Here is a 71314-nt window from a genome sequence, read left to right as displayed (position 1 = left end):
AGATATTCCAAGATATAGGATGCATAACAAGGTTTAATTACAATTGTGATAGTTGAGTTAGATTTTGTAGTGAACAATCTATTTGCTTAACAGGAAATTAAGTGCACCAAACGGACTAGGTTGCTGTGCTCCAAGAGCTATTTTTATGTTAAACTTGCCGTGTGGGCCACACAGAAATGACAAATGGATAGGAGACATCCTGGAGATGCTAGATTGTGTGATGGTGGGTTCTGTATTTCGGTTCGCTCTTCAGTTTGCTCAGTTGTCAACTACAAAGCAATCTGTTTACTGCCCTTTCCATTTGTAGGGGAGGTTGACTGTGACGGAAATCATTTGTCACTGTTGAAATGTGCGGAGTGAAGTTGCCGTCTGAAAAGTGGAGTGAAGGTATTTGAGACACGATCCCTGCTTACTGCACGGGTCCACGATTTGCAAAACAAATTCAATTCACTGAAATTATTGCCAAGCCGAGGAGGATCATATCTGGGGGGAAAAAAAACTGTTAGCCGTACTTGGTGAGTGCGATCCAATTCTTCTATTATTCCACAGGACAGATATCTAGAAAGTTTCTTATAAGCTGAGAAAATACCATTAAAGCAAGTAAGGAATACATGAAAAAAAATTAAACTGTTTAATGCAACTGGTCTCCATTCTGCCATGTGACAATGTCTGGTGCAATTAGATCCTGGGGTTTACTGCTCCATTGACACTTTCCAGTTTAAAAATAAAAGGTTTTTATGTAGTAGTATCAATACATGAATAAACCACTTTTCGTGTGGGAAATTGTTGATTCTGCATTTTTACTGCACAGGATTAATAATCTTATATTGGCGATAAGAACGTTTTTTTCTGCATTAATGTGGCTTTTGGATAAACGAGTCAAAGATACAGAGATAAAATGTGAGCTAGTTAGTGGATCATGACAGTATCTGCCTGGAACAACAGATCTACAGGTTTTGTACATTAAAGTTACTGGTTTATGTTCGATGAAGAATACTACAACTGTAGAAACTGTGCTGAAGAAAATGAAAGTAAATATGCATCTGTATGGACTGCTTCAGAGTATTGCAGCTCCAAGATCGAGGGGGCGATTTAAACCCCCACTCGCTCAGCAGAAACCTGGCGGGTGGGCAGTTAAAATCGCCCTGGCTCTTCCCTGTCCGAAAGCCTAATGGTCGCATCACCTGTCATTTTAACCTGCTCTCCTGAGCAGGCAGCAAGGACACACGCCCGGAGCCAACAGGGTCTTTCTTTACGTACGCAAGTTGCGGCCCGATGACATCATTGAGGCCCGACTGGAATTTTAACTCCGGCCTGAGCGGGAAATCCTCCTGTCGGAACTAATGTGTGGTTCGGACTCATTCTACCATTGTCAGACCGTTTATTGCGTTGATTCAACGAATCTCTCGGAAGCCAAAGATGTGGGAGCCAGCCTGAGACCTCTTTCTCATCAACAACTAAATGTCCATCAGCTAAACAACAAAACTTACTACATTTGCAGCAATTTGGATGTTGGTTTCCACTTCCGGAGCTGTGGCCATAGAGGTGGAAGGCCAGCATTAGTCACTCCTCACTGTACCCTTAAATGTCACATTTTGGGCAATTTACTTCGAGCAGTGTAACATAAAATACTATTTGCCTTTTTTTTTTTAACAACAATAATTGAATCAACCTCTATCGTCTAAAGCCAGGCCCTGAATTTCCTCTGGTCCCACTCTGCCACCATGTGCATGGAAGGGCCGCACTCCTGCCTGCCCACTAGTTGCCTCCCTAACCTCTGGGTTCAGGGGCCTATGTCAGTCAGGCACCCGCATGATTGGAAGCACAAGTAGGCCGCACACCTCAGGTGGGGAGGAGAGCAAACTGGCTGTGGTGCCTTGCTTCCAGAGTTAGAGAGTCAGCTGAAGATTTTAAAAACTTTTTAAAAAAAAATACAATTGGCCTGTTTTTGAGTAGGCGATTTAGCCCTGTGATTGATTGCTGCAGGGGAACCCCAGACATTAAAATTTTAAATGCCCCATCTCCCTTGGCAACAATGGAGACTAACAGGCATACCGTGTGACGTCATGTGACATGATTCCCACAGCATCATAATACGCACACGCTTTTGTGGGTCGCGAATTATGCGCCTGCCCCCATGTCATTTGGGAATGAACTCTCAGATGATCACCCTTCCCCCGCCTTTCAGGTGAGATGGTAAACTGAGGCCCTGCCTGACCTCCCAGCTGGTCGTAAAAGATCCCATGGCAATATATGAAGAAGAGCAGCTGTCCTGGCAATATTTATCCCTCAACCAACATCACTAAAATAGATTATCTGGTCATTATCACATTGCTGTTTGTGCGACCTTGCTGTGTGCAAATTGGCTGTTTTTTTTTATTTGTTCATGGGATCTGGGCGTCGCTGGCAAGGCCAGCATTTATTGTCCATCCCTAATTGCCATTGAGAAGGTGGTGGTGAGCCGCCTTCTTGAACCGCTGCAGTCCATGAGGTGAAGGTACTCCCACAGTGCTGTTAGGAAGGGAGTTCCAGGGTTTTGACCCAGTGACGATGAAGGATCGGCGATATACTTCCAAGTCTGGATGGTGTGTGACTTGGGAGGGGAACTTGGAGGTGGTGGTGTTCCTATGCGCCTGCTGCCCTTGTCTTTCTAGGTGGAAGAGGTCGCGGGTTTGGGAGGTGCTGCTGAAGAAACCTTGGCGAGTTGCTGCAGTGCATCTTGTAGATGGTACACACTGCAGCCACGGTACGCCGGTGGTGGAGGGAGTGAATGTTTAGGATGGTGGATGGGGTGCCAATCAAGCGGGCTGGTTTCCTACCTTACAACAGTGACTGCACTTCAAAAGTACTGTAAAGCATTTTGGGAAGTACTGAGTTTGTGAAGTTTTTCTATCCTTCTTCCAGAATAAGCATCCAGCTGATTCCTAACATGGTGCCTTTTCACCCAAAGTACCTACTTTGTGACTACTTTCCTGCGCCTGTGTGTTGTTCCTCGACACACACTTCCCAATACTCCTGTTATTGTCTCTGTTTATGATGATGTATGCTTTTCTGGGTTTTTCTTTTGTATGATAAATCCTAAATGAAAAACGATGTTTAAAAAAAAACAGCAGTTTTCATCGTGTTCCATGTAGATAACAATTCCCTCTATTAACGTTTAATTTCTGCTGTTATGTGTCCAGATCTCCTGAGCATTGGCTTAAAACCCCACACCACTGATCATATAACTGGGTCAGAGGACAACTGAAGGAGTACGGAAACATGAACAGCTCACAAGAGTTTCCCTCAGACTGCAGTTACAAGGCTCCGTTCCAGTACTATTTATTTCCAGTCGTCTACAGCATTGTGTTTGTTCTGGGCTTGATCGGAAATGTCTCGGCCTTGTGCCTACTTACCAAGAAAATTAAGAATGCCTCCCCATCCTATGTGTACATTACAAACCTGGCTGTCGTAGACATCATTTACATTTGCACCTTGCCCTTTCTCATCTACTACCACATAAAAAAGAACGACTGGCCCTTTGGGGACATCACCTGCCGGATTACGGGGACACTGTATTTTGCAAACATATCCATCAGCGTCGCTTTTCTCAGCCTCATTTGCATGGATCGTTATATCGCAGTGGTCCACCCGAGAAAGTACATCAGGATGAGAAACTCAAAGTGCGCGACGATAACCTCTGCTCTGGTGTGGGTGGTCTCCCTGGCCATCATGCTTCCCCTGGTCTTTGGCGGGTCACTGAACACCACTTTCGAAAACAACAGGACCGCTTGCTTCGAGAATTTTGACCCCGAGACTTGGAGCAAGAGGATGGCAGCGTATAACATTGCGGCGCTGTTGTTCGGCTTCATCATTCCGTTTACAATCATCATGGTATTTTACCCTCTGGCAGCCAAGAAAATAGCCCAGCTTAAAAGCAGCGTCTACCGGGAAAAGGCCTTGAGAATGATCCGGGTCATTTTGGTGATCTCGGTTGTTTGTTTTGCCCCTTACCACGTCACCCATTTACTCCATTTCCTCGCTCGCTTGAAATTTATTCAAAACTGTGCTTTCGGCAGCGCTCTCTACAAGATCCGGCGAGTTACCATGGCTTTGGTCAGCCTCAACAGCTGCTTAGACCCTCTGATATATTACTTTGCAACCGTCCATTTTAAATTGAATTATGATAGAAAAAAGAGATCACTTCAGCAGGTTTACAGCCTTGCCTTCCGCAAAACTGAAAGCTGATACCGACGGACACGTGTGTAAACCGCGTGACTTGGGGTCTGAAGAAATGTTGCTTTTTGCAATTGTCCTTGCTGAGTTTTGAAGTTTAAGTGACCATTTCCTACTCTTCTATCCCAGTGCGCTGGTTACCCCAGAAACCATGGAGCTGGCACTCAGTAGGTGGCAGGACCTCTGTGATTTGGTCACTGGCACCCAGTACAATGTTTCCAAGTCTTTCCTGTCCTTGCAGTCACCACTATGGTCAAATGAGTCAGACCTCAACCTCCATTGCAGCACCCTCTAGCTGCACTCTATTATCCCAGTTAATAAACGAAAAAAAATGTAAAATAATTATTTACGGTAAGATGTTTAATTTCATGTGTTAGGGTGTCACAGGTTTGTTAATTTTTTTACCTATTTAAAAGTGAGTTAGCGTTAGATTCATAAGTCCACAGGTTGCTAATAAACATTAAGACTAATTACCATTTTAGATAAAATGGATACACCGAGTACCTACTGACCAAAGGATTTGATAGGATAGATAGAGAGAAACTATTTCCTCTGGTGTGGGGGAGTCCAGAACAAGGGGACATAACCTTCAAATTAGAGCCAGGCGGTTCAGGGGTGATGTCAGGAAGCACTTCTTCACACAAAGGGCAGTGGAAATCTGGAACTCTCTCCCCCAAAAAGCTGTTGAAGCTGGAGGTCAATTGAAAATGTCTAAACAGAGATGGATAGTTTTTTTTAGGCAAGGGTATTAAGGGATATGGAACCAAGGGTAGATGGAGTTGAGATACAGATCAGCCACGATCTAATTGAATGGTGGAACAGGCTCGAGGGGCTGAATGGCCTCCTCCTGTTACTATAGTTTCAGGGAGGAAAATGATGGTAATAAGACAGGAGCATATTTTCCCGTGTGCAAAGTGTAACAAGATAGTAGGTGCATTGAAGGAAACTGGGGAAGAAAGGCAGTTATGTACATTGTTTTCTTAAACAAAAGCAAAATACTGCAGATGCTGGAAATCTAAAATAAAAACAGAAAATGCCGGAAACACTTAGCAGAGATCTCCACCGATGCTGCCTGACCTGCTGAGTCTTTCCGGCATTTTATGTTTTCATGATGTCAACTTATTATTATTATTTCTAGTCCCAGTTTCCCTCAATGGCTGAAATGGGTGCAGCGAGTAGAGCAATGGCTTAAAACTTGTCTGGAAGGGCGACCCGTGAATATATTAGCAGATTCTGGTGTCAGTCCCTACAAATACGCTGATAGGCTGAGATGAAGTAGGGTAGGAGGAGCCTCCTGTGGAGCATAAATACCGGCATAGACCAGTTGGGTCGAATGGCCTGTTTCTGTGCTGTAAATACTTTGTAAAATGTTAGCAGATTCTGGAGAGCTCAACTGCAAATAGCCCAGGGATAACTCACTGCTGGTGAGCTCTGCAAATAGTAACAAATTCCATTCAACCCCCTTATAAATAGAAACAGGCTCCCAGGAATCCTTGCAAATAAGACGTTCCTGGTGACACCCTGCAATATGAAGATATTCCATTAAATCCTTTGCAAATAGTAACAGATTTGAGTGACCCCCCCTACAAATATTAACAGGTTCCATTGTACCCTGTGCAAGTATTAATACACCCCTGGGGATCGTTTGCAAATATTAACAGTGTCCTGGGGTTCAACTTGAAAATATCAACGCCCGCCTACCTGGGATCCCCCTGCAAATATTAACACACTCCTAGGGACCATTTTAAAAGGTAGTGTCAGCTAACCAAAGGACCGTGGTGCTATCATTGCAGAAAGCAATTTTTCTACGTCTATAGCTGCAGAAATAATGGGTTACTAAGTCAACAAAACTGATGATGGATGGATAGAAATCTGATTATCTCAGGGGCTGCTTGCTTTTTTTATTCATTCACAGGATGTGGGCATCGCTGGCAAGGCCAGCATTTATCGCCCATCCCTAATTGCCCTTGAGAAGGTGGTGGTGAGCCGCCGCCTTGAACCGCTGCAGTCCATGTGGTGAAGGTACTCCCACAGTGCCGTTAGGGAGTTCTTGGATTTTGACCCAGCGACGATGAAGGAACGATGATATACTTCCAGGTCAGGATGGCATACGACTTGGAAATGGTGGTGTTCCCATGCGCCTGCTACCCTTGTCCTTCTAGGTGGTAGAGGTTGCAGGTTTGGGAGGTGCTGTCGAAGAAGCCTTGGCGAGTTGCTGCAGTGCATCCTGTAGATGGTACACACTGCAGCCACGGTACGCCGGTGGTGGAGGGAGTGAATGTTTAAGGTGTGTGGAGTCCCTGTGATTTGGGCACCCCAATTTGAAAACCTATGGAGGACGGATTTAAAGGCGAGAAGAAATACTTATTAAAGGCTTTTAGCTAATTGTGAAGAGCTTATCAAAGAGTTATGTGCTGCGCATTGAATAAAATTGAGTAATTTAGTCCCATTCAGGATCCCTGCTATCTTGTTGAAGACGTGGCTTACTGCAGTAATGTCCAGTTATATGCACGGTGATTTGCTCAGCACTACAGTATGAAAATGTTACAGAACGAACCTTACTTATCTGACCTCCAGGTGGCTGGCATTTTGCCCTCAAAGTAATTTTAGTTTAATTCTGGTCTCTTTATTTGAAATGCTAGTCTTATTTTAATCTTGTCTTCATAGGAAATTTAGTCCTAATTTTAGTCTTTAGTTTCCAAGTTTTCATTTGTATTTCAGTTTTTAGAAAAATGTTAATTAAAAAATATATATTTTTGCTTCACATTTTCAGTGTGGTCCTTTCAGGAATTTGTGTTTCAAAAATGTAATTTGTTGTTTCATGTCTCAAAACTCATAAGGTGGCAAGAAATATTAAGAAATAAACTGGGGCTTGATATACCTATCAATTCCTCCAATAAAAGGCGAAGAGTTACGAAGGTGACTAAAGGTTTTTATTGACTAAATAACAGAGCCCACTCTCGTGGGTGATCCGATCCAAGCAGGAGGAATACCAGCCAGTCGCTCACCTTTATACCTGGCCTGGTGGGTGGAGCCAAGGCGGAGTCGGCAGTGGTCATCCCAGGTATAGCAGTGTGGCAAGAGGCGACCTCGTACCGTGATACAATAGTGGTCAGTGATACAGTTATAACGAACAGTGGTGAACAGTGCTAACTACTAACAGTGATACGATAGTGAACGTGGTTTACCACATTCACCCCTTGTTTAGAATTAAGTCCGGCGGGGTGAAGTGTACTACCAATTCTGGTAGGTCAGTCTGTCCGGAGGCTTCGTAAGCCTCTCCGATCGCCGCAGCGGTGGTGTTGCCTTATCCGGTGCTGGTGCCTTATCCGGTGTTGATGCTGGTGTTTGCGTGGTCGGCGAGGGCTCGTGGGGTTCCGGCATGCCGTCTACCTGGACTGAGGTTGGGGGGGGTGGTGGCGGTGTTTCCGGATCGGCTGAGGGTGCGAGGTCTCGTAGGGAGACAGTGTCCTCCCGCCCGTCTGGGTACGCCACGTAGGCGTACTGGGGGTTGGCGTGCAGGAGGTTCACCCTCTCGACCAGGGGGTCCGTTTTATGGGTCCTCACGTGTTTCCGCAGCCAGACCGGCCCCGGGGCGGTCAGCCAGGTTGGTAGAGTGGTTCCCGTAGTCGACTTCCTGGGGAAAACGAACATTCGTTCATGGGGGGTGGTGTTAGTGGCCGTGCAAAGTAATGACCGGATGGAGTGCAGCGCTGTCGGGAGGACTTCTTGCCAGCGGGAGGTTGGGAGGCCCTTAGACTTTAAGGCTAAGAGGACGGCCTTCCATACCGTCGCGTTCTCTCTTTCCACCTGACCGTTACCTCTGGGGTTGTAGCTGGTGGTCCTGCTTGCTGCAATACCTCTCTCTAGGAGGAATTGCCGGAGTTCCTCGCTCATGAAGGAGGAGCCCCGGTCGCTGTGTATATAGTTCGGGAACCCGAACAAGGCGAAGAGGGCATTCAGGCACTTAATGACCGTGCTACTGGTCATGTCGGGGCAGGGGAAGGCAAAGGGGAAACGGGAGTACTCATCAACGATGTTGAGGAAGTACACATTACGGTCAGAGGACGGGAGGGGCCCCTTAAAGTCGATGCTCAGGCGCTCGAAGGGGCGGGTGGCCTTGATCAGGCTTGCTCGGTCCGGCCTATAGAAGTGCGGTTTGCACTCCGCACAGGTCTGGCAGTTCCTGGTCATGGTCCTGACCTCCTCGATGGAGTAGGTCAGGTTGCGGGCCTTAATGAAATGGTAGAGTCTGGTGACTCCGGGGTGGCAGAGCTGGTCGTGGAGGGTCTGAAGCCTATCGATATGCGCGCTGGCGCATGTCATTCGTGAAAGGGCATCAGGGGATTCGTTCAGCTTGCCTGGCCGGTACAAGATCTCATAATCGTAGGTGGAGAGCTCGATTCTCCATCTCAAAATCTTGTCATTCTTGATTTTGCCCTTCAGCTTGTTATTAAACATGAAAGCCACCGAACGCTGGTCGGTGAGGAGGGTAAATCGTTTGCCTGCCAGGTAGTGCCTCCAGCGCCGTACTGCCTCCACGATCGCCTGGGCCTCTTTCTCGACCGACGAATGTCGGATCTCGGGGCCCTGTAGGGTCCTTGAGAAGAAGGCCACTGGCCTCCCCTCCTGGTTTAGGGTGGCGGCTAAGGCGAAGTCGGATGCGTCGCTCTCCACCTGAAAGGGGATGGACTCGTCCACTGCGTGCATCGTGGCCTTGGCTATGTCTCCCTTAATGAGGGAGAAGGCCGCGCACGCCTCCTCCGTGAGGGGGAAGGAAGTGGCTTTCAGGAGGGGTCTGGCTTTGTCCGCGTAATTGGGTACCCATTGGGCATAGTAGGCGAAAAGCCCCAGGGTTCTCCTAAGTGCTTTAGGGCAGTGGGGGAGGGGTAGCTCCATGAGGGGGCGCATTCTTTCTGGGTCGGGGCCGATGATTCCGTTCTCCACTACGCAGCCGAGGATGGCAAGGCGCGTGGTGTTAAACACGCATTTCTCCTTATTGTAGGTGAGGTTCAGCCGTTGGGCCGTACGGAGGAATTTCTCCAGATTCGCGTCATGTTCCTGCCGGTCGCGGCCGCAGATAGTGACGTTATCTAGGTAGGGGAATGTAGCCTGCAGTTCGTTCTGGTCAACCATCTGGTCCATCTCCCTTTGGAAGACCGAGACCCCATTAGTGACACCGAAGGGGACCCTAAGGAAGTGGTATAGGCGCCCATTCGCCTCGAAGGCGGTATACTGGCGGTCCTCAGGGTGGATAGGGAGTTGGTGGTAGGCCGACTTCAGGTCGATGGTCGAGAATACTTTATACTGTGCAATCTGATTGACCATGTCAGATATGCGGGGGAGGGGGTATGCGTCCAGCTGGGTATATCTGTTTATGGTCTGGCTGTAGTCGATGACCAGGCGGTTTTTATCGCCGGTCTTTACGACTACGACCTGGGCACGCCAGGGGCTGCTGCTCCCCTCGATAATGCCCTCTTTCAGGAGGCGCCGCACCTCAGAGCTAATGAAGGCTCTGTCCCCGGCGCTATACCGCCTGCTCTTGGTAGCGACGGGTTTGCAGTCAGGGGTAAGGTTAGCAAACAGAGAGGGTGGCGGGACCTTGAGGGTGGAGAGGCTGCAGGTGTTACGCGGTGGGCGGTTTAACGTTTGCTGGTTGTTGACTGTTGAGTGGGGGGAGGGGTCCACCGTATGCTAGGGTTACGCTTTGGAGGTGGGATTGGAAGTCCAGCCCTAGTAGGACGGCAGCGCAGAGATGGGGGAGGACGAGGAGTTTAAAGTTTTTATACTCCGTGCCCTTAACCGACAGGGTCACGACACAGTAGCCGCTGATGTCCGTGGCGTGGGACCTCGATGCCATCGAGATTCGGCTGCGCGTTGGTAGGACAGAGAGGGAGTAGTGGCTCACCGTGTCTGGGTGGATGAAGCTCTCCGTGCTTCCGCTGTCGAACAGGCAGGTCGTGGCGTGGCCGTTCACTTTGATGTCCATCATTGACTTGGACAGATGGTGCGGGCGGGCTTGGTCCAGGGTGACGGAAGCTAGTGTGTAGCTGAGCGAGTCGTTGTCATCTGCGGGCGAGGCGGTCGGGCGTGGTGAGTAAAATGGCGTCTCCCACGAGGTAGGGCCCCATGAGGCACTATTGGGGTCGGTTGCCTTAATCAAAGATGGCCGCCCCCATGAATCATGTGTGGGGATGCTGGCCTCAGTTGCCCTAAACAAAGATGGCCGCCCCCATGACTCATGTGTGGGGATGCTGGCCTCAGTTGCCCTAAACGAAGATGGCCGCCCCCATAGTTCGCATGCGGCACTGCTGGCCTCTGAGGATCCGCTCCTGCAGGCCTTGGAGAAGTGGCCTTTCTTCAGGCAGGTTTTACATATGGAGTTCTTGGCTGGGCAGCGCGACCTCGGGTGCTTCTCCTGGCCACAAAAAAAACAGCCGGCGGCCCGATCGCGGATGCCCGATGTCGGGGCCGGTGCCGGGGGTGGCGGGGCCGGTCGGGTCCGGGACGCCGACGCAGAGGTAGGTCCCGGGGGCGGCGCTGGGAAGGGTGCTGTGGTAGGGGTCGGGCCCGAGTCCCAGGGTCGCGAGCAGTACCTGGTGAATGCTTCCTGATCTTGGTGGGCCACTTCCAGGGAGATAGCGAGGGCTTCAGCTTTTTCCATGCTGAGGTCTTTAGCTTCCAGCAGTCTTTGCCGTGAGTACTCGGACCGTAGGCCTTTCAGGAATGCGTCGCGGATATTATCTTCAGTATTTTCGGCTGCCGACACCGATTTAAAGTCACAGTTCCTGGCGAGTGCATATAGCGCCTGTGAGAATTCGGCTACTGATTCTCCTGGCTGTTGCGGCCGTGATCTTAGGAGGTGCCTAGCGTACATGTAGTTTACCGGGGTCCGGTACTTCTGTTTCAGCAGGTTGATGGCGGTCTCGTAGGTAGTCATGTCCTCGATGAGAGTGTATACTCTCGGGCTCAGTTGTGCCTGCAGGACACTTAGTTTGGATGCCTGAGGGACGCTGGATTCTCTCAGGTATGATTCGAAGCAGACCAGCCAGTGTTTAAAATCTGCGGCTGAGTTTGCTGCTCGTGGGTTCAGGTCCAGGTACGGCGGTCTGAGGGCTCGCAGCCAAGCTGGCTGGTGTGGCTGTGCTCCTGGGAGCTGCGCTGGTGGCTCCTCCGCCGGTTGTGACTCGTTGTCGGACATCATTAAATTTAGTCAATAAAATTGATATACCTATCAATTCCTCCAATAAAAGGCGAAGAGTTACGAAGGTGACTAAAGGTTTTTATTGACTAAATAACAGAGCCCACTCTCGTGGGTGATCCGATCCAAGCAGGAGGAATACCAGCCAGTCGCTCACCTTTATACCTGGCCTGGTGGGTGGAGCCAAGGCGGCGTCGGCAGTGGTCATCCCAGGTATAGCAGTGTGGCAAGAGGCGACCTCGTACCGTGATACAATAGTGGTCAGTGATACAGTTATAACGAACAGTGGTGAACAGTGCTAACTACTAACAGTGATACGATAGTGAACGTGGTTTACCACAGGGCTTGAATGACATCTAAAGTCTGTGTTATGTTTCAGGATGTTTTGACCATTTTTCCACAAAAATGATTTGAAAAAAAAGTTACTTTATGTTGGGTTTATAAGCAAACGTATTCTCACAAGTTTAAAAAAGGGCACCTAGACAACAGATGGTTAAATATGCTAAATGGAACTTGTTTCCCTGAGAAACTAAGCAATAAGCTATCTGTTAGTTTGTTTCTTCTTCTTAGGCAGTCCATCGGAACCGAAGATGACTTGCTTCCACATTAAAAATGAGTTCTCAGGTGACTGATGAGTCCAATGCGAGACCTACAGTCTCTGTCACAGGTGGGGCAGACGGTGGTTGAAGGGGCGGGTGGGTGGGTGCTTGGGTTGACGTGCGCTCATTGCGCTGCCTGTGCTTGGCTTCCGCTTGCTCCCGGCGAAGAGACTCGAGGTGTTCGGCGCCTTCCCGGATGTTTCTCCTCCACTTTGTGCGGTCTTGGGCCAGGGATTCCCAGGTGTCGGTGGAGATGTTGCACTTTTTCAAGGAGACTTTGAGGGTGTCCTTGAAGCGTTTCCTCTGCCCACCTGGGGCGCTCTTGCCGTGTTGGAGCTCCGCGTAGAACGCTTGCTTTGTGAGTCTCGTATCGAGAATGCGGACGATGTGGCCCGTCCATCGGAGCTGATCGAGCGTGGTCAAAGCTTCGATGCTGGGGATGTTGGCCTGAGCGAGAACACTGATGTTGGTGCGCCTATCCTGCCAATGGATTTGTAGGATCTTGCGGGGCACGATGGCTCCTGGGCTGGCAGCTCCCTAGGGAGCTCCATTGCTATCCTTTACTCTTTCTGCCCCAGTCTCCTCTCTTCTGCTGTTTAAGTTCCCCTGGCTCTAATATTGGGTGCATTTTATCCCTAACTGCAAGTTCAAGCTTCAAGGTTAAATTTACCTGAGCCCACTGCCAATCCCCCAACCATGCCTGTTCTTTGTTTTCATCAGTGAGCACTGGCTCTTCACTAAAACTTAGCTTCCAAATTCCCAGACCTCTCTGCCGTCAAAAGGCTACGCTTCTCCACTGGACTAGTGATCTAGTTAGATAGCAAAATACTGCAGATGCTGGAAATCCGAAATAACAACAGAAATTGCTGGAAAAACTCAGCAGGTCAGGCAACATCCGTGGAGAGAAATTTGAGTTGACGTTTCGGGTCGAAACCCTTCTGAAGGGTTTCGACCCAAAACGTCAACTCAAATTTCTCTCCACGGATGTTGCCTGACCTGCTGAGTTTTTCCAGCAATTTCTGTTGTTATTTAGTGATCTAGTTAGTTTGTTTAGATATAATTGAAAACACCCCACCCCCATTGTGTCAGAAAGTCCTTTGATCCCTATCTGTCTTTGAACAGAAGGAGATAATAAGATAGAGGTAGAGGCACAGGCTGGCAAAGAGGCTTTTTGAAACAGGGTGCCGTGCGGGCAGTCAGGTTCTTAAACAGAGAGGTGCAAAAGCTTGTACCAGGCCCAGGAAGTCAGAAAATGCTGGAGGAATAGTTCGAAGGTATCGGGGTAGAGTTTCCGCTTGTGATATCAGCACAATCTGAGCTGAATCGGCCGTACCAGCGCAAAAGATCGGGGAATTTTAAACGCGAGTTACGCCCAAAGCTACTTATATTCATGTTTTCCACAATCTTTTACACTGGTTCAAGATCAATTTGCCTGGATTAGGCTCCGCCCACAAAACTGACCATGCCCCCCCCCCCCCCCCCCCCCGGGTCAAAATTGTACAGTTCCACCGATTGTGCTGGTTCAGGAAGGCTCTTCAAATTGTGCCCATTTTCTTAAGCGCACAGGCACTAAGAAGGCATGTTTTAAAAGTTTTTCCCTATCAAAAAATATTAAATGGTTCAGTATAGTTTTATAAAGTAATTTTCACTGACTTTAAATCGGGTTACTCACAGCCCGGAGGATTTATTAAAAATGCTTATTCGTGATAAATCCATTTTCAGCTGGATTAATAAAACTGCACCAGGTTACCACTCTTAAATACACCCAGGAATACTTTTTAATGGAAAGAAAAAGAAACGATTATGTTCTATAACGCTGCCCGATTGTGCTGGTTCATGGAAGATTTTACCTTTGTGATTATGCAAGTAGATTTGAGCAGATTGAACTGTAACCTAACCTGTGCAACTTTAAGCGCATTTTGGGCGTAATTTCCCGATTGTGCCCAAAGTGGAAAGTCTACCCCACCATGTTTAAGTCAAGTAAAATGACCCAATGCAATGAAGCAGCGTGGCGCGTACTTTATTTTGTATCATTATGTGTCGATGGGCTGCACTGTTTGAATTAAACTAGTTTGATCACGACTGCCATATCAGATCTCTTCTCACCACGTACTTGCTTGGTCTACTATCAGATTGAATCATGCAAAGGCAAAATAAATCCAGATCACAGTAGATATGTCAATGCGAGTCGACTCCCACAAAAGATGCTCAGACCCTTACAGGAACAACTGATGCCACTAAACCAGAGAAGGTACCTACTGCAGACCCGAATTTGTAACAGTCCATTGGTCGATTCCAATCTCTAACACCTGCTCCAGAAGTTGTGACCCAATATTGTTTTGAATCTGAGAAATATTGGCCCGTATTTTCCGATGCCTACGGGTGTGTGCGGGCTGTGTACACATCCGTAGGGACCTCGCAAGTGCCGGTTTCAGGTTACAGATCGCACGCCTGCCCTGGAGAAGGGCCTCTGCAGGGGGAGAGTTCCGCTTTCTGCAGAACCTCCGCCCACTGTAATCACTTATGCTTTTACCAGCATGAGTTTTAAAAAAGTAAAAAAAAAAATTTCATTTATAATTTTAAAATACTTTTAAAAAAGGTAAGTTTATTTTTAGCCCTGTAAAAAACTTAAATTTTTGTTTAAAATATTTAATTTAATGTAATTTTAACTAATTTTAAAAATGTGATTTAATTTTTTTTTAGTGCTTTGATGTGTTTTTGGCGTGATCTCCATTCATACGTTTGACAGGAGATTCAATTCTTTCATTGGTTCCCCATGGCCCACGTGATCCCAGGGACGCTTGTGAACCGCCTGCGCCCTGGGATACCTGGGCCCTGCGTGTTTCGTAGAGCAGAGGCCCAGGAGCGGAAATGGCCGGACCTCCGGAGTCCTCGGGTAAGGACGTAGATTTTTTCCCAGATCGGAGGCCTCCGCACGCAGGAAGCCTCCGATCGGAAAATACGGGCCAATAGTTTTAGCCCCATCATTTAGAATTTTAATCAGATTTTGGTTACTGTCTTTGAAATAAATGTAGTCGTAATATGTTATGCTAAATCTTGATAAATCACTGGTTAGGCCTGAACAGATATATTGAGTCCATTTCTGGACTTTATAGGAAAGATGTCAAGGCCTTGGAGAGGGTGCAGTAGAGATTTACCAGAAATGGTACCAAGGATGAGGGACTTCAGTTGTGTGGAGAGACTAAAGAAGCTAGGATTAGGCTCCTTAGAGTAGAGAAGGGTTAAGGGGAGATTTCATAGAGGCATTCAAAATTATGAGGGGTTTTGATAGAGTAAGGCAAAACTGTTTCCACTGGCAGGAGAGTTGGTAACCAGAAGACACAGATGTAAGGTCATTGGCAACAGGGGGAGATGTGGTAAAAACAATTCATGCAGCGAGTTATGATGATCTGGAATGCACTGCCTGAAAGGGTGGTGGAAGCAGATTCAATAGTAACTTTCAAAAGGGAATTGGAGAAATACTTGAAAAGGACAAATCTGTAGGACTATGGGGAAAGAACGGGGAGTGGGACTAATTGGAGAGCTCTTTCAAGAGCAGGCACAGGCACGATGGGCTGAATGGCCTCCTTCTGTGCTGTATGATTCTGTAATATTTGTGTTTGCTGGGGAAAATACAGTATTTTTTGTCAACTCTTTATGGTCTCATTTTGTTGAAGAAAACAAGACTGGTTCACATGCCAAGTGAACTAACAAGGACATATCATTATCATCAACTGCGGGGGAGGCTGTTGGGAGGACATTCCCCTCCAAAGCAATACCCTGCTGTGATTATCCTGTGGATCTAGGGGTGAGGCCTAATCAATCCTTGCTGGCTGAGAGCAGGTGAAGAGATCAACAAATGAATAGGATCAGCTCAGTAAACCGAGAACTGCAAAAATCACTGCTGTTGCTAACTTTTCTTGGAAACATCAGATTCTACAGGCACAAAGGCTTTCTGCTGGATAGGTTGCAATAGGTAAGCTTTTTTCATCTTCTTCTTAGGCAGTCCCTCGGAACCGAGGATGACTTGCTTCCACATTAAAAATGAGTTCGCAGGTGGCTGATGAGTCCAATGCGGGACCTACAGTCTCTGTCACAGGTGGGGCAGACGGTGGTTGAAGGGGCGGGTGGGTGGGGTGCTTGGGTTGACGTGCGCTGCCTGCGCTTGCTCCCGGCGAAGAGACGTGAGGTGTTCGGCACCTTCCCACTTTGTGCAGTCTTGCTTTTTTCATTATTGCGTGGGATGTAGCTGAAGCTTCTTGCCATTTACTATGAAACCCAGCTACTGCCCTGTATTGAGTATCTGTTGTGCTGGCTGTGTCAGTGGACTGTAGACAAGGGGCCGTGAAGACCCAATTATTTATAAACAGATAGACATGGACCTGCATCCTGAAATGCACTGTGACTGCAGACAGGCACTTTATATAAAGCCTGGGTGCCAAAGAGAGGGCAAGCAGCAACAGCAGCAGCTTTACTCATCGTTTCTATTTCAGAGCTCAAAACTGAGACAGTATCAAAGGCACTCCCATAAATCTTACTTCCTGTTGTCACTTTTTTTTTTAAGGTGTCGACTGGTGCCAGGATGTAGGCCCAACGTTCGGAGGCAAAATACCGAAAGTTAGTGATTTAGCAGCTGAATCCAAGGCTTGCGCTGGTGAATGTTTGCCAAAGTTCACCTGGATGCGACCAGCTTGTGTCAGGACCCACTTCAGAGTGGAGGGTCTGAGGGCAGCCTTGGCAGCAAGTAGAAGCAGACTCAACAATGGGTTTCTTGCCTTTATTGGCACCTTGAGGCCTCCCCCAGTGATTATGGCCTGCAGCAAAGGCCCATGAAAGCCCAAGTGCCAGCAAGAAAAGAAACAAAACAAATTACCAACAAAGGCTCAGAAAAGGGCTGAAGACATTTACCTCCAACAGCTGGGGGAGTTTTAACCCTATTCCCATCAGGTGTCCTAGGAATGTTGGGTACTTGACATACAGCGTGCCCACTGGCCACAAGTTGGAGCTGGGCCTTTTCCTGAAAAGTTTAACGAAGTTTACTCCTGCTTCAGACTGGAGCTTCAAACACCCAGCCCGGCCTGGCTGGATAATGGAACGGAGTTGAGTTCAGGACTCTTTGCCACATCATTTCCCATTCCATTAAAGCCCCGTCTGCACCCAAAATCAAGGCATAATGGACACAAATATTGGCCTTGAGTTCTCGAGGAAACAGACATCCAGCAGCCTGCAATGTTTACAAAAGCCAACCAGCCCATCTCTGCACAGCAGAGGACATCATAAAGAAACACAAAATTGGCCACAAAATCCAAACTGTACTTTTAAAATTTATTTTGCAAACCTGTTTCGGTATAATAACAAACTGAAACAAATCAGTATGTGAACTACATCCCTTCTCAATTCCCAATCACAAACATTCCTTTAGAAAAGCAATACAGAATCACAGCACAGTACTCTTTAACAAAAGGCAAAAAGTCACTCGTGTTGTAATCTACAGGTTATGTATATCTCGGCACCTCCATCTCCAATTTTCTGTAAACTATAGAATATTTAACATAACTCCTTGGATCCTGCTGTGTATGTCTTAGATAGGAGGCAAATATTAAAATACCAAAAAGGTTATCTTTCGGTGCGGTTTTATTTTATCTGTTTCTGCAACCCTGTGGATCAGAGAGCAATAGACTGAGGCAGCCCTTTCTTTAATAGGGTTATCAGGTAACTGCCCAATTCTTCATCCTAGAAAAATAAAAATAATGAATAGTTAGTAAGTAGTGCATTGTTTACTGCATAAATTCACAAGCACCATCGAGAGCTGGACCTGTTTCTGGCTGGAGCAGGGATCTCCTTGTACAAGAGGTAGGTACCTAGTTAATCAGGGCCAATGCAGTCTGATCTCCTTGTACAAGAAATAGGTACCTGGTTAATCAGGGCCAATGTGGTCTGATCTCTTTGTACAAGAGGTAGGTACCTGGTTAATCAGGGCCAATGCGGTCTGATCTCCTTGTACAAGAGGTAGGTACCTGGTTAACCAGGGCCAATGTGGTCTGATCTCTTTGTACAAGAGGTAGGTACCTGGTTAACCAGGGCCAATGTGGTCTCCTGGACTAGTTTCGATCACCCAAGGGGCTTGGAGAGGAATTTTCCAGACTGTATTTCCCTAATTGGGACAGGATGGTCGGACCAGCTGGTCTTTTCCTGTCTGTTATGTTTTGTATTTTCTAGAACAGCTCAGTTTTTAAAAACTGTTTTTTAAAATTTCCTCCGTGAATCACTAGGAGGCATTCAGCAGAGGCTCGATGGGCCGAATGGCCTCCTTCGGTGCTGCACTATTCTATGATTTTTCTACATTAAAGGTGCTATTTAAATTCAAGTTATTGTTGAAACAGTTCATCATACAAAACGTAACATGTTAATTAACAACTGCACCTTCGTTCCACTGTGTAGGAATTCTTTTGCTGAACCGCAGCTTTAGTCAGTTGGATTCGCAAATCAAATGACTTTTCGACTTGTACTTTACTCAAACTTGACCAGGTGACATTTTGGTAGAAATGAACTAGATGTCATTTTCATTTTGTTGCAGATAAACCATTTGATTCATTTCTAATCCTCTATCGCATAACATGAAACCTACCTCCGAGTAACGCATCCCCCACTCAGTATTATTGTGGGTACAAAGTGTAACGTTACCGTGCCTGACCCATTCCCAAAGCATGCGGCTGCTAACTAGAAAATTGCACATTCTCTCATTTAAGTAATGAAAGTTGCCGTGGGTCACACAAGGTCATAGAGCACTAGAGTCTTAATTTCATAATTTACACATGTCCCTGAGTAGGTTAAAGACATTGTGGGAATTCACATCTAACTAAGTGAACCAAGCACTTGGACTAAAACGATCAAAAGACAAGCGGAGAAACAGCCAGCCCCAGTAATTAAATGAGGACACAATTGAGTAATGTAATGAAAAGTATAAATTACCCCTGGGTTTAGTTCCCTTTTGAAATTTACGTCATGGGTTTTAAAAAATTACGTGGGTGGTGGAAGAGATAATCATTGTAAATTATCCTATGGTCTTTTTGGGAAATTGAATAAGTAAATTGTCAAGTTGGAGCGAGTTAACAAATTACATAGTGAAGAGTAGCAGTCAGTCATAATCAGAATCACAAAAACTCTAAGAAACACAATCCTGGTGGTATAATTTCAGAGGACATTTTGTAAATATAAATATCTGGTTAAATGCTCCAAAAAAAAAGGGTTCAATCAGCCCCAATTTCCGCTGCGTTGACCAGGAGAGATGGATTAGTTCTGTTCTGTTGCACACTAGCTGTCACAGTCTAATCAGCAGATGGAACAATCACTCACTCAAATTTAGTAACACTGATATGGAATTACCATCAATCTAACAATTTTCCGAGAGATGGTTGCTTCTTAGCTTGAGCTGCGGGAGGACACCAAGTATATCCAGTCAGCTATAATCTCTTCTACCTTCATTATAAAGGATTGATTTACGATTCCACTACACTGTGCACGTAGAAGAAATCTTTGTCTCATATGGGAAATCCCTTAAAAAGAAGTTCTCTCAATATAAAGTACAACATTTGCCTAGCTTAATTCAGAAGTTGTGTAATAAACCGCTTTATCTGCACTTCGGTGTCGCATTTAAGTTCACACACTTCCCGTTAGGTATTCATGCTTTTGAAGCCAAGCTTGCAATCACTTCGTCACATTTGCTGATTTACATGGTTTTGCCTCTGACCCAGTTTAACCTTGGTGGTGTCCTGCACCACGGGCCTCCATCTTTCTGATTTGTCAATAAATGAAAAGCCAGTAAGGAAGCCAATCAGTTACGGAGTTGCTGACTGTAAGGGGCATTCGTGGTAACAGCTAACCAATGACAGGTCTCTGGAACAAAGACATTTAGATTACACAGCTTCTACCAAGCATGACGCTTTGCAAATGTATTTACTTACCTAGAGGGGAGGACTCAACATTGAAGAGACTCCCTGTGCACTTGCATGTCTTTTATGTCCCAATTTTAAATAAGCAATACTTGTATTTATAGATTTCCTCTCATTGTTGACTTCTGCTGGGGTTTAATTTACTTTCCCCTTTAAGCAGGTATTCAAACTTTTAATACGTTGAAGTAAATTCAGCATCCAAAACAAGTGTTTGCTAGAAGTTTCCAGCCTTATGATTTAAATAGAGCTACCAAACAAAATGGTCACATAATGGTTAAATGCCAATACGACAGCCAAGAGTCAGGACACTAGAAAGATAAACTATCTCTACGGCAAATTATTAAGATTCGTTTTTGGAAATGTGAATGTCAGAGTTGCAGAAACTGGGCCTAGGCTCCATGGTAAGTTATCCAAATTAACTAGTCTCCCGTGACATTGCACACGGGTAGTCTGGGGCCTGGTGTTTAGCTACTAACCTGGCCTTCCCCTTCAAGGCCACTCAGCCACTTCTACTGAGACCTGGAGCTAGATTTTTCTCCACTATACCATCCAAAAGTGGTGGAGCTGGAGGATAAATGGGGCAGAGAAACTTATCACTAGGTCCCCAGGCCAAAATCTAGAAGCTGGTCGAAATAGGTCTTTAGGTCAATTACAAATTTATTGCTGTTCGTGAGAGAAATTTGCTGTCCAGTGGTGTACCGCAGGGATCGGTGCTGGGTCCCTTGCTGTTTGTAGTGTACATTAATGATTTAGATATGAATGTAGGAGGTATCAGTAAGTTCACAGATGACACGAAAATTGGTGGAGTGGTAAATAGTGAGGAGGGAAGCTTCAGGCTACAGGACGATATAGACAGGTTGGTCAGATGGGCAGAACAGTGACAAATGGAATTTAACCCTGAAAAGTGTGAGGTGATGCATTTTGGGAGGACTAACAAGGCAAGAGAATACACAATGAATGGTAGGACCCTAGGAATGACAGAGGATCAGAGGGACCTTGGTGTGCATGTACATAGATCCCTGAAGGCAGCAGGACAGGTAGATAAGGTGGTTAAGAAGGCATATGGGATTACTTGCCTTCATTAGCTGAGGCATAGAATATAAGCAGGGAGGTTATGATGGAGCTGTACAAAACGCTAGTTAGGCCACAGCTGGAATACTGTGTGCAGTTCTGGTCGCCACACTATAGGAAGGATGTGATTGCATTAGAGAGGGTGCAGAGGAGATTCACCAGGATGTTACCTGGGCTGGAGTGTTTCAGCTATGAAGAGGGGCTGGAGTGTTTCAGCTATGAAGAGAGACTGGACAGGCTGGGGTTGTTTTCCTTGGAGCAGAGAAGGCTGAGGGGGGACCTGATTGAGGTGTACAAAATTATGAGGGGCATAGATAGGGTAGATAGAAAGGAACTTTTCCCCTTAGTAGAGGGGTCAATAACCAGGGGGCATAGTTTCAAGGTAAGGGGTAGGAGGTTTAGAGGGGATTTGAGGAAAAACTTTTTCACCCAGAGGGTGGTTAGAATCTGGAACTCTCTGCCTGAAAGGCTGGTAGAGGCAGGAACCCACACAACATTCAAGAAGCATTTAGATGAGCACTTGCAACGCCATAGCATACAAGGCTATGGACCAAGTGCTGGAAAATGGGATTAGACTAGACAGGGCTTGATGGCCGGCGCAGACACGATGGGCCGAAGGGCCTCTTTCTGTGCTGACTAACTCTGACTCTAGGACTAAATGTGCAGATTGCCAGGTGCTTGTACATTCTGTCTCCAGGCCACTCTGCAAACTAACTCACTAACAGAGATTAACTTACAATGGATCTCAGAATGAAATGGCTGCCTTTTAAAAATAAAGTTTTTCACAGCCTTTTGCAGTGAGAGGAAGATAGTTCTTCACAGATGTATGAACTGTGCCAGAGGTTGAAGATCTCTGTTTCACTAGTTGAGGGGATGCTCCTCAACCTTTGGCTCCCCATCTTAGCAACTATCTTTGACCATCCTGTGGGTAGAGCGAGCAGATCAGAGAACTTATACTGCTGGGTCTGCTCCTGTGCTTGGGTAGGGTGATGTGTTGGTTCATCGGCAAAGGTTTGACTACTGGGCCAAGTTTCAAGCCCTGGGTGATCCTGGAGTACACAGACAGAGTGTCCCACATTTCATTAGTAGCATTCTGCAATGGTGAGCATCGCAAGAGATTGGCTGCTTCCTTCAATCTAATATCATAATTGCCATTTAGGTCGCATTTCTTTACATGAGGATAGTAGTTTGGATATTAGATAGTGGCGTCCTCCTCCTTCTTGGAGGAGGGGCACTTTTAGATGCTTGTGGTGGCTTTTGACATTACCCAATCTCACCAATCACTGGCCTGTACAAAACAGGGCACTTGAAGTGTGACAGACATTCTCAGAGCCTTTATCTGGATACACGATGACATGTGGAATCTTCTAAACAGAAGGCTAGAGGTTTGCAGGATTCCCCACTCCACATGAAAGTCACTGACTCTCCAAAATAGGTTTACTCACCTGGTAGGTCCAGGAAACTAACACATCTTTAGTACTCTGATCATCAGACATTGCACTGATTTTAATGAGAATGGACTCCACCATCACAGAGCCATCAGGGAGGTGTTGAATGGGGTAGTCTTTCAAGATGCTTCAAAAAGATGATCAAGAAAGGAAAGAATAAATAATAACATGTTAAAAATTGACTGGTTAAGTTATCTTGGCACCTTTTGTACTTTAATACTTTATATAGTCAAGAAATATTCTGATCAAGTACTTTCATGTCCATTAAGTCTCTCTTAGTTGAGAAGGTAGGTGACTGAGCTACAGACATTATCACAACATTGGTATTGAGGATTGTTACCAGTCCAATTTTTGGCCAACAGTCTGTATCTTTGGAGCATGCTGTTTGTTATTTTATTTTTTAATGTAAACTGAATAGCAAAAGTGCATGGACTCAAAATAAAGTTCAGTGGCACCAGCAATTATCACAACTGGGCTTACTCTCTTTCCCTTCATTAGCCAATTTATCCCTTGCCTTTGTTCCTCGTGTCGTATTACCTAACTTCACCCCTGCATTTTGCTATGGTTGCAGCAAATACAGACGGAGCTAGTTATTGCTTCAGTTGACCCAAGTATGGCAGAGTACTCACTTTTTCAGATGGTTGTATATTCGGTTTAAGGTGTCCTGTTCGGTGTGGTGGTCCTGTATCTGAACTTTGCATGTGTAGCGAAGATGATGCTCACTGAGACCCAACTCTTTTACGGCCTGTTCGGGTGAAACCAGGCGAAGGCTCTAAATGTAAAAGCAACAGGAGCGAATGGCTTTAATTTATTTTTCGTTCAACTAATCCCCAAATGTACAGTAAAAATACATGAAACATGCATTACTCACATTGTCCTTTATAATCAGCGTGCCATGCATTAGTTTAGGTTTCTTTGGATCAGGTACTGGACCTATAGAACGGGGGAAAAAAGTCGTATAGACATCACAGCAGATATCAGTATTGGTGACTGTGCCTACATACCTAACAGCTCATTCCATGAAAACTTTGTTTTGTTATGTTATTTTCTTACAAATCATTTGATAAATTGAAGTTGAGGTCAGTTCCAAACCTCTATGAAATTGTAACGAACTTTACTTTAATGCATTGAAGTAAAACCCACTATAACAATGTCATTTTGTAGCTTCTCAGCTGCACTCACTCGATCCTGGTTCAGACCCACGTTTCTGGGTCTCCAGGCGGCTACGCACGCACCTGAATTGTGTTTAAAACTAGTCTGTTCTCTGAATACAAATGGAGTGGTAGCCTCCTGCATTACTGTCCAGCACTGACCTGCTATTCTACTGTCTTGGACCCCCTGCTCAGTACGCTGAACAATCAAAATGCCAGTGATGGGAATGGAACAATCTTCAATTTGTGCACCCAGTGTCGCTATCAGCTACTCTCCTGCCAATTAATATACACAGTGAAGCTACTTCTCTACTACCTCAATTATGTATCTTAACTTCACACCACAATAACAAAACTTCCACTGCACATAGGTGATGTTTCCATTGCTCACATCTTCTACTCTTGTGGTCTGTCAGACTGTAAATGCAACTTGGTTTCAACTGGTGCAGATAAAAGGAAGTTTGTGGTAAGGACTCGCTCTCACTAGAAACTGGATTGAAAATAACCAAACTATTTCACTTGGGCTCCTTGCAGATATCATTGGAATCCCAGGCTCAGAGGTGAAAGGACAGTGCACTAAAGTGTCACCCTTGATTTCCTGCATTCATAGACTTACTTTCTATAACACTCCATTGATATCACCCCTGTCGTTATAAAATGGCACATCATCCGACTTGTTGTCAGCAATGCCACGGGAGATCTACATCTATCTAAAACGTTTTGTGATGCATCGATCACGCTTTGTATGGAATACCAACAAATCACAACTGAACATTCTTTAAAGAAAGACACCAAAAAATAAAGTCATGTCATTAGCCACTAACTGACCTCTGTAGCAATTAGACCTTGAGCCTTAAAGGACAGGCCAAACAAAACACTACCTTTTACAGAATACTATATTGTGAATTATCTTGTATAATGTTCCTCTCCTTATTAAAGAGTATCATCTAATTTACTATCAGCAATATCATGGGAGATCTGCCTGTGGTTTAAAAATAACATCTCCCTTCTGAAGACAGCAAAATTAATCCATCTGCTCATATTTTTTTTGGAATTTAATTTCTAAATTTTCACATTGTATTACTGCTTTTAGTTGATGTCAGCATTGGGTCAGTGGGAGCACTCTCGCCTCTGGGTCAGAAGGTTGTGGGCTCAAGTCCCACTCCAGAGACTTGAGCACATAATCTAGGTTGGCACTTCAATGCAGTACTGAGGACTGGCGAAGGTGCTGTCTGTTGGATGAGACATTAAACCGAGGCCGTGCCTGCCCTCTCAGGTGTACGTAAAAAATCCCATGGCACTATTTGAAGAGGAGTAGGGGAGCTCTCCTGCTATCGTGGCCAATATCCTTCAATCAACATCACTAAACCTGGTTTTCTGGTCATTATCACATTGCTGTTTGTGGGACTTTTCTGTGCGCAAATTGGCTGCTGCTTTCCCTACATTACAACAGAAATTACATTTCTTAAGTACTTCATTGGCTGCAAAGCACTTTGGGATGTCCTGAGGTCATGAAAGGTGCTATATAAATGCAAGTTCTTTCTTTAATGTAATTATTTTTCTCCACCCCCCACCCCCACCCCCCGAAGCAAGGACTCTTGCTGGCAAATGGTGCCACAGGTGCTGGTCGTTCTATGATACCTCGCTCAAGTGGCTCTCTTTCATAAGTGAGTGCAGATAAGCAGCGTTGGCCGGCTATTCGACAGCGGGGAGCATCGCTGCGGAACCCCAGCCAATATCCAAACGCATGTATTTTCCAGTAGATAATACGAGATAGTGCTGATAAACAGAATGCCCACATGACTCCTTCCTTGGAGTTATCGGTGGCCACCTCTAGCTGAGTTCTGTTAACTCAGCATAGACCAGTGATCAAACCTGGGGCCGCCTTGGCCTGCGCGGCTCAGTTCCATGCTGGCCAATGCATTAAACAACTGAGCCATGAGCCAATCATACTTTTACTTATAAATAGAAGTTGTTTTTTTTTTTAAAGTAGGCAGTTTTCTAAATCCTAAGGAAAGACCAATTCAATTACCAAGAGTTGAATCCCTCTTGAGCAAGCCGAGAGAAATGTCCACAGGAATATTGGGATTAGTGACTATTGTAGCTGTCTCTCCATTGGCTGGCATGTAGCAATTAATACCTAGACAAAAAACAAATATGTAAATAAATATTAAAAGTCTTCTTTCCACATTACACTAAAAGTTTATTTAAAGTTACACTAGCGACAATTGTATTATTACTTTTCCCCTGAGTAGAGGGGTCAATAGCCAGGGGGCATAGTTTCAAGGTAAGGGGCAGGAGGTTTAGAAGGGATTTGAGGAAAAACTTTTTCACCCAGAGGGTGGTTGGAATCTGGAACTCACTGCCTGAAAGGGTGGTAGAGGCAGGAACCCTCACAACATTCAAGAAGCATTTAGATGAGCACTTGAAACGCCATAGCATACAAGGCTACGGACCAAGTGCTGGAAAATGGGATTAGACTAGACAGGGCTTGATGGGCGGCGCGGACATGATAGGCCGAAGGGCCTCTTTCTGTGCTGTCTAACTTTATGACTCTAAAATATATTTTACAAGGAGGTTAAAATCATGAGGGAAATTTCACCTTGGCAGTGGCATGTGGGAGTACAACCTGCCAGGACAGATAGGCGGGCAATAATGATACTGGGGAGGGCTTTCATCTGCAGGAGGAATTGAGTGGGCATATTCCTGACTGGGATGGGAGGAAATTGCACATTTGAGGGGCATGTGTGGGGACAGCGACATCAGATGATATTCATGAACTAATTGCTACTCAACGGGAACAAAGAGAAAGCAACATGAAAGATAACTTTTCAACAAGCAGAAGTCTGTGAGGTACAAAGGGTTTCTGCTTCATTACAGCTGGGAAGTGAAATGGTTCAAAATTATATTTTGTAGGAAAGAAAAGGTCACTGCTCCTAAAGTGTGTTTTTTTGGTTCATTTTTGTGCTCACTGAGGTGAGGGCTATCAGTATTCAAGAACAATAAATCTTTCTGCTTTGGGCGCAATGTGTTTATATCTTGAGTATTGTGTGCAGTTTTGGTCGCCTTATTTGAGGAAGGATGTTCTTGCAATGGAGGGAGTGCAGCGAAGATTCACCAGACTGATACCTGGGATGGCAGGAATGACGTATGAGGAGAGATTGGGTCGATTGGGCTTATACTCGCTGGAGTTTAGAAGAATGAGAGGGGATCTCATTGAAACTTATAAAATTCTAACAGGACTAGACAGACTAGATGCAGGAAGGATGTTCCCGATGGCGGAGGAGTCCAGAACCAGGGGTCACAGTCTAAGGATAAGGGGTAAGCCATTTAGGACAGAGATGAGGAGGAATTTCTTCACCCAGAGAGTGGTGAACCTGTGGAATTCTCTACCACAGAAGGCAGTTGAGGCCAATTCATTAAATATATTCAAGAAGGAGTTGGATATATTTCTTAAGGCTAACGGGATCAAGGGATATGGAAAGAAGGCAGGGACAGGGTACTGAATTTGGATGATCAGCCATGATCTCATTGAATGGCGGAGCAGGCTCGAGGGGCCGAATGGCCTACTCCTGCTCCTATCTTCTATGTTTCTATATCACACATCTCCAAGCTGGGTATAGCGAGACCAAATGCAGATTAAAAGTCACGCTACCCTGCCAGAGAACAGCACCCCTACTGTACCAGTGTGATTTTTTTTGTTTCACACGCCAGCCATCCTGATGGTCTCTCAGTGAGTTACCGAGTTAGTGCCAATCTTTCCCAAACTGGGGTCTGTTCTGGGCTTCGTAGTCACAAACACTAGGTTGACACTACCCAAAGTAATTTCACATGGGATGGTCACAGCTGGCAGAGAGGACACTGTTGTCCCAGCTGCCTGGGCAGGATTCAAATCCAGGTCCCAGAGATGGAAGGGCAATGTGCTAAATCACTGCCGGTCAGTCAAAGCCCAATAAATATCTCAAATTCTAGCTCGAGTCCATTTGGATAAGGTTTTGCTGAAGAGATTGCTGGTTAAAATTGAGGCATGTGGAATTGAGGCAAATTTGTGGTATGGATGGGAAACTGGTTGGGAGGTACAAGGCAAAAATTTGGGATAAAAGGAATATTCTTGGTTTGACAGGTAGTGGCCCACAGAATTGCTGCTTTACACTTTATAATAAATGATTTAAATTTGCACATAGAAAAGAGTATATCCAAGATTCCAAACGATGCTAAGCTAGGAGGTATAGTGAAGAATGAAGAGGAGGACAGCTCAATTAAGTGAATGACAGTAACAGTCCAGCCTAACTGTGAGGTAGTACATTTTGGACACAAGAATGGCAGATGGGAATCCAGTCTAAATGGAATCTAAAAGGGGTGGAGATGAACAAAAGAATTTAGTGAGCCAATTATATAAATTATCAAGAGGGATCAAATAAACTAATGGGGCGCTGGGCTTCAAGACATAGGGGGGGCAAAATTGAGTCACACCCCCTTTGGGGTGCTAACTTCGCCGGGGCACTACTTTTAACGCTCCGAAAATGTTAGCGCCCCCGCGCACGAAATTCACTGGTAGCGCCCCAAGGAGGAGGCGGGGCGCTACTGGAAGCGCCCTCCCCTCCCTCTTGGGGCGCCGCGGTACTGCAGGCCTTCCTCCCCTTATTAAAGGGAGGGGCCTAGCGCAGCGCGACACGGGGCCCAGCTGGGCCACTAGGGATTGGAGTGCCGGCAAAAGAGCCCACGGAGCGCAGCCGGCACCCCACGGGGGGGCTGCACAGGAGGCCGGGGACAGCAACGGGGGCAGCTGCTGGAAGGCGGCCAGCAACAAAAATGGCCGCCCAGCACCTCCCCTTTAATTTGCGCCGCCCCGGCCGCAGGTAGGCCCCTTGACCCTGTTGGACATAGCGCCCGGCGGTAAGTCAGGGGGCGCTACCAAAGATCGCGGCCGGGGCGCTGCACACGGCGATGACGTCATTACCGGAGGTGCCGCGCCGTGGGGCGCTAATGGTTACCGCCGCCGCTAACCTCCCGCTGAATTTCGCGGGAGGCCTTAGTGGCACCGCGCCCAGGCGCTAGTTGCTTTGCACCCTCTTAGGGCGCTGATGGAAGGCGCAAATCAACTGAATTTTTCCCCCATAGAATATAACAGCAACAAAGTGCTTAAAGTTTTATGTTGGCTGGTCCCACTTAAGAAGGACAAACTGGTCTTGGTGAAAGCACAGCAATAATTCACCAGGATGATGGGATTTAGCTATAACAATAGACTGGGTAAACATGGGTTATGTTTCCTTTTGATGGAGAGGTTAAGGGGTGATTTGACTCAAGTATTTGTAATGACGAAGGGAATAACAGAGTACAGAGGGAAAAACACTGCCCTCTTGTATTGGAATCTAGATCAAAGGGACATCATTTTAAAATCTGAACAAAGCCAATTAATAGTAAATTCAGAAACAATTTCTTTGTGCAAAGGGTTTTGAGAATGTGGAATGTACGGCCCCATAAGAACCAATTAAGATGTTTTCTAGAAAAGTATCTAATAAGGGATATGAAGAAAAGGGAAAGGAATTGAGATTAAAAAGATGAAAAGCTCTTGGTTAACAAACTGGTAGAGCATGCTGATTCGCTGAATGCCTCATCCTGTTCCTATTTTTATATAATCCTTAACATTTGCTTCACATGAAAAGATTAGATCTGGGTACTGAAAGACCTTGTTAGTCTACATTTGCATTGCAGAGGATAATAATATAGTACATGAGCTTTAGTGAGACTTACTGAACTCCTGCTCAATTTTCTGTTTAAGGAATCCCATTTTCTTAGCCTCTCCATGGACCAGCAGCACATTTTGTGGCTCTGCTTGACGGATAAGTTGCATGATGCCTTTGGCGTCAGCATGTGCACTGAATGACATGTATTCCACCTGCATCTTCACTTCTAGCTGGGAAGGATATGTTAGCAATATAGGTAATGAGCAGTGTTATAAATGTTATTTTCAATTCAACTGAAATGAAATTATTTTTAATGAAGAAACTCAAAATCTCAATTCCAAATTTATATTTAATGCAAAAAAAATCATGAAGACAAAGTATCATTTTTAAGAGGCACTGAACCATAAATCTATTTTGTAACATATCATATTGTAACTTCCAATGCCTAACAGTCAAGGGATCTCTAACAATAGCTGACAAGGAGACTAGATCAGCCTGACTCATGATATCAACTTGCAGAGAAAAAAGCCTCCTCAACTAGTTTCAGCACATAAAAGCATTTGGCAGCTCACGATATACGTTTACAATTTGAAAAAAGACAAGCTGACCCAAATTACAATGCTCATTTACTAACAGAGGAGTACGAACATAACCTTCATCGAGTATAAATCTACAGATGGATCAGGGGCAGAGATGGATATAAAAATAGGTTAAGAAAACTGGTCAGAAAAATAAAAATAAGAGAATGAGATTAAAATTGCAGGGACTACAAGACACCATTAAAGTGAAAGGCTTTTATAAATATATTCAAAGCAAACGTTTAGTCAGTGAAACAGCTGGAGCCCTGAAGGAGCTCCTGCCGTAAGTCAGAAATTGGCTGGGTCAGAGGAAACAAAGGACACGGACGTAGAGCAAGATAGAGGGAGGAGATTAGTGGGTGCCTGAGGAATCAGTGTTCAGGCTTTTTTAGCAATGTACATAAATGATTCAGGGAACAGAAATAATGCTGTTTAAGTTTGTTAATGATATGAAATTGGGCGGAGGGGAAGGAAGAGCTACAAATAACAGGGATTAAGTAGACCAATTACAGGAAATCTGGGTAAACTAAGGTTTGGACTAACAACTGCCAGATGTGGGCAAACACTAGTGGCGAAGGGGAATAAGCATCGGAATTGCAAGGTGAATGGTCGCAGACTACAGGACACAATACAGAAGAGGGGTCTGGGGGCTCCGGTGGATAGCTCATTAAAATTATCAGCGCAGCATGCGACAGCAATAGGGCAGGCAAACCAGACCTTACAGAGGAAGAGAAAATCCCAGGCTGATAGTGCGCTTATATGAGCACCAATTCTGCCCCATCATGAGTACTGCATAAAATTCTGTTCACTGAACTACAATCAGGATATCCTGGCTTTAGCGAGGGTACAGAGGAGTGCTACTAAATTCAGAGGAGGTTTAGGCACCTGAGCTATGAGAACAGACAAGGAAGCTGGGGGGAAAAAAAGGTGAGGGGAGACTCAATTAAAAAAATTTGAAGACTCTAAATAAAAGTAGAAAAGTCGTCAGGGCCAGAGGGCTTACATATTAGAATAATGAAAGATACTGGGGAGGAGACGGCAGAGGCAGTAACCATTGCTGCATTGTCATCCTGCAAATGAGACATTAAACCAAAGCTCATCCTGCCAGATCAGGAGGATGCTAAAGATCCCATGAGACTTTCTGAAGAAGTTCAAGGAGTTCACCAGATGTCCTAATAAATTGCTTCCTCGACTAATACTGCCAATCTCATTACTGTTTGTGGAATCTTGCTTTCAACAGTCACTGCACTGCAAAGCAATTCATTTTATTGGAATCAATTTGATAAAGTGTCATATAAATGAACGTCTTTTGCTTTGGGACTGGCTAGATGGGCCGCAGTGGTCTTTTCTGGTCCTGTACAATCCCGAGTGCCTAAAAGCACAATTCATTAACGTATGCAAAGCAACACTTACAGTTTGTCGCCCCTCCATTTCAAGTTTCCGTTGTCCACTTAGGATTTTATGTCCCACCGTTCCTTGTACACAATACCCCGGCATGATGACCTGAGACAACAAGTGCACATTTTAGAGCCCAGATGATATATAGTGTAGAACGTAAAGGTGAGAAAAGGTATATGTTGAAGCCTCGGATCTGCTTTCTCTTACCATGTTTTTATCATTGCCTGCCCATTTCCTGAAAATCTGCAGGGACTGCCCAGCGTGAAGCATGCCTGGTGTAGCAAAGACAACCTGGAAAAATCAACCTTTATTATGACTGACCATGAAGTATTACTGCACAAACCTTTTACATTTTAATTTTGAAGTCAAATTTCTAATATTAAAGCACAATTATGAAAATAATTAAGTCTAGTGAGTGAACAAATCAAAATGCTAAAGGCAGCTAAAGTACAACGATAGATAGTAATTAAGGACAGGTGAACATTTCTAATACAGACAATTCAAACAATTATAACTGTCCATAAATGCTAGTGATCAACACCAAACCTGAAGCCCAAATTCTGGCTCATCGCAATTTTATTTTGTTGGGGTAGAGAGCAAGGTACTGAAACCAAGTTCTGGTGAGATTTTACCAATTCTAATTCAGGATTGGCCATTTAAGCTCCAAGTAGAATTTTGTGCACATGGAACCTGCAGAACAGCTTTATCAGAGTCTGATTTTCTTTACAAAAACACAACTGCACATTTGTGAATTCCCATGTACTAGTACAGTAGCATTTGCTCCCTCGCCAGCTCAGTGTGGTAAACTATTCAGCCATATAGATCAGAAAGTCTCAGGTTTGGTCTATGGCGAGTTAGCTAATCTCATTAAGGTGGTAGCCGGGTCACTAGAATTGGCTTCAGTGTCACCGGGCTAAAGAACAAGAAAACAACTGCCACCAGTGTTCCTGCACCTGAACACTAGCCAGTGACCGCTGCTGGAGAGTAATGTGTGGTTTGTTGGGTGAGTAAAGGGATGCGTTTGACACTTATGCCCTCTATGGTTGAATAGTCTGCTGACATTCACACATAAAGAGAGCTCACTCAAATAAGCTGCCAGTGCCCATGGAACTACACCTTTGGAGTCACTGACTCTAGAAGAGGATAGAAGAAGAAATGAAGAAGAAATATATAGTAGCTGGGCTGGTTCAGATTTGTTCAAATAAATCGGAGCTAAACTAGCTAGACCTAGCTAGCGAATCATAGAATTTTGCAGCACACAAGACTACACAATGGTCCATTGCACCAGAAAGACCTACCCACTATCATTCCCCATACTCTTTAAATTTCCCCTCATACTCTTTAAATTTTCCATTTCCAAATATTTATCCACTTCCCCTTTAAAACAGTTATGTATTCTGCTTCTATCACGGTTTCTGATAGGGTATTACACCTCTTAACCACTCACTGCATAAAAGGATTTCTCCTAATCTCTCCCTTCATTCTGTTGGTCATGATCTTAAATGAAGGCCTTTTAGCTACCAACTAAATGACCCCGGAGTTAGTAAAATCAGTGCATTAATACCTTTTTTACCTTTTTATCTTATCAAAATTCCTCATAATTTTGAGCACCTCTATCAAATCCTCTCTCAATCTTCTCTGTTTTGGTGAAAATAGCCCCAGTTTCTCTAGTCTCTGTTTGTAACTAAACCTTCTCGCCCCGGTAACACCTTAGTACTGTACATAGCTTCTGTATAATTTGGGTTTCAAATACCACGAGTGACTATAGGTATATATAAGCTTTCATAGTTCAAATTATGAATCTAGTCTATATTAAAATGTGCATAATATCAGGTCAAACAAGGGAAAAATAAAAGTTTTTAGAAACAAAAATTTCTGTACACAACCAAATGATTTGAAACAAATCAAAACAACCGAGCAAAATACAACAGCAACACACCATTGGTCCAGGGTTGTCAGCATAGGTCCTATCAAATGCCTTGATGTGTTTGAACTCAAACATGTTTCTCTGCACAAATGTCTTCCTAATTTTTTGATTGGTCCACGTAATGAATAATTTATAATAATGATTGGCTTTTTCCGTCAGTCCAGTTGAGAAGTAAATGGGTGCCTTCAAGTTCATTCTCTCCCTGCACGTAGAAATAACAATCACATTCTGAAACAGTCTTTATCAGTTACAATATTATCATGGATGATTTAGCTGTAGTAAATCATCTTCCTGAGGCTATTAAGTTATTTTGATAGAATCCATAACACTGCAAATTATAGGTGGTCTGTGGAAGGAATGGGTTTAATGAACTAAATGGTCTTTTCTCATTCTGTAAGTTGTGAGGACATTTCCAATTTCTGCCTCTGAGATTGTTGGTTATGCTTCTTTATAGAGGCAAAAGAATTCTCGATTCATCTCAAAATCTGAGCTCCTTTTGCCATTATAGATATATGTGTCAGTCTTGGCTCAGTGGTAGCGTTCACACCTCCGAGTCAGAAGGTTATAGGTTCAAGCACCACTCCAGAGACTTCAGCACATCTGTAGGCTGATACTTCAGTGCAGTACGGAGGGAATCCGGCACTGTCAGAGGCACCGTCTTTCAGATGAGACGTTGGTCCAAGGCCCCATCTGCTCTCTCGGCAGGATGTAAAAGATCTGGTGAGTTCTTCTGGTATCCTGGGCAATGATTATCCCTCAATAAACACCACTAAAACAGTTTTTTTCCATTGCTCTTTGTGGGACCTTGCTGTGCACAAATTGACTGCAGCATTTCCCAACATTGCAACAGTGACTGCATTTCAAAAGTACTTCAATAGCTGTGAAGCACTTTGGGATGTCCTGAGGTTATGAAAGGTGCTATGTAAATGCAATTTCTTTCTTTCATTTTTGAGTTCTACATCTAAGTTGGCACCCGATCAAGGAGATCTAGATCAAGGGCAATTCCCTGGCTGATATGGAGTCATGAAGAGGCTTGGCAGTATAAGCTTGCAACTAGAGTCTCCAACCAAGTGTAACTCTCGGAGCTGCACAGTGGTTTCTCGCTCACTTACTGCTGTTGTACCTTCAAATAACACCTTGCAGAAAGAACAATTTTAAAACCAGCACTTAAGCTCAAACCTAAAGCCTTATCAGTGACAACCATATCCAGAGAATGAATATAATAATTTTTTTAAATGCCAAACAGATTGTGTTCTAACACAAAATAATGCAGTCCCTTGTAGATTTATTTTAGTAGTTCACACCCCTGGACTGCAAAGGTTTTATGTTACCAGTGAATCTTCCAAACGTTGATTCATGGTGAATGGGCTGGATTTTGCTGTAGCAGAGCATCTAACGGCCTCTACCGTTAGTTAGACTTTCCCCGGCACCCTTCAGTTCAAAACATTTTTGCCCACAAAGTTGACGTGCGAGCTGATAATGGCGCAGTGAGGGAAACAGGACCTCTGGGACACAGGGCCTCTGGGACCTGAGTGAACAGGGCAACCAACAGGGTATCTCCTTAACCAATGAGATTTAAGGATTTGGAAATAAACTCAGGAAGGACTGAGAATGAGGGTGAATTAAAGGGTGTGCATTCAATGTCAAATCAGGTACAGAAAGAGAAATAAAGAGAGGGAAAGAAAGATTGGATTAAGAGAGAGAGAAAACAAGACAAAAAGGAAAAGTAAGAATTTTTTTTAAATGATCTCCCCGAAAAATTCAAACCCTGAAGGAATGAGACTCCACACTTGTTAATTTTCAGCGCCAGAGGTTGATTGGCAGTAATTAACAATTATCATGTTGTTAAAAGGATACTTACACTATTAAACTAACCCTAAATATCTGCGACGGGTTTAGTTTGTATCTACCGCGCAAATACAGCAACTTCATGACATTTCAATGCTGAGGCAGTCAACAAGATGCCGTTTTCGTGAAGCTATCTAGTGGTGCAAATCAGACAGCAATTTCTAGATATTCGCATTTACCCGTGATTCTGCCACTCTCCTGAAGTTGTACCATTCACGCATAAATAATGGGGAACGCCATTAGCCTCACCGTTATTTTGAGAGCAAATTCTGGCCCAATGTGTTTTAATGATGGGGTGTTATGCCATCTGACGTACAATATATGATTACATAATACAGCTAGTCTTCTGTGCAGTCAGTGCTGGAGAAAAATTCAAAAATAAAAACACATGCAAGTGAAAGAGGAAGTGCTGGGTTCGGAGGAACTGTGAGGAAGCAGGGGCTGGAGGGACCCACGGTTGGGTTGTGGGAGACAGTAGGTGCAAAAACCAGTCCTGGGAGGGAATGCAAGACCTGGAGTCTGTAAATTGGAAACACTCAGTGCGGCTGGAGGGTGGGGAAGATAGTGTCAACAGGTGGAGGTACAGAAGGCTTGTGTCTGGGGTCCATCAGGACTCATTGGTGGGAGGTCTTGGAAGCACGCAAGAGTGCCGAGGTTCGGCAGAACTTCAGCAAGGCCTATGGTTTGGAGTTTGCAATCATTGTGGCGGGGGAGGGGGGGAACGAGGAGGGAAAGAGCTCCTGGTGGCGCTAGAAGGGAGGATCTTGGAATTTAGCAGCAGCACTCCTATTTTCCACATTTTATATATCTTTATATCTATCTCCTCTCACACTTTCAGGAAATTATGCATTTGAACATCTAGATGGGGCAAAGGGAGGGGGTGGGTGGGGCTGGGAGAGCTCATTAGAGGTCAGAGTCAGAGGAACGGTGGGTTTGCGGGGGGTTGAAGAGTTGGAGGAGGTTACAGAGATAGGGAGGGGTGAGTTTTGGATGAGCTGAAGTTTAGAGAGGGCGGAGGATGGGAGGCCAGCCAGCAGAGCATTGGAATAGTCGAATCTGAAAGTGACAATGGGCATGGATGAGGGTTTGGCAGCAGATGGATGAGCAAGGGGGCAAAGGCAGGTGATATTATGGAGGTGAAGTAGATTCATCCTTGTGATGGAGTGGACTGGAGTCGGAAGCTCAGTTCAATAGGACGCTGAGTTTGCAAACAGTCTGGTTCAACCTAAAATAATGGCAGGGAAGGGGAGATGGAATCAGTGGGGGCCGGAGACGATGGCTTTGGTCTTCCCAATGTTTAACTGGAGCAAATTACGGTTCATTCAAGACCGGATGTTGGAAAAGCAGTCTGACAACACAGAGGCAGTGGAGGGGGGTCGAGAGAGGTGGACGTAGAGCTGGGTGTCGTCAGCGTACACGTGGAAGCCGAACCCATGGCTGTGGATGATGTCGCCCAAGAAATGTGTTAAAAGTTTAAAAAATAAAAAGCTATAATATCACTTAGTGATCTAAGGGTTAAGGCAGGAAATCTGGGCAAATACAACTGACTGCCAGCTGGATTTCGTAACTTTCAGAATTTTTGTAAACTTGGGCAGCAAATGCTGGCCTGAATTGTCTCTCCCTCTGTAACCAACATCCACCCACTGCCTTTCTGCCTTCATGGAAAATAATCTCCATCATCATCTTTAACCACGCCATTTCTTTGAAAGCTGACAAAAATTACCAGAAGGTTTCCAGTAGGATGCAAAGCTCCTGGGCTCGTCCGAGGGCAAAGACAGGAATCAGCACCTATTAAAATGAAGGCTTGTCAAAATGCATTCGGCACAACATTCTACATTTAGTTAAAAATTCTAAACAACCTTTTAAAAAAAATATTACATTCATTCATGTTTTATTCACAGGGGGACATGAATCTCGTCATTCATGTGGAAATGACTTATGAAATAATACTGGGCGGCCTGCTGGTGGCGCTGTCCAGGGAGAGTATAAATACGCGGGCATGGGCCCAGCTTGCTCAGGACATTCTTTAACAGGAACTAGTGAAGGACACAACTAGACCTCCATGTTGAAAAACAGTTGATTAAAGCCTTGTTTAATACTCAGATCAAGTGCCTAGTAGTTTTCTTACATCACAGGGCTTCCCTGGGTGCCTAGTGGGTAAAGATACTGTTGAAGCTCAGCTGTGGGCTCCTCCTCAACGCAATTGCCTGCGCCGATACTAGTTGTCTAGATTCGCACAGAGAAGAGTACTGGAGGCCGGCAGGCATGTGTGGAACATAGGAACAGGAGGAGGCCATTCAGCCCCTCGAGCCTGCTCTGCCATTCAATTAGATCATGGCTGATTTGTACCTCAACTCCATATCCCTATATGTGGAATCATACAGCATGGGCCAGTGTGTATAGGAGAGATGGGGAAAAAATAAGAGAAAATCACAAGAAACCATTTTAAATTTAGAAAAATACCAGTCACCTGATAATACTTGGGGGAGGGGGGAGAGAAATCGATCAATGGTTGTGTACCGGAGGATGGCTTAACAACCCACCCCACCTTCGCCAAAATGTGCACTGGAGGCAGACCTAAAAAAAAATTGCTGGTCACGGTTATAATGTTTTAAGATGATTTAAAAGTCAATCTATCCCAACATTAACCGTGTCTCTATACATGAACAGTTCTAGGGAACGGGATACACATTTGGCCTAAGCACTTACTGTACTATAAGCTAAGGTTGTAGCACTGAGGCAAAGGTTGAAAAGATCATAAGCTGCGGCCTCAGCTAAACCTGCAAACTAGGTATTACGGAAGCACAGGACAAGTTTGTATTATAGTATAAGAATAGAACCAGGCCCCCTTTTAACTTCAGAGCGTTCTTGAGGGTCAGGAGCAATGCAGCCATGCAGTGGGCCTGGAGGGCGGGAGCTGGTCACTCCAGGACTTGTGCTGTTCGTGGATATCAGACAGCGTTCTCGGAGGTAGTCGGAGCCTGGGAACCAGGTTATATTATTTGCATGTCATTTAATATAAATGAAAGACCAAATCAGTCACTGTAATGAAGCTTGTTATTATAAAAACCACTCGTGTGTAAATCATAATAAGTGGAGCTATTGTCGCCGGGCTAACAACCCTTTGTTGCAACGGTAACCACTAAGAAATCCCCTAACAGTCACCATGCAACTGAACAGTGGCCAGACACTCCTCCACACGGGGCAAAAGAACACGAGGGAGTGCCGGATACTGCGGAGAAAATTATAAGGAGCTTAACCTCGCAAAGCAATTCAATCCTGCAGTGCTTTCTTCTAAATAGAGCAGAGTTCCACTTAAGTTTCAAATCATGAGTAAGCAAAGCAAATCCTTAAGACAATTATTTTCAATTACGCAATGTGATAATAGGAGGCGATCGAGTCTGAAACATGTCAATCTCCACAGTCGAGAACTTGCTGCTTCTTTCATTTTTTTCTCCAAATCATTTTATTATTGAATTGTAAAAGATTTGTACTCGCGATTAGACAGTGGTACACTATAGATTAACAGACTGGATGCTCTGCTGTGGAGGTTACATGTTACTTGTAGATATATACGTTCAGGCTTCTTTGCAGTTACACAGTTTTTCATACTTGGGTGGAGCCTTTTCAGCTGCAGTACTCACCTCACCCCCTCCACTTCCTTGTTTCCCATCCTCCTCTCCTGCTTTCTTTTCCTCACCCTCCTCTCTCTCCCCCTTCCCTGCCTTAGTCCACCTGTCCCCCCCCCACACTCTAGCTCTGTTTAACTTGTCTTTCAATCCCCGGGTACAAAGCCACAGGGGATCCACTAGTATTATGTAAAAATCTTACATCAGCATGCACTTCGGGGGCGATTTTGTGAATGGGGGCGTGTTGGAGGCGGGACTGCTGCTTGTCGGGTCGATGTCCCGCCTCCATCGATTTGTGGCCAACCCACGCTATTTTCCCTTGATTGACCTTGTTAAGCCTACCCAGCGGGCTTAGCAGGCCAATTAAGGGAAAAGCGGTTGCAGAGAATGTCAACGTATGACGTTTCATCTGTCAAATATTTTTGACAGATGACTTGTCATCGTTTGGCAGCTCTGTGAAGCTGTCAAACAGTGACATTCTCTGTAGTTTGATGAGGTCTTGTATACAAGACCTCATCAACCTTCTTTCTTTTCCAGAAATGAGATGGTTGTTGCATCTGAGAATGCAACGGCCATCTATCATCTGCAACGCGGCGGTCCGAGACTCTCCGCGTACAAACCGACTGAAGCCTGCAGGAAGAAACAAAGGCAAGTACACTTTTACGAACACTTTGCACTTACCTCAGATACTCACCTCTACACTCTTGCACCCATCACTTACCTTCACACCACACTTCTGCACCCCCCCGACCCCCGCAGACCCAGTACTTGCCTCGCCGAGCTGGCGGGTTTCGGAGCCTTCGGGAAGCCCGCACTTGTGAGGGCAAAAAGGGGATAATCCTGGCAGTTAATAGGCTTTAATCCCTTCCCGCTTCCAAGGAGACGGGACCCGGCGCGGGACGGCTACCCGCCTCCTAGGAAGATGGCACGGAGGCGGGTTGGGCACCCGCCCCCAAATTCTGCCATTTTCCCGGCAGTCCCGCCTCCCCAGGGCTGGCAAAATCGCCCCCTTTACGTCAACTTTTTCATTATAATTACTACATTGATAATGGAAATTGCAGCAGCACGACTGACAGGAGACTGTAATCACCACATGACAAGTTTGCAAAGGCAGTGTCCATTTTAAATGTGGACGCAGGCAGTTATAATAGAAGTATATATAAAAATAAGGACAGAATGTAGAACTTTAAAATGGGGAATGAACTACATCTGCGCACCCTGGCTGAGGACACACTGCTGAGCCGATCCTATCCTCACCCAACATCGGCACACAGTGCCAGCAGTGCTCACTTGATCCAAGGGTACAGAGGCCAGGGATAGCATTAAGGCTGTGATCAGTTCACTCAACACAGACCAGGAATCGAGCTTGGAGACTACAATAAGGCTGAGCTACTCACTGCCTTAATCAGTTGAGCCATCAGCAGAGCTGGCATGAATGTTAAAAAAATTCTGAAAGAACAATACGTGGAGTATTCAGGAAACACATTTACTTTTCGCCTTTTGCAGAGTACAATATTTACGTCATACCTTTCCACCCCTTTCTATTGCATCATGCACTTTCTTCAGAAAGTCTCTTTCTCGGCAACGCTTTGAGTCTCGGATTGTAGTAGCATATGTAGATTCAGAGATGAATAAATCAGGGCGACACTTGTCAATCCAAGCAGCCCTAAAACAAGGAAAGGCAAGTCAGGCTTTGACAGATTGCTTTCTTTTAATTATTCAAATCAGAGAATCATTGAACGTTACAGCACAGAAACAGGACATTTGGCCCATCAACTCTGCTCTGGTGTTTTTCTCTATCATAGAATCTTACAATACAGAAGGAGGCCATTCGGCCCATCGTGCCTGTGCCGGCTCTTTGAAAGAGCGATCCAATTAGTCCCACTCCCCTGCTCTTTCCCCCTAGCCCTGCAATCCCACCTTCCTGTTCACTCCCCATATACTTTAATTTTCCTCTTTTTCAAGGAACTATTTAGTTTGTTACTTTAAGTAGTTTCTGTTTGCATATATGTCCCTACGGAATCATTTTTCTTTTATATAGGACGTGTTATACTTGCGAGATGAATCCATAAGATATTTTCTAACTATCAACAAAACACAAGTGAGGTATCAAAGCCTTTGGAATTACCTGAAAAGTTTTCATTATTTAATTCATTGAAAATGAAAATAGAACTCAAATTAGGATGAGGAAAAGCACTGTCTCTCTGGCTAGCTGTCCTACTGAGCTAAAAATGAAACAACTGATAACATATTAAACTTAACCTGAAAAAATCATCCTGCATCTTCCTTTCAAATCATCTGGAAGAACTCAGAAAGAGATTCCGATATCCATTTACACCATGAGAAAATATACCCTTCCAGTTATGAATCAGCCTGCTTCTCACTCTGACAGAACTATACTGATTGATGTTGGGAAATTATACACATGCTTAGGCTGTACCATTGCCCTGAAGCCAATAGAGTGATCGTTATGCTGCTTATGAGAATCGCACAAGAAGCTCTGCCACCTCCCCTCATCCATCTGCATGCTTGCGAAACAAGACGATAATTTAAACTGGGTAATTTTGTGAGTCAGTGGTACGTGGGTTTCAGATCCAGCCAATGAATCTCACATCCAAATCAAAAGCAACATTAAGAGGCGCCAACTGGCTTGAAGACAAGTAAGCTGTTAGCTGCTCCATATGAAACAAACCAACCTGGTTGAGAAATGACAAAATCCGTTATGTAAGTGAGCTGCCAAACTCTGTTGTGCCCCCTTTATAATACAGAATTGCTTTGAACAGAAATCTATCCCATTTACGTTGAAGGGTGGATTACATAAAACTAATGACAACTGTGCATACGCAATCTTGGGCACGCATCGTTTGAAAGGTCATTGCTGGCCACAGACTGGAGAAAGTCCTCAGCTTCCCAGTGGCCAGAAAGAAAGGCCGGCTAGGCCAGAAGCATGTTTTTACAGTAATGCTAGAGGCGCTGGTGAAGGAGCCAAGCACAATCTCTTCAGGGGGGGGGTTTCTGCGCTGCTCCACCACCAGTAGCTGTAGCACCACCAGTCTGCTCCCAATGGCAGTACAGTCTAAGGGGCATAAGATCCATATACCGAACGTACGGTAATGCACCCTTATAAAGAAGTGTGCTAGTGAGACACCTTCTGGATGCCTGTGATATTACACGTTGCACCATAAACATTTTCAATAAAATAAATGTAGGAAGTCACACAACACCAAGTTATAGTCCAACAGCTTTATTTGAGATCACAAGCTTTCGGAGCACTGCTCCTTCGTCACCTGACTTCACCTGACGAAGGAGCAGCGCTCCGAAAGCTTGTGATCTCAAATAAAGCTGTTGGACTATAACTTGGTGTTGTGTGACTTCTTACATTTGTCCACCCCAGTCCAACACCGGCATCTCCACACCATGACTACAATAAAATAAAGTACTGTATACTGAAGGGTAAAACACTGGCCCGGAATTGCTTCTAACGGCGTAATTGGCAAGTTATACCAAAATTTACACCGATTATGTTGGCCGGTACTTACACTGGAATTTTCTGCCAATCTCATTAACATAGATTGGAGCGTAAAAACAGCCATAAACAAGCAAAAATCAGAGTAATCGGGGCCCGAATAAAGCCCTGAGCTTACAGTATTTTCATTCTTTGTCCTACTTTATGTATGAGAATTAAAGTTTGAAGGCATTAAACTATTAGGAACAGCATGTTTAAGAAAATGCAATTGTGGAAGCTTTCTAATTTTTAATGTAATTCATTCTGATGTCAAAATATGCACTCAAAGATACAGAAAATACAGTGCAGGTCTCAGTGTGGAGAATTTTTTTAAATGCTTTAAAAAAATTGCCGTAGTTTGAGGCTTTGACTCGCCGCCCATCGCTGCCAACACTCAGCGACCTGAGCGGGAAACAGTGGACACGGGAGTTCAGCATCCAACCCTGTCACCGAAAAAACACAATCGCCTGGCACAATATAGTGGCTCAGGAGATTGCAATCAGAGGGTGGAGACTGGTTAAAAATAAATTCAGGAGCCTCAAAGAAGTTATGGCAGATTTGCAGCCCGATGTTATAGCCATTGCTCAGCATCGAGGCAGAGTAACAATATTGTAACATACAGAACCGTTCGCCGGCAAACTGTAATTGAAGCAAATACGTTTTGAGGCACAAAGCGAATGAGACAGACTCACCCTAAATGTCGATCTGGTGTCATGTTGTAATCACCCTGCGGATTTTTAATACAAAGTAAGTACAATCAGAGACGGAAAAAAAAATCAATGGCCGACTTGCAAGAAAACTCCAGTAGATTTTTATATTTGTTGGTGAGGTTTGTGACCCGTTCTCAGCGCCCTTCTAATTCAAATGAATTGAAGACCCAGTCTGTGCTTTCGGACAAGCTTCAGCGGGACGCTACGAATGACCTCAGCACTTCCTGGGCTAGGCAGGCAGGAAAAGCCAGCCTAAGTTCCACCCCCGGTTGCTATCCAGTGACTCCCGTTGGAAAGTGTGGATGTGTGAACGCTGGGTGAGGATAGGATTGGACTTGGTTGTGATGCCCCCCATGGATCAATAGCCCGCCAGCACGCACAGTGTAAGCTCGCACATGAACAGTGGCTAATGGAGGCCACTGAATACCAGTAGAACCATGGTTCAGCATTCGTCAACAGCTTCAGTAAAGATGAAAGTAAATAAAAAACAAGTGGGCCAAAAGTGGCTGCTATATGTGATCATTCAGTATATTGCGTATCACAGCATGTGGACATCGCAGTGTATCTGGCACTAAGATTCCCACCGTACGTTATACAAGTAGTTCAATGTAATGAGAGACATTACAGCACCACAATGATGATTCGTATTCCAGGTGACAAGGCCAATAAAAATAAAAATCATATTTCAATCAAAGTAATTAACTTTGAGCCTTGAAGCAATTGCTTGGCATTACTCTCTTGTAGTAATAAGTGACTTGTGTAGCTGCTGAGGCTCATTGATACTCACGGTATACACCACCGACTCGGAGCCCACCCGGATGTGAACCATGGCTGCGCCTAGCACATGTCCAGCGTAATATGCTTTAATTTCGAGTTCATCATCAACCTAGATCATTTCAAAAATACGAATCAGTATCTTCTAAGTCAGACAATTCAGGCAGACCATTCTAGTGGCCCTGTTTGCCCTCCCAAACCCGTGACCCCTACCACCTAGAAGGACAAGGGCAGCAGGCGCATGGGAACACCACCACCTCCAAGTCACACATCATCCTGATTTGGAAATATATCGGCCGTTCCTTCATCGTCGCTGGGTCAAAATCCTGGAACTCCCTCCCTAACAGCACTGTGGGAGTATCTTCACCACACGGACTGCAGCGGTTCAAGGCAGCGGCTCACCACCACCTTCTCAAGGGCAATTGGGGACGGGCAATAAATGCTGGCCTTGCCAGCGATGCCCACATCCCGTGAATGAATAAAAAAGTGTAGGACCAGGGTATGCTGGCAGGCAGTATCGAACGGAAGGTCAGTGAATCATTCCGTACTTGGATCAAGGGGCAGCAGACTAGAGAAACCTTTTATTACAGCTAACATTAAGACAAAAACCCTACACAGGCCCCATCTAAAAAATCATAAGCCTGGACACCATACTCAGATTGGTACATTATCTATGTATCCCGTCTAGTACAAGTTAATATTTTCTTACTTTTTAAACAATGGATTGTAACCAATCCATTGCTTACCTGTACTGTTTGATGCAGATGAACAGCTACAACTTTCTTCATGCAGTCTTTTATCATCTGAGAAGTAAAGAAGTTGGTCTCTCCTTTCTTATCAACCGTAATCTTCCTATAATCTTCTAAAAGGATTGGACAAATGGCTTTTGTAGGGTGGGTCATGTAGATAGGACCATCATAGCCAATCATCTCACTCATGTAAGGAAGGGCACCACAGTGGTCCAGGTGGAAATGACTGATAAGAACAAAGATTGTACAGTAAACACTATAACAAGTGCTCATTTTAAGACATGTCAGAAAATTTAGGATTAACTTACTAAAATGCTTGCTTTGAGATCCAGGCTGGGACATTAACAGTTCACCTATCACCTACATTTCTGAGCAATCCCTTTAGGATTCATCCTGTCTCTTCATTCTACATACTCTAAATGGAGGATGATCTTACAGGCCATAAAAAGAAAACAGATTCTGTATGGAACTAAAGAAAATCCATCACAGCGCACTAAAATAATCCTTACATTTTGGAAAATAGTGAATCCTATTTTAAATCTTTTGGGACTAAAATCATTGTTTGCGACAGTTTGCTATCACATCAAGCCAAATACTGCAGATGGAAAACATAATAAAAACAGAAAATGCTGGAAACAATCAGCACATCCGGCAGCAAATAAAATTCTAAGCTAGCACTACAGCCGGAGCCATGTCTCCTCTATACCCCCACCCCAGCTGCAATAATGTCACCAGCTGTTACGAGAGCAATATGTACAACAGCAAAATACTGTGGACGCTGGAAATCTGAAATAACAACAGAAAATGCTGGAAACACTCAGCAGGCCAGGCAGCATCCGTGGAGAGAGAAAGAGAGTCAATGTTTCAGGTCTGGGACCCTTCTTCAGAACTGGAAAAAGCTAGCGATGGAACAGATTTTCAGCAGGTGCAGAGGCGGGGGGAGAGGAGGATCTGAAGGAACAGTCTGTGCTAGGGTAGGAGGCAGGCAGGAAAGATTAAGGGGGAAAAATTCAGTATCACCCGTTTGGGGCGCCATTATCGGCCGTGCGCAAAGTTTAGCGCCTGGCACTAATTATCGCCTCCGACAGCAAACTTGGCTTTTATCGCCCCTGGAGGTGATTGGAGCGCTAAATCAGGCGCTTCACACCTGTCTTAAGGCGCAAAGGCCGAGGAGCGAGGCGCTACCTCAGAGCGCTGGCGAAGCAAGGAAGGGCAAATCAAAATAAACCTGCAAAGTGCTGCTCAGTACCCAAAACTCCTTCACACAGCGTTGAATCTCTCCAGAAGTCTCTCTCTCTCTCTCTCTCAGAATGCGTGGTGCAAAAATGTCACCGACAAAAAAGGCAGGAAGCGGTCGCCTTTAAATAGCGCTCCCCCAGTCCCTTTCTGACTGCAAAACGCTCCCCTCAACCTGTCGTTGCTAGCGGCAGGCGGTAAGGCAGGGGGCGCCACTCAATATCTGGTCCGGGGCGCTAACGGGGCGTTGCGCACCCGACTGATGTCACAATCTGCCGGCGCAGGAGATCGTGGCGGTAGTGTTTAGCGCTGCCGCAAAATGTCTAGTTAATTTCGCAAGCGGCGCATACATTGCCGCGCCCGGGCGCTAGTTGCTTTGCGCCCCACTAGCGCCCTCTTAAGGCGCTAATGGGAGGCGCAAGCAACTGAATTTTTCCCCCTAAATGTGGCAAATGGGAATGGCAGAATCATACAGCATGAAAAATGGGGGCAGGGGTTATATATTTACCTGATGATGACACAGTCGAGAAATTCGGTCAGTCTTCCATTCTGAGTTATGTAAGAGAAATCAGGAAAGCGTCTCTGGAATAACAAGAAGCAATAAATCACAAACTACTGCACGGAGCCGTACAGACCAGGAAAGTTCTGGTTCAACTCCCAGTCTGTGCCACTACAGCAGCTGGGGAGCAACAACCAGGAAGTTTACAGCCGGGAAGGAGGCTATTTGGCCCATCATGCCTGTGCTGGCACTGTACTAATCTCACTGCCCTCGTCTCTCCCCACTATCCTATATCTTCAAAGGTTTATCCAAGTTTCTGTTAAAAGATGCAATGGTGCTCCCCAGCTTCTTGTGGGAAAGCATTCCATGCTCCAACAACCTTCTGCATAAAGCCATTTCCTCTGACCTCTCTCCTCACTCTCTTAATGACAACTACAGTCGAGAAATTCTGTCTGTCTTCCATTTTGAGTTATGTAAGAGAAATCAGGAAAGCGTCTCTGGAATAACAATAACAAGCAATAAATCACAAACTCCTGCATGGAGTCGTTCTGGTTCAACTCCCAGTCTGTGCCACGACTGCAGCTGGGGAGCAATAGTTGGCCTTATGTGTCCCTGTTTGACTAGGATTTCTTTTCATCATCACTATCCAGTGACTCTGGCTGGAAGTGCACATGTGTGGATGGGTGAAGAGAAGGATCCGGCTTGGCTAAGATGCTCTCTAATGTCAAATATTCCAGGCTCACACTCGCAGACTGGCAGCATGGACAAGCTACCAGAGGCTGTGAAACGGTACTCCCAGAATGAGTCAGCAGCATCATGGGAGGCGAGAAAGCTGAAATGGAAACATCTTTTTAAAAATAAAGACGGTACAAAAGTACGATGAATCTTGTGGCCGCAGAGACGTCACAGGATTTTCAGAATCCTCATAAAAACGTACCAGTTTCAGATTTGACATGTTTTAGAGAAATCTTTTTTTAAACGTAAATTCTAAAACAAAAAGGCACAATTTCCCTATTGAGTAGCATTTCACACGCTGGTTGATTTCTGTGCAGTAACATAAGAACATAAGAAATAGGAGCAGGAGTCGGCCATTCGGCCCTTCGAGCCTGCTCCGCCATTCAATGAGATCATGGCTGATCTTCTGCCTCAACTCCATTCACCGGCCTTATCGCCATATCCCTTGATGCCCTTACTAGTCAGCAATCAGGAGGGTGCGGTGTTGCAGGAGACCAGACCTTTATGCTTTGGGTCTCCACCCAATTATTTACGCCTCCTGAAATGGTGCTTTCTGGTAGTATATGTTCACACTTGCCTCACTTAATTACAGAGATCTGCACCTTCACCACACAATACTCCCTGCTGGTGCAGAACTAGATATTTCATGAATGGGTCATGATCACTATCAGCTGCAGAAGAAAAATAATTTATCTCCAGACTCGGCACATTGAGTCAGTCTAAACCAAAGATACAAGTTGTGATGCTGCACATATCCAAATCAATGCAAAGCGGCAATCAACAAAGTCAATATAATGTTGAGCTACACACAGCTCAAATAATCAGAGGAGGTAATGGTCACATAAGAACATAAGAAATAGGAGCCAGGAGTAGGCCATTTGGCCCTTCGAGCCTGCTCCGCCATTCAATGAGATCATGGCTGATCTTCTGCCTCAACTCCATTCACCGGCCCTATCGCCATATCCCTTGATGCCCTTACTAGTCAGAAATCTATCGACTTCTGTTTTGAATATACCCAATGACTGAGCCTCCACAGCCCTCTGGGGTAGAGAATTCCAAAGATTCACCACCCTCTGTGTGAAGAAATTTCTTCTCATCTCAGTCCTGAATGGCCCACCCCTTTATCCTGAGGCTGTGGCCCCTGATTCTAGACTCCCCAGCCAGGGGAAACATTCTTCCAGCATCCATCCTATCAAGCCCTGTAACGCCTTCCCTGGTAACAGAGATATACACAGGGAAATTTGAAATAAACACATACAGAATTATCAGAAAGAAAAATGCTCCCTGATGGTTCCGCTGTTTAAGTCAATGAGGAACTGAGCCAGACAGGCCAGAAAGGGCAAAGGTCCAATCTCCATTCTGTGCCGTTAGCTGATCTCAGCCACAGCTGCAGTAGGGGGTCCAACAATTAATATCACCATCCCGCTAGAAAGGGGGAAAATTTGACCAGAGTTCCTCCCTCTAATCGTTATCCAGAATCTGCGCGCTGAAAGTGCACGTGGGTGAATATCAACTGAGGGCAAGAATCAGGCTCGGCTAATGATTGAATACCCTCTCTATAATCATTCGGGGAAGTGTTCTGACTGACTTAAGTGCTCTCAACAGGGAGCCTTGCCCAGTGGAAATGCATTATCGCAAATCCAGGCACGCTCTGTGCATCACTTTCCAACCATTCATTTAAATGCGCCTGAACTTCTGCTACCTGCTCCCAGTGGGCGAGAATCCCCGCCGGGAGCACAAATGCATAAAATCACCGTATAGTCTGGGGTCGTACGAGTACCACAGGCAACTGGAAACCAGCAAGGAGAGGTGATTGAAAAACGAAAAGGAGAAAAGAAAATTGTTCATGCATTTATAGGTATATTAGAAAAGGTTCCATAAGAACATAAGAATTAGGAGCAGGAGTAGGCCATACAGTCCCTCGAGCCTGCTCCGCCATTCAATAAGATCATGGCTGATCATCGACCTCAACTCCACTTTCCCGCCCGATCCCCATACCCCTTGATTCTCCTAGAGTCCAAAAATCTATCCATCTCAGCCCTGAATATACTCAACGATTCAGCATCCACAGCCCTCTGGGGCAGAGAATTCCAAAGATTCACAACCCTCTGAGTGAAGAAATTCCTCCTCATCTCAGTCTTATAAGGCCGACCCCTTATCCGGAGTCTGTGCCCCCTAGTTCTAGACTCTCCAGCCAGGGGAAACAGCCTCTCAGCTGTCAATTTATCCTGTCAATTCTGTTTTTCTATTCTTCCTACTATCCCCATCTGTGACAGGGAAAACATATCAGAATACTGAAAAACTGCAGTTTCTGACTGCTTGTGATGCGGCCATGACACAGCGTTCAGCCACAACATGGCGTGTACAGTCTGGAGGTAAACTGCTCAATTCAAGTCCTAATCCTGAAGTTTGCACTTTTCAGTTGCAGTTACAGCACTAACTACCGCTACACGTACTTAACTATCATTTCACTGCCACCTTCAATTCCACTGATTTTTGTAAAGTTACCACCAGCTTCAGGGACAAAACTTGCATTCGTCACACCAACTGTACATACTAACAGGTCAGGTTTCAGCAAGGTCACAACGTACTGATTCGAGATTTTAAAAAACCTTACTCTACCTTAGAAATAAAACCTACTTATAAAAAGCATTTCGCTCAGTAGCTTCCCTGACATGTTTATGCTGTGAATAGCTGAACCATAAAGACCAGGTCTGATCTACCATCTGTGCTAAGATAGCTGACCTTAGCTGGGGCACCAGTTATGGGGGAAGAACCCAGATCTGTCTGATTTCATCCCATGTACAATCCAGTCCAAATTCAGGCTAGGGGAGGGGAGCGAGTCTTCCACCCACCCCCGACATCCAAAGACAGTGGGCTCGATTTTCATTGAGCCGTGGAGTCGGGATTGGAGGCGTGTGGGGGGTTAAATTCCCGAAATCGGGGGTCCCGACCCCATCCCGCCTCCATGCCAGTTTCAAAGGAGGCGGGTACCCGCCCCGCACTGGGACCCGCCTCCCCGAGGCGGGAAGGGATTAGTGCCAATTAACTGCGCAGTTTTTAGCCTAATCCCTATTTTTAAGCTTGAACTGTGGGATTCCCGACGGCTCCAAACCACGCCAAGTCGGAGGAGTCGGGCCGTCGGGTTGAAGGGGTCGAGATGTCGGTGTTCAGGTGAGTGATGTGTGCATGAGTGCAAAGGTGAGTGTGTTTGGTGTGTCTAAAGTGATTAAAGAAGTTTAAATTACCTTTTCTTACCTTTTCAGCCTTCCTTCCTTTAGGTTCGGGGAGTCCCTCATCTCACCGGCACAGAAAGCAGAATGGCTGCGATCTGTCAAAAGTGACAGCCTGCAGCTTTCTGTGCAGGAGAGATTTCTAACTGAGTCTGTGGAGAAGGACTTATGTTAGAAGCAAGCCTGTCAGTGTTTGACAGCTTCAAACAGCTGTGAAACACTGATATTTCATCTGTCAAAACGTCTTGTCAGATGAAATTTCAGTCTGTGACGTCACCTGTTGCCGGGTGGCCCTTAATTGGCCTGCTGAGCCCGCTGGGCGGGCACAAGGTCAATCAAGTTAAAATCGCGTGGATTGGCCGCATCTCGATGGAGGCGGGACTACAACCCCGAAAGTTGTAGTCCCACCTCCAACCCGACTCCTGAATGAAAATCCAGCCCAGTATCTGTGGGAGTTCCCAGGTTCCGATAGATTTTTGGACAATAAAGGAATCAAGGGATATGGGGATAGTGCGGGAAGGTGGCGATGAGGTAGGAGATTAGCCATGATCTTATTGAATGGTGAAGGAGACTCGAGGAGCTCCTATTTCTTACGCTCTCCCTAGGCCTATCGGAACACAAGTCAGCTGAGTGAACAAAAACTGAGGGCCTTTCCCAGGCCTCTGTCTCCCCCTGTCAGAGAGACATAGTGCTGTTCCAACTACTGTTAGCACAGCGGGACGGGCACCTTAAACGACAGGCACAGACCACCAGCCCCAATTATGGAAATGATCATGTCCCCAGTGATATGGGACGTCTGCGGCTGCCGGTGGCTGGGGACCCTGCCCTGCAGCACTTCTACTAATGGAGCATCGACCAGAGAATTTCAGGGCCCGTGTCTTTAGGCGAAGTGTGGAGAGAAGAAAATTGACAAGAAGAAAAATAAACTGTAAGAACCCAGTATTTCCTCAGATTTTTAAACACTGGCCAGGCTATTCTATTTAATAATTGCTCAGCCATGAACAACTGCACTACTTTTTCGCATTTTTCTACTGTTCAATAATTACATTTACTTACATCATCATTATATCCCATGTGCATTCCACAATCCAGCATCACGTTTTTCCCACCAATTGAGACCAGGATGCAGCTACGGCCCACATCCTGGCCCGCCCCTGAAAAAGTAAGGACTTGTCATTATGTGAGCTCATCATATTGAGGATTGCATCCCTTAAATCGGTTTAACGTCTGAATTCTTACCCAAAGGTGTGACTTTTATTTCAGGCATTTGCGACCAGCTTTCCCTGCACTGAGTGCTTGTGAGATCTCAGTGATGAAATCAGCTACTCATTCTAAATTCAGTAAAACAGATCTGTTAAGTTTAAAAGCAGTCAATAGCAACAAAATGCATCAGGAGAGATCACTTGGCTCAGCTGGCTGTCTCCCATATATAGATAGGAAAGGGAAGGAGAGGAGGGGAGCAAAGAGTGTCTCTGTGTACTGGGGAGACGGGGTGAAAAGAGTGCCAGTGTGTACTGAAAGGTGGAGGAAGAATAGTGCCTCCAAGTCACTGCGATAACATTAGAATCAATTTTCCAACAGCTAAATAATCAGACTTACCAATAAGAGTACCAATATACATCCACAATTTCTCCACAAAACAATGCCCACAATTGGCACTAAACAAGTGGTGGAATCTTAACATTTACAGCTCTTGGTGTTGGCACTTCAATTGGAGCTATCCTAATCACATTCCCCTGCCCTCTTCATATATCCTTTCACAAATGTCCTTCTCAAATACTTATTCAATTCCTTTTTCAAATGATTATCGTCTCAACCTCAATAGCTACTTGTGTAACGTGTGTGTGTGAAAAAGGTTCTGCTAACTTTCCCTTCATTCTGCCAGTTATAATCTTCAATCTTGTTACCTTACACGAACCAGTGGAGACAATCTTTCATTGTTTACCCTTTAAAAATCTTTCCGAATTTTGAAAACCTCTACTGAATCACTACTTAACCATCTCTGCTCCAGTGAAAAAAGACCCAATTTTTGAGCCTATCTTCATAACTATAACTTTTTATTCCTGGTATTTTTGTCTGATTACACCTCTGTGAAGCAACTTAGGACATTTATTAAAGGCCCTATATAAATGAAACTTGTTGATAATCATTCTAGTGAACTTTCACTGTAACCTTTCCATGGGTACAATGTTTTGTACAAATGAACTTCCTTACTTTTATATTCAATGTCCCCATGTATAAAACCCAGAATCCCATTTGCTTTTTATGGCCTTTTCAACCTGCACTCACTTCCACCTATAAAGATCTTTGTAAGATCAATGAGTACAGTAGCGTGGTTGTTACTGGACAAATAATCCAGAGAACGTGGATTCAAATCCCACTATAGCAGCTTGAGAATTTGAACTGCATTTAAAAGAAAACTGGAAATAAAAAGCTGGCGTCAGTAAAAATGCCCACAAAGCTGTCAGATTGTTTTTAAAACCCAACTGCCTCAATCTTCATTAATATACAATCTACTCATAATAATTCCAAGTTGTTTTCTGCACTTAAAAAATTGAATTTTCCAATGATTTGAATTGAGCACAATAAATCCCACTAAAAAGTGAGAATTTCGTGCTTTCAAAAAATAAACTATCAATTTGAATTAAATAGACTGTATACACGCTGCTTTGCAATGAGTTCTGCAGAGGTGGAGTACAGAAACAGATAGTAAAAGTGCACAGAGCTGAAAGCCAGATGAAGCCTTCTTTCATTGGTATTAATACAAAATCACAACTAAAGTCTTCAGGTTAACATTCAGATCATTTTAAGCAGCGCAGTTAAAAACACAACTCGGTTTATTGTCTCTTTCTAAAGTTTACATCAGTTTGCACCTTGGTGCGACTGTTTATAAACATGTGCTATTTGTTGCGGGGAGAGGATTACAAACAAACAGTAACTTTGTACAGTATTAGGAAGGTGATGGTGTCTGGGCTGTGGGCCGAGGCCCGGGTCTGGGCTGAGGCCCGGGTCCGCTCTCACCTCCCCACTTTACCCGGCACCATTTAACACAGGCCCCGCTGCGGGTTTTAAACAGGCCTGACTGCAATCCGGATGAAGATCTAGAGCCCGCTCCCTCCCCTACTCTTTACAGCCACTGAGTGACCAGAGCCGCAGCCACCACAACGCCCTGCTTCAGGCCTACCTCACTGCCAGCCAGCAGAGCGTAACCTGGTTACCGGAGAGCCGCCATGATGGACGTGAGAATGAACCAATAGGATGCCCGATTCGGCAGCCCGAGCAAGAGGCGGGACTTCCTGTGAGGGCGGGCGCAGTGTGTGATTGGTCAATAAATACCCCGCTCTGCGGCGCTGGTTTCCGGTGTGAAGATGGCTGATTCAGAGAGGTTCCGTTTGGGTGAGGTGTTGGAGTCATTCAGAAACTGTCTGACCGACAATGGGGAGCTCCTGCAAGAGCACTACTTAAATGGATGGAAGGGACTGGTGAAGTGAGTGGTTTTAAAAGAATCCTATCATCATAATCAGCTTCACTTAGTGTGAGGGCAAAGTACAAAACTGACTTTTTGTAGTGGACTGTTAACTGTTAGCAAGCTGGGGAAGGTGAGAAGATGTGTGTGATTTCTCACAGTGATAATGTTATATGGAGATGGCTTAGTTATTGTAAATTCTGTTTATTTGCCAAACACACTTGTACGAAGATAGTCTCTTCATGAATAATAGGTTTTTTTCATTATAAAACAAATATGTGAAATCCTTATCTCCCAACCTACTAACAGAAACAAAAAAAATTGGAAATATATCAAATTATAGAGGGCCTTTTGCATCGGAAAAGGCAGCTTAAGATTTTGGAGTGGACGTATTGGCAGAACCATACCCTACCCAAAGCATTAACCCATTTTGTACTCCTGCATCTATTTGTTTTTATTTCTGATTCCTAGCATTCACAAAAATGTTTCTATTTAATTCTATTAATCAACCTAATACTTGCAGTTCAATTTTTAGTTTTCAGTGAGTTTAGAGTTGTGGTTAACTAACACACCTGATAGTCTTCTAGTGCAGGAGTGCATCTCACTAATATTGTAACTCAATGGATATTGGTTAAATGTCCCATGTTTGCACAGTAATAGTACAGTCAGAAATCTACCCAAGCAAGTGGCACATTTATAACTAACAACTTGGAGTTTTTAATTTTGCAAATGTAAAGTTTCTCAAAACAAATCCCCTTCATTAGTAATTTGTTTAGCCCGGTGTGCAAACAGGGCATGATGACTGCTTATGTATATGATAGTGGGGATACTGCATTTTATAAATCTATTAGTTTAAACACTTAAATATTTTGTGTGAAAACTCTGCTAGAAAGCAATAATCCTAGGGTTGCCACAAAATCTGGTCCACTGTCAAGCAGGTCACTTTATTCAGCAAAGTAGGTACAAGTTAAACTCATTGAGCCATTAACGGAGTTCATCCTGTATGGTGCAGCTGGAAGATCTCGAGTTTGACCCCTGATTTTCACTGAGGTAGTTGATCTGGGGTGGTAGAAGCATTACAGTTGTACTTGGCACCCATTGGCTAGTGAGGGGAAAGCAGGGTTCCCTCTCCTGATTGCTACCGAGTGAGCAGCTGCTAGAAGCACCTGTGAGGGTGGGACTGGGCTCAGCTATGATGGTACCAGTGAATAGTCTACCGACATTAACTATCGAGGCTCGCAGCTGAATATTAGCTACTTGGGTGTGGTAGTGAAGAGTGCCAAACACCCAATGAACTGTATCCCAGCATAGAATCAGTATCTTCAGGAGAGGAATTGGATAAGAAAATTGGTGATGGAGTAACTGGCTCTGACATGCCCCAGGTTATAGCATACTTTAATGTTATTCCACAGCAGAATTGGTATTTCCTTTTAAAAGTTTTGCCACTCTCTCTCAATGTGTGCACATTTCATGTAAACATTTTTCCACAGTAACATCCAGCCATTAACTGAGTTCAAATTTTACCTACTTTCCTGGATGTCGTGGCCTGCTTGGCAACGGACCAGATTTTGGGGTAACCCTAGGATTATTGTTCCTCATCTCAGTTTTTTAAATTTTTAAATTGCTTTGTTAGGTCAGTGATTTACTTTAAACTTTTGAAATCAGGAGTTTTGAGTTGATACTGAAATATATCTACATTTGATACTCTAGGTTCATGAATAGTCTCGGGACAGCCTTTTCCTTTATTTCAAAAGATGCTGTCGCCAAAATCCAAATTATGGAAAACTACAAAAGTGGTGAAAATGGCCGAGAGTATCTAACCATTCAGTCAATGGTGAAGTACGAAATAGACCACAACCTTGTGGATCTGAAGAAGCGGGATGAGCACTGGGATTCTGGCTGTCGTACACTACTGCGACTCCATCGTGCCCTCCGGTGGCTGCAGCTCTTTCTGGAAAAGCTGCGGGTAGCTTCTGACGATAGCAAAACTTCGGTCCTGTGTACCGAGGCCTATAATGACTCCCTGGCAAACTATCATCCCTGGATAATACGCAAAGCTGCAACTCTCGCCTTTTACATGCTGCCAAGCCGAGCAAGCTTTTTTGAGATTATGAATATGGGCACGACAGAAAAGGTTGTGGCTGCCCTGGGAGAAGCTGTGCCATTCATTTCAAAGGCCTATGACATCACCCAAGACCTCTATAGTCAACACGGCTTACTTGATCTTCCTTAATTTTGCACTTTTGAAAAGCAAATGGGTTGTTCAGTACAATGTTGGGTATTTTAATGATGGTATCTTCTAATGCAATCTTCAGCTGCTAAATATTTCACATTTTTGTAGAAAATTTGTATTACTTCAAAATCAATTGACCTGCGTTGTTGACTTTAGTTAAACAGCACTCCCTCCACCCTGTGAAACAGTTTATTAATATTGGCCTTTCATGTCTGAGATGGATTCAAATCCTGCCCAGACTGATGGGATGAAAGTGCTGCCTGTCTGTGAATTCTTTGTAAAATGAGTTTGGGAAATTTCAAACTAGTTGCTAAAGGGTATGGCATAAAACTGACTTGGTAGTCTTGCTCCAAAAGGGTACAGGATGACTGGTGTGGAAAGTGAAAAATGTAATTTGGCAGAGTAAGGGATGATCCTCTTAAGGTTGGGGCAAAGTAGGGGGAAACGTCACTCTGCATCTAACCATACTAAATCTAATCTGGGAATGATTGCAGACATTGCTGTCTAAATTGGAAAGTGTTCTGTGCCATAGAACTATTATTCCTGATCTCCATCATGCACTTTTGGGGTGACCTTAGCTCATAGAATGGCCTGCTTCAAAACCTCTTTCATAATTGTCACTTTGGCTGCCAGTTGTTTGCCAGGCAACAGGTGCAATACTTGACGAAGGGTCTTCAACCTGAAACGTTGACTCTATTTCTCTCTCTCTCCAGGGATGTTGCCTGGCCTGAGTTTTTCCAGCATTTTCTGTTATAACGGGTGCAATATCTGCTTCAGCACAAACTACCGTAGCTTTTTCAGGGAAGATTCACATTTTTAACACAGACCTGATGGTACATATCTGTCTATAAATTGAGTAAAACAGTCTAGAGATTGTCTTACCAGGATGAAAATGATCCTTTTAAGAAACTCCCCAACAGCATTCCATTTACAATACCTCAAGCTCCAATACACGAGCAAGCTTTTATTCCATCTGTTACTGACCAAGAGCACATGTAATAATCTTCTGATTGATGTGCAAGTGAGGATCACTACTGTTCAATGAGAAGCTAACATGGTTCCAAGGGTGTCTGCAGCCTGTACCTTGTCCAACTGTCCATTCTTCTGTCAATGTGGGCAGTGAGTCTATTTCACTGGGATGCATCACAAGACAACCTGATCAGACCTCAGTGACTTGAACATTTTGTGCATTTTCTAGCAGGGGGGTGACTGGACAGTGATCAGGAACGAGAACTGTGGCTGACTTTTTTGTTCCTATCTCTCTTGCCCAAGGGCAGCGAGGCCAATTGTAAGCACCTCTGCTGAAAGCAGGTAGCTCAGCACACGCCCGAGATTGAACCTGGGCTCCTCCCAGCCCAGTGATCACAGAAACCCCGCAGTGCAGATAGAGGCCATTTCGGCCTATCGAGCCTGCACCGTCACATATCCCACCCGATCCCCGTAACTCCTGCACCAACACATATCCCACCCTATCCCCATGTATTTAATCCCCCCTAACACTAAAGGTCAATTTATCATAGCCAATCAACCTAACCCGCACATCTTTGGACTGTGGGAGGAAACCGGAGCACCCGGAGAAAACCCACGCAAACACGGGGAGAATGTGCAAACTCCACACAGCTTCCTGGCTGAGCAATACAATTATGTGAAGATTGAGCAGTGAGTCGCCTCCTGGACACTTTTTTTTTTTTTTTTTTTTTTTTTTAGGTTTGTTATATTCTGTAAACTAAAGTTCAAAAAGCTTCCCTTCCAGTTTCAAATTATAATCTTTAAATTCAGTTGCTCTTGGCTCCGAGTAAATGTAGGTGGCCTGTCCAACTAAGATCAAGTTCTGATGAAGGGTACATGTCCAAAACATTCTCTTTACAGATGCTGACTGACCTACTGTGGATTTCCAGCATTTTCTGTGTTTTTTAAATTTAAGATCTACTGTCCTTTTCTAGTTCTGATCTGTTTCAAGTATGTTTCACTAATCTCTGTCTATGCGTTTGAAATAACTTGTGAAAGCTGTTGCGTGGAACAAACAACAAAGCCATAAGATTACTAATGTAGTACTGTAAAAAGATCTGAACCATTGTGTGAGACCTGTCCCCTGTGTTGCTTTTGCAAGAGTAGATTAAATTCAGAGAAATTTGAAGTCCTTCTGGAACTAAAAGTGTAGTTTACATAACCTTTTGCACTATATTTAGTTCATAGACTGTGTACTTTTTAACCATGTAATTTGTTTTGCAAGATGGGAAATGAAAAGGGACTGTACGTTTACTTTAAGAACACCTGGAAAGCTTTCATTGTTCTGTATGGAGAGATAAGCCATTTGCTTCCCCCTCTCCCCTCTTTCTGGGTACAGTTCCACAAGCACTAGCTGTTTTCCACTATATTGCTTTAAGTAGTCAATCTTCACACGAACCTGGGCAGTTTCTGTCGGTAAGGGGACATGACATCCGAGCTGATCCTAGACACCCAGACGGGTGTACTTTCCAGCAGGAGCCGGTAGTTAACTAATCAGCAGTGATTTTCCTAACCTGCCCCCTATGGGCATTAAGGCCAATTTTAGTTTCCCAACTGAGAGCAGCTGATTCTGGATTGAACATCTGACCTTTCTGGTCTGTGCAAGGGCCGTGCACTTAACCAACTGGGCCATTGGGGCAGATTAGTCATTTTTAACACTTGTAGAAAGAACATAAATTGGAAGGTATTGCAGCCAGTGAATTCTGTTAACCGCACCAGTATTAGCAGGTTAGTGAGAGAAAAAGACTGCTGGAAATGGCACGTGCGGAATCTGGGTAAAAGCAAGATCAGCTCGCTGTGATGCTCCCTGTGGTCCAATAACTTGATTCTTATTGTCCGGGCTGATGTGTGAACAATGTTAATGGCATTTTACCCCAATAAGAGTCACTGCTTTCAGGACCGGAGAGAATAAATTGGGAAGGCAAAAAAAAATTGATTTCACAATTAAATATTAACTAATTCTGTGAACACTAGAAGTTAGCCTTGATGGTTCTTTTCACTGAGATCAATATTGTTACTGGGATTTTTCCTATTCGTATCAGCACTAGTCGTTCACTAAAGTCAAAAAAAGTCAATTCTCGTCGACCTTCATTTTCGACTCGTATACGTGCACAGTGAATGGGTTTGACCTGCATGTGGAGGATTGCTTCGATTATTGGTAACCCAGTTCTAAACTTCTCTAAATTTCAAACACTAATAGCAGTCAGACTAATCCTGGACTTTAAACAATACTTCTCCCTCATGAATGTGGATGTTTGTAATGTCAAATATTTTTACATTTGATCTGTGACCTGAGATTGTTTAATTTATATAAAATTTGATATCTTTGTAATTTTGGAGTAATTATGTTCACTGCATAAAAGCATTAAATTGTGGTGTATATCATTCTGGTCTTGTCTGTTGTAACTGTTTAGGCCCATCAATCTTTGGGAGGGGGAAAGAGCTGAGCAAAATGAATTTCTCGGCAGTATGCCAACGCCAAACATCATGTATATGCTCATAGTAAATTAGTACGGTATATAATTAATATCGTTTTGGGTGACTAGCTTACTGCAAATCACCTAGCACTGAGATTGGTGTCTCCTTCCTTGGGGAATTACAGACTAAAGCATATGTTCTTTCAGCCGAACCTGAATCATGCCCCTGATCCTGAGGACACTTGCCTTTTGACGGGCCTCTTTGGTTCCAGCCGGCTCTGACCAAAAATCACAATCGGGGTCCTATTTATATCAAAGGATCCTGATTTCCATATTAAAAGGGGCTTATCCCCTGAAACAGCAGCTTTAGGCACCTGACGTTAACAGAGTGGTAAGGCTTCCGCCCCCATTTTGAGGCCGTTACTGCCCGGTTAACACCAGAAGACAGTAAAAGTTGACCCCTGTGAGTGATTTAATGGGAACAAAGGCATTGAAGGCAAAATAAGGAAGCTGTTTAACAGACCAACAGAACTTTTTTAAATGCATCTAATGGTCCAAATCTTTACTCTGTCATAAAGGTCCAATTGCACTGGTCTGGACATATAGTTCACCTGCCTGTTTTATAGAATTTCCAACGTCCTGTAGGGTGAGTTGCAGAACCACCTTGTAATATTAACCTGAACACCTGGGACGACACCGCCACACCATGATAGCAGCATAGCTGCGGGTCAGTTTGAATGAACGAGGTTGTAAGGTGCGACGGCCAAGCGCCTGGTACACCAAGCAACTCCTCTACCTGCCTTACAATGCAATTATGTGTGGCGTATATGTGCATCCAGGATCAGGCTCTCCTCCCATCAGTGCACCCACAACATCCATTGACTCCACAGGCGACTCCATCACTTCCTCTTGATGTGTAAAGATATTGGGCTCTGATCAATGCAAACTACCATCACACTATAAAGTTATTGGGAAAGAGAAAAAAGTTGGCAGAACCCCAGACACAAGTAATTCTATTTAAAGGAGTGCAGTGTCTAGAATTACTTGTTGAAGGATTTTGTTCTAAGAACATAAGAAATAGGAGCAGGAGTAGGCCAATCGGCCCCTCGAGCCTGCTCCGCCATTCAATAAGATCATGGCTGATCTGATCCTAACCGCCAATCTACTATCACAGAACCATCTCCTGAATCTAACAGAATTAGACACATGAAATAGGAGCAGGATCAGGCCACACGGCCCCTGGGCCCGCTCCGCTATCCACAGGGCCATGTCCGATCCGAACCTAGACTCCTGTCCAAATTCCTGCCCGCTCCCCGTAACCCTTAATTCCCTTTACTTCTAGGAAACTGTCTTTCTGTTTTAAATTTATGTAATGATGTAGCTTCTACAGCTTTTTGGGGCAGTATATTCCATGGACCTACCACCCTCAGTGAAGTAGTTCCTCCTCATCTCAGTTTTGAAAGAGCAGCCCCTTATTCTAAGACTATGCCCCCTAGTTCTAGTTTCACCCATCATCGGGAACATCTTCCCCGCATCCACCCGATCCAACCCCTTCACAATCTTATATGTTTCAATAAGATCGCCTCATTCTTCTGAACTCCAATGAGTAGAGTCCCAATCTACTCAACCTCTCCTCATCTGTCCATCCCCTCATCCCCGGGATTAACCGAGTGAACCTTCTTTGTACTGACTCGAGCAAGTATGTCCTTAAGTATGGACACCAAAACTGTGTGCAGTATTCCAGGTGCGGTCTCACCAATACCTTGTACAACTGAAGCAATACCTCCCTATTTTTATATTCTATCCCCCTAGCAATGAAAGCCAACATTCCATTGGCCGCCTTAATCACTTGCTGCACCTGCATACTAACCTTTTGAGTTTCGTGCACCAGGACCCCCAGATCCCTTTGTACTTCAGTACTTTCCAGTTTCTTGCCATTAAGATAATAACTTGCTCTACGATTTTTCCTGCCAAAGTGCATAACCTCACACTTTCCAGTATTGTATTCCATCTGCCAAATCTCTGCCCACTTACTTAGCCTGTCTATGTCCCCTTGCAGGTTTTTTATGTCCTCCTCACTCACCACTTTCCCTCCCATCTTAGTATCATCTGCAAACTTTGATCTGTTACACTCGGTCCCCTCCTCCAAATCGTTAATATAGATTGTAAAGAGTTGGGGACCCAGCACTGACCCCTGCGGAACACCACTAGTTACTGATTGCCAGTCTGAGAATGAACCATTTATCCCAACTCTCTGCCTTCTGTTAGATAGCCAATCCTCTATCCATGCCAGAATATTACCCCCAATCCCGTGATTTTTTTTTTATCTTAAGCAATAATCTTTTGTGTGGCACCTTGTCAAATGCCTTTTGGAAGTCTAAATACACTACGTCCACTGGTTCCCCTTTATCCACCTATATGTTACTTCCTCAAAGAACTCCAGCAAATTTGTCAAACATGACTTCCCCTTCATAATTTAATAGGACAAAGTCAGCATGGTTTTATGATTATCCAAAGTCCTGTTACTGTCTCCTTAATAATGGACTCCAATATTTTACCTACCACAGATGTTAGGCTAACCGGTCTATAGTTTCCAGCCTTCTGTCTACTGCCCTTTTTTTAAATAAGGGCGTTACATTAGCAGTTTTCCAGTCTGCCGGGACCTTTGCTGAGTCCAGGGAGTTTTGGAAAATTATTACCAATGCATCCACAATCCCTACCGCCACTTCCCTCAAGACCCTAGGATGTAAGCCATCAGGCCCAGGTGATTTATGCGCCTTGAGTCCCATTATTTTACTGAGTACCACTTCCTTAGTGATTTTGATCGTGTTGAGCTCCACCCCCCCCCCCCCCCCCCCCCCTAGCCCCCTGTTTGTCCAGTGTTGGGATATTCTTAGTGTCTTCTACTGTAAAGACTGATACAAAATATTTATTCAGTGTTTTTGCTATCTCCATATTTCCCACCATTAATTTCCCGGTCTCATCCTCTAAGGGACCGACATTTACTTTAGCCACCCTTTTTGCTTTTTATATAACTATAAAAACTCTTACTATCTGTTTTTATATTTTTTGCTAATTTACTTTCATAATCTATCTTCCCTTAATCTTTTTTTTTTTTGCTATCTCAAAGTTTTCCCAATCCTCTATCCTCCCACTAGATTTGGCTACCTTATATGCCCTTGTTTTTAGTCGAATACTATCCTTAATTTCTTTACTTAGCCACGGATGGCTGTCTTTTCTTTTACACCCTTTTCTTCTCTGGAATACATATTTTTTGGAAGTTGTAAAATAACTCCTTAAATGTACACCACTGATCATGTATCGTCTTACCCTTTAATCTATTTTCCCAATCCACTCTACTCAATTCCACTCTCATACCTTCATAGTCTCCTTTATTCAAGCTTAGCATGCTTGTTTGAGATCCAACCTTCTCACCCTCTAATTGAATATGGAATTCAACCATGTTATGGTCACTCATTCCAAGGGGATCCTTTACTAGGACATTTTTTATTAATCCTGTCTCGTTACACAGGACCAGATCTAAGGTTGCTTGCCCCCTGGTCGGTTCAGTTACATACTGCGCAAGAAACCCATCCCTAATACACTCAATGAACTCATCCTCAAGGCAGCCCTGCCCAATTTGATTTGTCCAATTAATATGATAGTTAAAATCCCCCATAATTATAGATGCTCCCTTATTACAAGCCTCAACTATTTCCTGATTGATACTCTGCCCAACAGAGTTGCCACTGTTCGGAGGCCTATAGACTACGCCCACTAGTTTTTTTTTCCCCTTATTATTCCTTACCTCCACCCAAACTGTTTCATTATCCTGATCTTTTGACCCAATATCATTTCCCTGTATTAGTGATTCCTTCCTTTATTAACATAGCCACCCCACCTCCCCTTCCTTCCTGCCTGTCCTTCCTGATCGTTAAATAACCTGGTATGTTTAATTCCCAGGCATTGTCACCCTGCAGCCATGTTTCTGTAATGGCCACAAGATCATACCCATATGTAGTTATTTGTGCCATTAACTCGTCTATTTTGTTACGAATGCTATGTGCATTCGGATAGAGAACTTTCAAATACGTTTTGTGACACTTAGTTCCTGCTTTTGCCCTTTTTATTACTTTACCTTTTACTCCATACCTTCTGCCCCTTCCTGACATGCTCTGGTTTTTAATTTCCCCAATGCTACCTAAGTCTATGACCTTCTGTTATTTTTATTGTTTGCTCTCTAGGAACCTCCTCTCCTCCTCCCCCCCCCCCCCCCCCCTAGTTAGTTTAAAGCCCTCTCTACAGCCCTTGTTCTATGATCCACCAGGACTCTAGTCCCAGCACTGGCCAAGTGAAGCCCGTCCCAACGGAACAGCTCCCTCCTGCCCCAGTACTGGTGCCAGTGTCCCAGGAAGCAAAACCCATTTCTCCCACACCAGCCTTTGAGCCACGCATTTAACTCTCTCATTTTATTTGTCCTAGCCAAATTCGCTCGTGGCTCAGGTAATAATCCAGAGATTATTACCCTTGAAGTTCTGTTTTTTAATTTGACCCCTAGCTGCTCATACTCCTTTAACAGAACTGGCTTCCTAGTCCTATCTACGTAGTTTGTACCAACATGGACCATGACAACTGGATCCACCCCCTCCCACTGCAAGTTTCTTTCCAGCCCAGAGGAGATGTCCTTAACCCTGGCACGGGGTAGGCAACACAGCCTTCGGGACTCTCGCTCTCGGCTGCAGAGAACTCTATCTATCCCCCTAATACTATCCCCTACCACTACAACATTTCTATTTACTCCCCCCTCTTGAATGGCCCCCCGTTCCACGGTGCTGTGGCCAGGTTGCTCATCCTCCCTGCAGTCCCTGCTCCTGTCCCCACAGGGAGTAAGAACCTTGAACCTGTTGGTCAAGAGCAAGGGCTGCGGCTCCTCCAGCTCTACCTCCTGGATCCCCGTACCTGCCTCACTTGCTGAGGGCTGATAGTTTCTATATTCATTATAATGCAAAATGTGTAATGTTTAAAACTATATCATGTAATTGCACATGTAACCAGTAGATGGTGCAATTTATTTAGTAAGTTCCTGGATGAAATAGAGAATCAACAATAACTTTCTTTCATATAGTGCCTTTTAATATAGATAAAACATCCAACTTAGAACCTTCTGTGCTATAACAGTAATTTAAAGATAAAGACAGAGATAATGATCTTGTGAAAAGAGCAGATTTGTTCAGCTTTATTCAAAGCCAGTTCCACACATAACAGGTCGATTTGGCTGGAAGGTGAAATTAAACTGCATTGACTCTGGAGTGGACACATAGGATTAGTGATCCCACTCTTCTGATGGCTCAGTGAGCTACACAGCTGAGGCCGACCCAGGTTCAATTCATAATCTGGGCTGGGTCTGTTGCTCTTAACTGAAGTGACACTCAGTACTAGGGAGAGTAATAAAAATAAAGTGTTCCACCCTCTGATATTCACTTATTCTTATCCGGAAGTGTGCATATAGGGCGGCCATCTGCAGATAGGGTCAGGCCCAGCTGCGATGCCCTGAAGACTGACTCGACAAATGAAACTGCCCATTCTGACATTTAAAAATGGACTACAAGGTTGTAGAGCGCTACCAGCTTCACTGGAACTGTACAACAGTACAAGATGGGGCCTTGGGAAAAGGAAGAAAATTGGAGGAGAGCGAATAAATAAAATGCTACAGTTGTGGGAAAACCATAATTTCCAAGTTTCCCTCCAACTCACTCACGCCAACCTGACTTGGACATATATCGCCATAAACCTGCAACTCCCTCCCTAACACTATGGTGGGAGAACCATCACCACATGGACTACAGTGGTTCAAGGAGAAGGCTCACCACCACCTTCTCCGGGCAACTAGTGATGAGCAATAAATGTGACCTTGCCAGCATTGCCCACATCCTGAGAACAAATTATTAAAAATGTATGAAATAAAATGGGTTGAAGTTAGAAACGCATGCAAATTGAGAGATGTATGAGAATAGTATTGTTCATTCTACTTTTATTAGGTGACACTCAAATGTGCAAAGTACCCCAATGGCTTAGTTTGTAAAGCCTGTGCGTATCTCAGCTGCGCAAACCAGAAGGTGTTGGGTTTGATTCCCAGCCTGGGCTGAGTTAGCTGATCCTATCCAAGTGGGCAGTGGAGGCACGACAATTGGCCTCCGCACTCCTGGAGTAGGGCTGGGAAAGTTAGCCGACGTTCCTAATCACTATCCATTGTGCATGGTGCACTTGAGGTGAAAACCATATGGAGCTCGGCTGTGATGCCTCCTCACATGACATCTATATGAAGGGGCCTCGGTTTAATGTCTCATCTGAAAGATGCCACTTCTGTCGCTCCTTCAGTACTGCACCGATGTGACAGTCTAGATTATGTGCTCGAGTCCTGTCGTGGAGCTGAACCTATGGCCTTCTGACTCAGAGACAGGAATGCTGCCAATTGAGCCAAGCTGACACCACGAGGCCCCTTCTGTTTGCTCATATGGATGTAAAAGATCCAAGGACACTACTCTAAGCAGAGTTCTGGTCAGCATTGAACACTCAACCGACATCAGTGAAACATTATCTAGTCATTTATCTCACTGTTGTTTATGGGAGCTTGCTGTGTGCATATTGGCTGTTGCGTTTGCCAACACAGCAACAGTTGCTATACGTCAAAAGTAATTAATTGGCTGTGAAGTACTTTGGGATGTCAAGGTCTTGAAAGGCACTATATAAATGCAAGTTTATTTGTTTGTTTGTGCATGGGCACTTTCTAGCAGTGGCCCTGGGATAACAGGTATATGCCCTGGATGACTTTTTCCTTCCCTTAGCCTAAGGACCCTGAGACCAGTTGTAAGATCCCTACATTTATTCTGATTGAAATCAGTTACTTCATCCCAGACTCGGGATAGAAACATAGAAGATAGGAGCAGGAGTAGGCCATTCGGCCCCTCGAGCCTGCTCCACCATTCAATGAGATCATGGCTGATCATCCAAATTCAGTACCCTGTCCCTGCCTTCTCCCCATATCCCCTGATCCCTTTAGTCTTAAGAAATATATCTAACTCCTTCTTGAATATATTTAATGAATTGGCCTCAACAGCCTTCTGTGGTAGAGAATTCCACAGGTTCACCACTCTCTGGGTGAAGAAATTCCTCCTCATCTCTGTCCTAAATGGCTTACCCCTTATCCTTAGACTGTGACCCCTGGTTCTGGACTCCCCCGCCATCGGGAACATCCTTCCTGCATCTAGTCTGTCTAGTCCTGTTAGAATTTTATAAGTTTCAATGAGATCCCCTCTCATTCTTCTAAACTCCAGCGAGTATAAGCCCAATCGACCCAATCTCTCCTCATACGTCATTCCTGCCATCCCAAGTATCAGTCTGGTGAATCTTCGCTGCACTCCCTCCATGGCAAGAACATCCTTCCTCAGATAAGGCGACCAAAACTGCACACAATACTCAAGATGTGGTCTCACCAAGGCCCTGTACAACTGTAGCAAGACATCCTTGTTCCTGTACTCGAACCCTCTCGCTATGAAGGCCAACATACCATTTGCCTTCTTAACCGCCTGCTGCACCTGCATGCTTACCTTCAGCGACTGGTGCACAAGGACACCCAGGTCTCGTTGCACTTCCCCTTCTCCCAATCTATTGCCGTTCAGATAATAATCTGCCTTCCTGTTTTTGCCACCAAAGTGGATAACCTCACATTTATCCACATTATACTGCATCTGCCATGCATCTGCCCAATCACCCAACCTGTCCAAATCATACTGGAGTTTCTCGGCATCCTCCTCACAACACACACACCCACCCAGCTTTGTGTCGTCTGCAAACCTGGAGACATTATATCTAGTTCCCTCGTCTAGATCATTAATATATATTGTGAATAACTGGGGTCCTAGGACCGATCCTTGCGATACCCCACTAGTCACTGCCTGCCTAAGATCCCTACATTTATTCTGATTGAAATCAGTCACTTCATCCCAGACTAGGGATCAAACCTGGGGTCTTCCTGGTCTGGTCTATTTATCTTAATGCCACACTGGGAATTGTATTTATCCAGTAGGCCATCAGGGGAGCTGACAATCAATTATTATTGTGCTTCTTAATCTAATTGTAGCTCTGTAAAGATGTTTCTATAGACGACTATCCTCCCCTAACTCTGACATGAAGATCTTGTTAGTCTTGTGAAACAGAACTTAAGCACTTTTACATTTATTTTTTATTCGTTTTATGGGATGTGGGCATCGCTGGCAAGACCAGCATTTATTGCCCATCCCTAATTGCCCTTGAGAAGGTGGTGGTGAGCCACCTTCTTGAACCGCTGCAGTCCGTGTGGTGAAGGTACCCCCACAGTGCCGTTAAGGAGGGAGTTCCAGAATTTTGACCCAGCGATGATGAAGGATCGGCGATATACTTCCAAGTCAGGATGGTGTGTGACTTGGAGGGGATCTTGGAGTTGGTGGTGTTCCCATGCGTCTGCTGCCCTTGTCCTTCTAGGTGGAAGAGGTCGCGGGTTTGGAAGGTGCTGCCGAAGAAGCCTTGGCGAGTTGTTGCAGTGCATCTTGTAGACGGTACACACTGCAGCCACGGTACACCGGTGGTGGAGGGAGTGAATGTTTAAGGTGGTGGATGGGGTGCCAATCAAGCGGGCTGCTTTGTACTGGATGGTGTCGAGCTTCTTGAGTGTTGTTGGAGCTGCACTCATCCAGGCAAGTGGAGAGTTTTCCATCACACTTAACAAACATTCTATTGGGAATCAAATGTCCTATCAGAGTTTAAAAATGATTACAGAACTGGAGATTAGAGAGATGGCAAACAGCACAATAAATATAAAAATTCCCAAATGGAAATGACAAAGAATAGCAGTTTTCCTTTCCCCCTCCTCCAACTATTTGATCCTCTATGAACTATGAAATTGTCATAATTCTAAACATTCTCCCTTTTCTTTTCAGATACCCTGATAACTCTGTATCATATAGGGCCCCAAACACCCCTTCCAGGTGAAACACTAATTTACTTGTACTTCTTGCAATCTAGTACACTGTATTCACTGCTCACGATGCGGTCTCCTCTACATTGGGAGACCAAATGCAGATTGGGTGACCGCTTTGTGGAACACCTCCGTTCAGTCTGCAAGCATTACCCTGAGCTTCCGATCACCTATCACTTTAATTCTCCACTCCACTCCCACTCTGACCTCTCTGTCCTCGGCCTCTTACACTGTTCCAATGAAGCTCAACGTAAGCTCGAGGAACAGCACCTCATCTTTCGATTAGGCACTTTACAGCCGTCTGGACTCAACATCGAGTTCAACAATTTCAGACCATAACCTCTACCGCTATTTTTTCAGATGGCACCTATTGATGATTCTGCTATATCCATTTTCCCCCTCTTCTAGACCCATCTTTTGTTTCTTTACTTGTTCCATTACCATCTCCTTTTGCCTTGCACCATCATATCTTTTGTCATTTAATCTCTCTTGCCTTCCACCCTATCACAGACCTTCCCTTTTGTTCTTTCCTCCCCTCCCCCCTTTCACTGCACTTGCTTAAAATCTGTTTCCAGTTCTGACGAAGGGTCGTCGACCTGTAACGTTAGCTCCGTTTCTTTCTCCACAGATGCTGCCTGACCTGCTGAGTATTTCCAAGATTTTCTGTTTTTATTTCAGATTTGCAGCATCCGCAATATTTTGCTTTTGTAACTCTATACCATGTTACATAGAAACATAGAAACATAGAAGATAGGAGCAGGAGTAGGCCATTCGGCCCGTCGAGCCTGCTCCGCCATTCAATGAGATCATGGCTGATTATCCAAACTCAGTACCCTGTCCCTGCCTTCTCCCCATATCCCTTGATCCCTTTAGCCTTAAGAAATATATCTAACTCCTTCCTGAATATATTTAATAAGTTGGCCTCAACTGCCTTCTATGGTAAGAGAATTCCACAGGTTCACCACTCTCTGGGTGAAGAAATTCCTCATCTCAGTCCTAAATGGCTTACCCCTTATCCTTAGACTGTAACCCCTGGTTCTGGAATCCCCCGCCATCGGGAACAGCCTTCCTGCATCTAGTCTGTCTAGTCCTGTTAGAATTTTATAAGTTTCAATGAGATCCCCTCTCATTCTTCTAAACTCCAGCAAGTATAAGCCTAATCGACCCAATCTCTCCTCATACGTCATTCCTGCCATCCCAGGTATCAGTCTGGTGAATCTTTGCTGCACTCCCTCCATGGCAAGAACATCCTTCCTCAGATCAGGCGACCAAAACTCAACACAATACTCAAGGTGTGGTCTCACCAAGGCCCTGTACAACTGCAGTAAGACATCCTTGTTCCTGTACTCGAATCCTCTCGCTATGAAGGCCAACATACCATTTGCCTTCTTAATCGCTTGCTGCACCTGCATGCTTACCTTCAGTGACTGGCTCACAAGGACACACAGGTCTCGTTGCACTTCCCCTTTTCCCAATCTATTGCCGTTCAGATAATAATCTGCCTTCCTGTGTTTGCCACCAAAGTGGATAACCTCGCATTTATCCACATTATACTGCATCTGCCATACATCTGCCCAATCACCCAACCTGTCCAAATCATACTGGAGTTTCTCGGCATCCTCCTCACAGCACACATGCCCACCCAGCTTTTTGTCATCTGCAAACTTGGAGATATTACATCTAGTTCCCTCGTCTAGATCATTAATATATATTGTGAATAGCTGGGGTCCTAGCACCGATCCCTGCAGTACCCCACTAGTCACTGCCTGCCACTCAGAAAAAGACCCGTTTATTCCAACTCTTTGCTTCCTGTCTGCCAACCAGTTCTCTATCCAAGTCAGTACCTTACCCCCAATCGCATGTACTTTAACTTAGTATGCCAATCTCTTATGCGGGACCTTATCAAAAGCCTTCTGAAAGTCCAAATACACCACATCCACTGGTTCTCCCTTGTCTATTCTATCAGTTACATCCTCAAAAAATTCCAGTAGATTAGTCAAGCATGATTTACCTTTTGTAAATCCGTGTTGACTTTGTCCGATCCTGTCACTGTTTTTCAAGTGCTCTGCTAGTACATCTTTTATAATGGACTGTAGCATTTTCCCCACTACCGATGTCAGGCTTACTGGTCTATAATTCCCCGTTTTCTCTCTACCACCTTTTTTAAATAGTGGGGTTACATTAGCTACCCCCCAATCTATGGGAACTGTTCCAGAGTCTATAGAATTTTGGAAGATGACCAGCAATGCATCTACTATTTCTAGGGCCACTTCCTTAATTACCCTAGGATGTAGATTAACAGGCCCTGGGGATTTATCGGCCTTCAATGCCGTCAATTTCCCTAACACCATTTCCGTACAAATAATGATTTCATTCAATTCCTCCCTCTCATTAGACCCTATGTTCCCCGACATCTCTAGAAGGTTATTTGTGTCTTCCTTTGTGAAGACAGAACCAAAGTATGTATTTAATTGGTCTGCCATTTCTTTGTTCCCCATTATAAATTCCCCTGATTCTGACTGCAAGGGACCTACGCTTGACTTCACCAATCTTTTTCTCTTCACATATCTTATAGAAGCTTTTACAGTCAGTTTTTATGTTCCCTGCAAGCTTACTCTCATATTCTATTTTCCCCCTCTTAATTAATCCCTTTGTCCTCCTTTGCTGAATCCTAAACTGCTCCCAATCCTCAGGTTTGCTGCTTTTTCTGGCCAAATTATATGTCCTCTCCTTGGATCTTATGCTATCCCTAATTTCCCTTGTTAGTCATGGTTGAGTCACCTTTTTTGTTTTATTTTTATGCCAAACAGGGACGAACAAATTCTGTAGTTCATCCATGCAATCTTTAAATGTTTGCCATTGCCTATCCACTGTCAACCCTTTAAATAACGTTCCCCAATCCATCCTAGCCAACTCGCACCTCATACCATTGTAGTTTCCTTTATTTAAATTCAGGACCCTAGTCTCTGAGTCAACAACTCCACTCTCCATCTTAATGAAGAATTCTATCATATTATGATCGCTGCTCCCCA

The 71314-nt window shown here is 44.6% G+C and overlaps 3 protein-coding genes across 6 annotated transcripts; 2 read left to right on the top strand and 1 right to left on the bottom strand.

The window, feature by feature from the left end:
* The first annotated feature begins 46 nt into the window (after positions 1-46).
* LOC147100639 (lysophosphatidic acid receptor 6) lies at positions 47-6981 on the top strand. Its single transcript, XM_085967109.1, has 2 exons — positions 47-515; positions 3183-6981. The coding sequence occupies exon 2, from the start codon at positions 3262-3264 to the stop codon at positions 4225-4227; it is 966 nt and encodes a 321-aa protein (XP_085823235.1). The 5' UTR covers positions 47-515; positions 3183-3261; the 3' UTR covers positions 4228-6981.
* Positions 6982-17326: 10345 nt separating this feature from the next.
* ints11 (integrator complex subunit 11) lies at positions 17327-53431 on the bottom strand. Of its 4 annotated transcripts, none has more exons than XM_085967106.1 (18): positions 53330-53431; positions 51385-51476; positions 51202-51299; positions 46187-46260; positions 44440-44668; positions 43707-43805; positions 42902-42936; positions 40232-40370; positions 36799-36863; positions 33240-33429; positions 31508-31591; positions 31316-31405; positions 29392-29554; positions 25670-25777; positions 23358-23419; positions 23116-23258; positions 22484-22613; positions 17327-17748 (listed from the first exon to the last, which is right to left on the bottom strand). In XM_085967106.1, the coding sequence occupies exons 2-18, from the start codon at positions 51410-51412 to the stop codon at positions 17680-17682; spliced, it is 1806 nt and encodes a 601-aa protein (XP_085823232.1). In that variant the 5' UTR covers positions 51413-51476; positions 53330-53431; the 3' UTR covers positions 17327-17679. The 4 variants fall into 4 exon arrangements, with proteins under 4 accessions (XP_085823232.1, XP_085823231.1, XP_085823233.1 ...); XM_085967105.1 differs by having other exon boundaries at positions 51385-51496; positions 53330-53396; XM_085967107.1 differs by lacking the exon at positions 53330-53431 and adding an exon at positions 53167-53314.
* Positions 53432-53487: 56 nt separating this feature from the next.
* On the top strand, positions 53488-59239 carry cptp (ceramide-1-phosphate transfer protein). The gene is made up of 2 exons (XM_085967108.1): positions 53488-53632; positions 55322-59239. The coding sequence occupies exons 1-2, from the start codon at positions 53514-53516 to the stop codon at positions 55842-55844; spliced, it is 642 nt and encodes a 213-aa protein (XP_085823234.1). The 5' UTR covers positions 53488-53513; the 3' UTR covers positions 55845-59239.
* Positions 59240-71314: the final 12075 nt, after the last annotated feature.

This window comes from Somniosus microcephalus, chromosome 25, assembly GCF_052327205.1.
Source record: "Somniosus microcephalus isolate GS21.2 chromosome 25, FLI_Smic_1.0, whole genome shotgun sequence".
Classification (NCBI taxonomy): Eukaryota; Metazoa; Chordata; class Chondrichthyes; order Squaliformes; family Somniosidae; genus Somniosus; species Somniosus microcephalus.
Note: the sequence above shows the minus strand (reverse complement) of the source record. Positions and strands in the feature narration are given on the sequence as shown.

What these genes read in the sequence shown, in the direction of transcription:
- ints11 (XM_085967106.1), bottom strand. Translation starts at nt 51,412, where the DNA reads ATGCCTGAAATAAAAGTCACACCTTTGG. An exon ending in CCGAGTCGGTGGTGTATACC is followed by an intron (nt 42,937 to 43,706) that starts GTGAGTATCAAT and finishes AAAAATCCGCAG; the next exon opens with GGTGATTACAACATGACACC. An exon ending in ATCCTACTGGAAACCTTCTG is followed by an intron (nt 33,430 to 36,798) that starts GTAATTTTTGTC and finishes TTCTACGTGCAG; the next exon opens with GGAGAGAATGAACTTGAAGG.
- LOC147100639 (XM_085967109.1), top strand. Translation starts at nt 3,262, where the DNA reads ATGAACAGCTCACAAGAGTTTCCCTCAGACTGCAGTTACAAGGCTCCG.
- cptp (XM_085967108.1), top strand. Translation starts at nt 53,514, where the DNA reads ATGGCTGATTCAGAGAGGTTCCGTTTGGGTGAGGTGTTGGAGTCATTC. An exon ending in GGATGGAAGGGACTGGTGAA is followed by an intron (nt 53,633 to 55,321) that starts GTGAGTGGTTTT and finishes TTGATACTCTAG; the next exon opens with GTTCATGAATAGTCTCGGGA.